This window comes from Schistocerca gregaria, unplaced genomic scaffold, assembly GCF_023897955.1.
Source record: "Schistocerca gregaria isolate iqSchGreg1 unplaced genomic scaffold, iqSchGreg1.2 ptg000169l, whole genome shotgun sequence".
In the NCBI taxonomy this organism is placed as follows: Eukaryota; Metazoa; Arthropoda; class Insecta; order Orthoptera; family Acrididae; genus Schistocerca; species Schistocerca gregaria.
Genome location: NW_026061724.1, coordinates 2,810,852 through 2,882,940, shown reverse-complemented (window position 1 = coordinate 2,882,940; position 72,089 = coordinate 2,810,852).

The following is a 72,089-nucleotide window of genomic DNA, read 5'->3' as shown; positions in this document are numbered from 1 at the left end:
GTTTAAGGTATTACTCCCATTGGGGAAAGTGCGCATGGTAACTGTCGTATTCAATCCCGATGCAACTTCTGTGTTCATCAACACTCTCATAGTATACAGATTACAGAATGCCTCAAGATGTACATCGGAAACTACTACTGGTCTTCCAGTGAACGATCAAAGCGTAAACTGTTTGAGACATTACTCCCATGGAGGAAAGTGCGCATGGTGACTGTTGTATTCAATCACGATGCAATTTTTGTGTTTCATCAACACTCTGATAGTCCACACATTACAGAATGCTTCCAGATGTGCATCGGAAACTACTACTGGTCTTCCAGGGAACGATCAAAGCGTGAACTGTTAGAGACATTACGCCCATTGAGGAAAGTGCGCATGGTGACTGTTGTATTCAATCCCGATGCAATTTCAGTGTTTCAAAAACACTCTGATAGTCCACAGATTACAGAATGCCTCCAGATGTGCATCGGAAACTACTACTGGTCTTCCAGGGAACGATCAAAGCGTAGACTGTTTGAGAAATTACTCCCATGGAGGAAAGTGCGCATGGTGACTCTTGTATTCAATCCCGATGCAATTTCTGTGTTTCAACAACACTCTGATAGTAAACAGATTACAGAATGCCTCCAGATGTCCATCGGAAACTACTATTGGCAGTCCAGGAAACGATCAAAGCGTAGACTGTTTGAGACATTACTCCCATGGGGGAAAGTGGTCATGGTGACTGTTGTATTCAATCCCGCTGCAATTTCTGTGTTTCATTAGGACTCGGATAGTCCACAGATTAAAGAATGCCTCCAGATGTGCATCGGAAACTACTACTGGTCTTGAGGGAACGATCAAAGCGATTACAGTTTGAGACATTACCCCCATGGAGGAAAGTCCGCATGGTGACTGTTGTATTCAATCCCTATGCAATTTCTGCGTTTCATCAACACTTTGAAGGTCCACTGACTACAGAGTGCCTCCAGATGTGCATCGGAATCTACTACTGGTCTTCCAGGGAACGATCAAAGCGTAGACTCTTTGAGACATTACTAGCATGGAGGAAAGTGCGCATGGTGACTGTTGTATTCAATCCCGATGCAATTAAAGTGTTTCAACAACACTCTGATAGTCCACAGATTACAGAATGCCTCCAGATGTGCATCGGAAACTACTAAAGGTCTTCCAGGGAGCGATCAAAGCGTAGACTGTTTGAGACATTACTCCCATTCAGGAAGGTGCGCATGGTGGCTGTTGAATTCAATCCCGATGCAATTTCGGTGTTTCATCAATACTCTCATAGTCCACAGATTATAGAATGCCTCCAGATGTGCATTGGAAACTACTACTGGTCTCCAGGGAACGATCAAAGCGTAGACATTTTGAGACATTACTCCCATGGATGAAAGTGCGCATGGTGACTGTTGTATTCAATCCCGAAACAATTTCAGTGTTTCAACAACACTCTGATAGTGCACAGATTACAGAATGCCTCCAGATGTGCATCGGAAACTACTACTGGTCCTCCAGGGAACGATCAAGCGTAGACTGTTTGAGGCATTACTCCCATTGGGGAAAGTGCGCATGGTAACTGTTGTATTCAATCCCGATGCAATTTCTGTGTTCATCAACACTCTCTTAGTCCACAGATTACAGAATGCCTCCAGATGTGCATCGGAAACTACTACTGGTATTCCAGGGAACGATCAAAGCGTAAACTGTTTGAGATATTACTCCCATGGAGGAAAGTGCGCATGGTGACTGTTGTATTCAATCACGATGCAATTTCTGTGTTTCATCAACACTCTGATAGTCCACAGATTACAGAATGCTTACCAGATGTTCATCGGAAACTACTACAGGTCTTCCAGGGAACGATCAAAGCGTAGACTGTTTGAGACATTACTCCAGTGAAGGAAAGTGCGCATGGTGATTGTTGTATTTAATCCCGATGTAATTTCTGTGTTTCATCAACACACTGATAGTCCACATATTACAGAATGCCTCCAGATGTGCATCGGAAACTACTACTGGTCTTCCAGGGAACGATCAAAGCGTATAGACTGTTTGAGACATTACTCCCATGGACGAAAGTGCGCATTGTGACTGTTGTATTCAATACCGATGCAATTTCTTTGTTTCATCAACACTCTGATAGTCCACAGATCACCGAATGCCTCCAGATGTGCATCGTAAACTACTACTGGTCTTCCAGGGATCGATCAAAGCGTAAACTGTTTGAGACATTACTCCCATGGAGGAAAGTGCGCATGGTGACTGTTGTATTCAATCCCGATGAGATTTCTGTGTTTCATTAATACTCTGATAGTCCACAGATTACAGAATGCCTCCAGATGTGCATCGGAAACCACTAGCGGTCTTCCAGGGGACGATCAAAGGGTAGACTGTTTAAGACATTACTCCAATGGAGGAAAGTGCGCAAGGTGACCGTTGTATTCAATCCCGAAGCAATTTCTGTGTTTCATCAACATTCTGATAGTCCACAGATTACAGAATGCCTCCAGATGTGCATCGGAACTACTACTGGTCTAACAGGGAATGATCGAAGCGTGGAATGTTTGAGACATTACTCCCATGGGGGAAAGTGCGCATGGTGACTGTTGTATTCAATCCCGATGCAATTTCTGTGTTTCATCTACACTCCGATAGTCCACAGATTACAGATTGCCTCCAGATGTGCATCGGAAGCTACTACTGGTCTTCCTGGGAATGATCAAAGCATAGACTGTTTGAGGCAATACTCCCATGGTGGAAAACGCGCATGGTTACTGTTGTATTAAATCACGTTGCAATATCTGTGTTTCATCAACACTTTGAAGGTCCACAGATTACAGAATTCCTCCAGATGTGCATCGCGAACTACTACTGGTCTTCGAGGAAACGATCAAAGCATAGACTGTTTGAGACATTACTCCCGTCGGGGGAAGTGCGCATGGTGACTGTTGTATTCAATCCCGATGCAATTTCTGTGTTTCATTAACACTCTGATAGTCCACAGACTACAGATTGAATCCAGATGTGCATCGGAAACTACTACTGGTCTTCCCGGGAACGATCAAAGCGTAGACTGTTTGAGACATTACTCCCATGGAGGAAAATGCGAATGATGACTGTTGTATTCAATCCCGATGCAATTTCTGTGTTTCATCAACACTCTGATAGTCCACAAATTGCAGAATGCCACCAGATGTGCATCGGAAACTACTACTGGTCTTACAGGAAACGATCAAAGCGTAGAGTGTTTGAGACATTACTCCAGTGGAGGAAAGTGCGCATGGTGACTGTTGTATTCAATCCCGATGCAATTTCTGTGTTTCATCAACACTCTGATAGTGCACAGATAACAGAATGATACCAGATGTGCATCGGAAATAACTACTGGTCTTCCAGGGAACGATCAAAGCGTAGACTGTTTGAGAAATTACTCCCATGGAGGAAAGTGCGCATGGCGACTCTTGTATTCAATCCCGATGCAATTTCTGTGTTTCAACAACACTCTGATAGTAAACAGATTACAGAATGCCTCCAGATGTCCATCGGAAACTACTATTGGCAGTCCAGGAAACGATCAAAGCGTAGACTGTTTGAGACATTACTCCCATGGGGGAAAGTGGTCATGGTGACTGTTGTATTCAATCCCGCTGCAATTTCTGTGTTTCATTAGGACTCGGATAGTCCACAGATTAAAGAATGCCTCCAGATGTGCATCGGAAACTACTACTGGTCTTGAGGGAACGATCAAAGCGATTACAGTTTGAGACATTACCCCCATGGAGGAAAGTCCGCATGGTGACTGTTGTATTCAATCCCTATGCAATTTCTGCGTTTCATCAACACTTTGAAGGTCCACTGACTACAGAGTGCCTCCAGATGTGCATCGGAATCTACTACTGGTCTTCCAGGGAACGATCAAAGCGTAGACTCTTTGAGACATTACTAGCATGGAGGAAAGTGCGCATGGTGACTGTTGTATTCAATCCTGATGCAATTAAAGTGTTTCAACAACACTCTGATAGTCCACAGATTACAGAATGCCTCCAGATGTGCATCGGAAACTGCTAAAGGTCTTCCAGGGAGCGATCAAAGCGTAGACTGTTTGAGACATTACTCTCATTCAGGAAGGTGCGCATGGTGGCTGTTGAATTCAATCCCGATGCAATTTCGGTGTTTCATCAATACTCTCATAGTCCACAGATTATAGAATGCCTCCAGATGTGCATTGGAAACTACTACTGGTCTCCAGGGAACGATCAAAGCGTAGACTTTTTGAGACATTACTCCCATGGATGAAAGTGCGCATGGTGACTGTTGTATTCAATCCCGAAACAATTTCAGTGTTTCAACAACACTCTGATAGTGCACAGATTACAGAATGCCTCCAGATGTGCATCGGAAACTACTACTGGTCCTCCAGGGAACGATCAAGCGTAGACTGTTTGAGGCATTACTCCCATTGGGGAAAGTGCGCATGGTAACTGTTGTATTCAATCCCGATGCAATTTCTGTGTTCATCAACACTCTCATAGTCCACAGATTACAGAATGCCTCCAGATGTGCATCAGAAACTACTACTGGTATTCCAGGGAACGATCAAAGCGTAAACTGTTTGAGATATTACTCCCATGGAGGAAAGTGCGCATGGTGACTGTTGTATTCAATCACGATGCAATTTCTGTGTTTCATCAACACTCTGATAGTCCACAGATTACAGAATGCTTACCAGATGTTCATCGGAAACTACTACAGGTCTTCCAGGGAACGATCAAAGCGTAGACTGTTTGAGACATTACTCCAGTGAAGGAAAGTGCGCATGGTGATTGTTGTATTTAATCCCGATGTAATTTCTGTGTTTCATCAACACACTGATAGTCCACATATTACAGAATGCCTCCAGATGTGCATCGGAAAATACTACTGGTCTTCCAGGGAACGATCAAAGCGTATAGACTGTTTGAGACATTACTCCCATGGACGAAAGTGCGCATTGTGACTGTTGTATTCAATACCGATGCAATTTCTTTGTTTCATCAACACTCTGATAGTCCACAGATCACCGAATGCCTCCAGATGTGCATCGTAAACTACTACTGGTCTTCCAGGGATCGATCAAAGCGTAAACTGTTTGAGACATTACTCCCATGGAGGAAAGTGCGCATGGTGACTGTTGTATTCAATCCCGATGAGATTTCTGTGTTTCATTAATACTCTGATAGTCCACAGATTACAGAATGCCTCCAGATGTGCATCGGAAACCACTAGCGGTCTTCCAGGGAACGATCAAAGGGTAGACTGTTTAAGACATTACTCCAATGGAGGAAAGTGCGCAAGGTGACCGTTGTATTCAATCCCGAAGCAATTTCTGTGTTTCATCAACATTCTGATAGTCCACAGATTACAGAATGCCTCCAGATGTGCATCGGAACTACTACTGGTCTAACAGGGAATGATCGAAGCGTGGAATGTTTGAGACATTACTCCCATGGGGGAAAGTGCGCATGGTGACTGTTGTATTCAATCCCGATGCAATTTCTGTGTTTCATCAACACTCCGATAGTCCACAGATTACAGATTGCCTCCAGATGTGCATCGGAAGCTACTACTGGTCTTCCTGGGAATGATCAAAGCATAGACTGTTTGAGGCAATACTCCCATGGTGGAAAACGCGCATGGTTACTGTTGTATTAAATCACGTTGCAATATCTGTGTTTCATCAACACTTTGAAGGTCCACAGATTACAGAATTCCTCCAGATGTGCATCGCGAACTACTACTGGTCTTCGAGGAAACGATCAAAGCATAGACTGTTTGAGACATTACTCCCGTGGGGGAAAATGCCCATGGTGACTGTTGTATTCAATCCCGATGCAATTGCTGTGTTTCATCAACACTCTGATAGTCCACAGATTACAGATTGCCTCCAGATGTGCATCGGAAACTAATACTGGTCTTCCTGGGAACGATCAAAGCATAGACTGTTTGAGGCATTACTCCAATGGAGGAAAATGCGCATGGTGACTGTTGTATTCAATCCCGATGCAATTTCTGTGTTTCATCAACACTTTGAAGGTCCACAGATTACAGAATGCCTCCAGATGTGCATCAGAAACTACTACTGGTCTTCGAGGAAACTATCAATGCATAGACTGTTTGAGACATTACTCCCATGGATAAAGTGCGCATGGTGACTGTTGTATTCAATCCCGATGCAATTTCTGTGTTTCATCAACACTCAGCTAGTCCACAGATTACAGAATGCCTCCAGATGTGCATCGGAAACTATTATTGGTCTTCCAGGGAACGATCAAAGCGTAGACTGTTTGAGACATTACTCCCATGGAGGAAAATGCGAATGATGACTGTTGTATTCAATCCCGATGCAATTTCTGTGTTTCATCAACACTCTGATAGTCCACAAATTGCAGAATGCCACCAGATGTGCATCGGAAACTACTACTGGTCTTACAGGTAACGATCAAAGCGTAGAGTGTTTGAGACATTACTCCAGTGGAGGAAAGTGCGCATGGTGACTGTTGTATTCAATCCCGATGCAATTTCTGTGTTTCATCAACACTCTGATAGTGCACAGATAACAGAATGATACCAGATGTGCATCGGAAATAACTACTGGTCTTCCAGGGAACGATCAAACACAGACTGTTTGAGACATTACTCCCGTGGAGGAAAGTCCGCATGGTGACTGTTGTATTCAATATCGATACAATTTCTGTGTTCATCAACACTCTGATAGTCCACAGATTACAGAATGCCTCCAGATGTGCATCGGAAACTACTACTGGTCTTCCAGGGAACGATCAAAGCGTGGAATGTTTCAGACATTACTCCCATGGAGGAAAGTGCGGATGGTGACTGTTGTATTCAATCCCGATGCAATTCCTTTGTTTCAACACTACTCTGAAAGTCCACAGCTTACAGAATGCCACCAGATGTGCATCGGAAACAACTACTGGTCTTCCAGGGAACGATCAAGACGTACACTGTTTGAGACATTACTCCAATGGAGGAAAGTGCACATGGTGACTGTCGTATTAAATCCCGATGCAATTTCTGTGTTTCATCAACACTTTGAAGGTCCACAGATTAGAGAATACCTCCAGATGTGCATCGGAATCTTCTGCTGGTCTTCCAGGGAAAGATGAAAGCGTAGACTGTTTGAGACATTACTCCCATTTAGGAAAGTGCGCATGGTGACTGTTGTATTCAATCCCGATGCAATTTCTGTGTTTCAACAACACTCTGATAGTCCACAGATTACAGAATGCCCCCAGATGTGCATCGGAAACTACTACTGGTCTTCCAGGGACAGATCAAAGCGTAGACTGTTTGAGACATTACTCCTAAGTAGGAAAGTGCGCATAGCGATTGTTGTATTCAATCCCGATGTAATATTTGTATTTCATCAACACTCTGATAGTCCACAGACTACAGAATGCCTCCAGATGTGCATCGGAAACTACTACTGGCCTTCCAGGGAACGATCAAAGCGTAGACTGTTTGAGACATTACTCCCATGGGGGAAAGTGCGCATGGTGACTGTTGTATTCAATCCCGATGAAATTTCTGTGTTTCATCAACACTCCGATAGTCCACAGATTACAGATTGCCTCCAGATGTGCATCGGAAACTACTACTTGTCTTCCTGGAACCGATCAAAGCATAGACTGTTTGAGGCATTACTCCCATGGAGGAAAATGCGCATGGTGACTGTTGTATTCAATCACGATGCAATTTCTGTGTTTGATCAACACTTTGAAGGTCCACAGATTACAGAATGCCTCCAGATGTGCATCGGAAACTACTACCGGTCTTCGAGGAAACGATCAAATCATAGACTGTTTGAGACATTACTCCCGTGGGGGAAAATGCGCATGGTGACTGTTGTATTAAATCCCGATGCAATTTCTGTGTTTTATCAACACTCTGATAGTCCACAGATTACAGATTGCCTCCAGATGTGCATCGGAAACTACTACTGGTCTTCCAGGGAACGATCAAAGCATAGACTGTTTGAGGCATTACTCCCATGGAGGAAAATGCGCATGGTTACTGTTGTATTCAATCACGATGCAATTTCTGTGTTTCATCAACACTTTGAAGGTCCACAGATTACAGAATGCCTCCAGATGTGCATCGGAAACTACTACTGGTCTTCGAGGAAACGATCAAAGCATTGACTGTTTGAGACATTACTCCCGTGGAAGAAAGTGCGCATGGTGACTGTTGTATTCAATCCCGATGCAATTTATGTGTTTCATCAACTCTCTGATAGTCCACAGATTACATAATGCCTCCAGATGTGCATCGGAAACTACTACTGGTCTTCCAGGGAACGATCAAAGCGTAGACTGTTTGAGACATTACTCCCATGGAGGAAAGTGCGCATTGTGACTCTTGTATTCAATACCGATGCAATTTCTTTGTTTCATCAACACTCTGATAGTCCACAGATCACAGAATGCCTCCAGATGTGCATCGGAATCATCTACTAGTCTTCCAGGGAACGATCAAAGCGTAAACAGTTTGAGACATTACTCCCATGGAGGAAAGTGCGCATGGTGACTGTTGTATTCAATCCCGATGCAATTTCTGTGTGTCATCAACACTCTGATAGTGCACAGATTACAGAATGATAACAGATGTGCATCGGAAATAACTACTGGACTTCCAGGGAACGATCAAAGCACAGACTGTTTGAGACATTACTCCCGTATAGGAAAGTGCGCATGGTGACTGTTGTATTCAATCCCGATGCAATTTCTGTGTTTCATCAACACTCTGATAGTCCACAGATTACAGAATGCCTCCAGATGTGCATCGGAAACTACTACTGGTCTTCCAGGGAACGATCAAAGCGTAGACTGTTTCAGACATTTCTCCCATGGAGGAAAGTGCGGATGGTGACTGTTGTATTTAATCCCGATGCAAATTCTGTGTTTCATCAACACTCTGATAGTCCACAGATTACAGAATGCCACCAGATGTGCATCGGAAACTTCCTCTGGTCTTCCTGGGAACGATCAAAGCGTAGACTGTTTGAGTCATTACTCCCATGGAGGAAAGTGCGCTTGCTGACTGTTGTATTAAATCGCGATGCAATTTCTGTGTTTCAACAACACTCTGATAGTCAACAGATTACAGAATGCCTCCAGATGAGCAACGGAAACTACTACTGGTCTTCCAGTGAACGATCAAAGCGTAGACTGTTTGAGACATTACTCCCATGGAGGAAAATGCGAATGGTGACTGTTGTATTCAACCCCGATGCAATTTCTGTGTTTCATCAACACCCGGATAGAACACAAATTACAGAATGCCTCCAGATGTGCATCGGAAACTACTACTGGTCTTCAGGGAACGATCAACTCGATGACAGTTTGAGACGTTACTCTTATGGAGGAAAGTGCGCATGGATACTGTTGTATTCAATCCCGATGCAATTTCAGTGTTTCATCAACACTTTGAAGGTCCACAGATTACAGAATGCCTCGAGATGTGTATCGGAAACTACTACTGGTATTCCAGGGAACGATCAAAGAGTAGACTGTTTGAGATATTACTCCCATGGAGGAAAGTGCGCATGGTTACTGTTCTATTCAATCCCAATGCAATTTCTTTGTTTCAACATTACTCTTATAGTCCACAGCTTACAGAATGCCACCAGATGTGCATCGGAAACAACTACTGGTCTTCCAGGGAACGATCAAAGCGTAGACCGTTTGAGACATTACTCCCATGGAGGAATGTGCGCATGGTGACTGTTGTATTCAATCCCGATGCAATTTCTTTTTTGCATCAACACTCTGATAGTCCACAGATCACAGAATGCCCCCAGATGTGCATCTGAAACTACTAATGGTCTTCCAGGGAACGATCAAAGCGTAAACTGTTTCAGACATTACTCCCATGGAGTAAAGTGCGCATGGTGACTGTTGTATTCAGTCCCGATGCAATTTCTGTGTTTCATTAATACTCTGATAGTCCACAGATTGCAGAATGCCTCCAGATGTGATCCGGAAACCACTAGTGGTCTTCCAGGGAACGATCAAAGCGTAGACTGTTTGAGACATTACTCCAATGGAGGAAAGTGCGCTTGGTGACTGTTGTATTCAATCGCGATGCAATTTCTGTGTTTGATCAACACTTTGATGGTAAACAGATTACAGAATGCCTCCAAATGTGCATCGGAAACTACTACTGGTCTTCGTGGAAACGATCAAAGCATAGACTGTTTGAGACATTACTCCCGTGGGGGAAAATGCGCATGCTGACTGTTGTATTCAATCCCGATGCAATTTCTGTGTTTCATCAACACACTGATAGTCCGCAGATTACAGATTGCCTCCAGATGTGCATCGGAAACTACTACTGGTCTTCCAGGGAACGATCAAAGCATAGACTGTTTGAGGCATTACTACCATGGAGGAAAATGCGCATGGTTACTGTTGTATTCAATCACGATGCAATTTCTGTGTTTCATCAACACTTTGAAGGTCCACAGATTACAGAATGCCTCAAGATGTGCTTCGGAAACTACTACTGGTCTTCGAGGAAACGATCAAAGCATAGACTGTTTGAGACATTACTCCCGTGGAAGAAAGTGCGCATGGTGACTGTTGTATTCAATCCCGATGCAATCTCTGTGTTTCATCAACACTCTGATAGTCCAAAGATTACAGAATGCCCCCAGATGTGCATCGGAAACTACTACTGGTCTTACAGGGAACGATCAAAGCGTAGACTGTTTGAGACATTACTCCAGTGAAGGAAAGTGCGCATGGTGACTGTTGTATTCAATCCCGATGCAATTTCTGTGTTTCATCAACACTCTGATAGTGCACAGATAACAGAATAATACCAGATGTGCATCGGAAATAACTACTGGTCTTCCAGGGAACGATCAAATCGCAGACTGTTTGAGACATTACTCCCGTGGAGGAAAGTGCGCATGGTGACTGTTGTATTCAATCCCGATGCAATTTCTGTGCTTCATCAACACCCGGATAGACCACAAATTACAGAATGCCTCCAGATGTGCATTTGAATCTACTACTGGTCTTCAGGGAACGATCAAATGGATGACAGTTTGAGACGTTACTCTTATGGAGGAAAGAGCGCATGGTTACTGTTGTATTCAATCCCGATGCAATTTCTGTGTTTCATAATCACTTTGATGGTCCACAGATTAGAGAATGCCTCGAGATGTGCATCGGAATCTACTACTGGTCTTCCAGGGAACGATCAAAGCGTAGACTCTTTGAGACATTACTCCCAAGGAGGAAAGTGCGCATGGTGACTGTTGTATTCAATCTCGATGTAATTTCTGTGTTTCATCAACACTTTGAAGGTCCACAGATTACAGAATGCCTCCATATGTGAATCGAAACTACTACTGGTCTTCCAGGCAACGATCAAAGCTTAGACTGTTTGAGACATTACTCCCATGCAGGAAAGTGCGGATGGTGAATGTTGTATTGCATCCCTATGCAATTTCTGTGTTTCAACAACACTCTGATAGTCCACAGATTACAGAATGCCACCAGATGTGCATCGGAAACTACTACTGGTCTTCCAGGGAACGATCAAAGCGTAGACTGTTTGAGACATTACTCCCATGGAGGAAAGTGGTCATGGTGACTGTTGTATTCAATCCCGATGCAATTTCTGCTTTTCATCAACACTTTGAAGGTCCACAGATTACGGAATGCCTCCAGATGTGCATCCGAATCTACTACTGGTCTTCCAGGGAACGATCAAAGCGTAGACTGTTTGAGACATTACTCCCATGGAGGAATGTGCGCATGGTGACTGTCGTATTAAATCCCGATGCAATTTATGTGTTTCATCAACACTTTGAAGGTCCACAGATTAGAGAATGCCTCCAGATGTGGATCGGAATCTTCTACTGGTCTTCCAGAGAAAGATCAAAGCGTAGACTGTTTGAGACATTACTCCCATTCAGGAAAGTGCGCATGGTGACTGTTGTATTCAATCCCGATGCAATTTCTGTGTTTCAACAACACTCTGAAAGTCCACAGATTACAGAATGCCTCCAGATGTGCATCGGAATCTACTACTGGTCTTCCAGGGAACGATCAAAGCGTAGACTCTTTGAGACATTACTCCCATGGAGGAAAGTCCGCATGGTGACTGTTGTATTCAATCCCGGAGCAATTTCTGAGTTCATCAACACTCTGATAGTCCACAGATTACAGAATGCAACCAGGTGTGCATCGGATTCTACAACTGGTCTTCCAGGGAGAGATCAAAGCGTAAACTGTTTCAGACATTACTCCCATGGAGGAAAGTGCGCATTATGACTGTTGAATTCAATTCCGATGCAATTTCGGTGTTTCATCAATACTCTGATAGTCCACAGATTACAGTATGCTTCCAGATGTGCATCGGAAGCTACTAATCGTCTTCCAGGGAACGAACAAAGCGTAGACTGTTTGAGACATTACTCCTATGTAGGAAAGTGCGCATGGTGACTGTTGTATTCAATCCCGATGGAATTTCTCTGTTTCATCAACACTCTGATAGTCCAAAGATTACAGAATGCCTCCAGATGTGCATCGGAAACTACTACTGTTCTTCCAGGAACGATCAAAGCGTAGACTGTTTGAGACATTACTCCCATGGAGGAAAGTCCGCATAGTGACTGTTGTATTCAATCCCGAGGCAATTTCTGTGTTTCAACCACACTCTGATAGTAAACAGATAACAGAATGCCTCCAGATGTGCATCGGAAACTACTACTGGTCTTCATGGGAACGATCAAAGCGTAGACTGTTGAGACATTACTTCCACGGAGGAAAGTGCGCATGGTGACAGTTGTATTCAATCCCGATGCAATTTCTGTTTTTCATCAACACTGTGAAAGTCCACAGATTACAGAATGACTCCATATGTGAATCGAAACTACTACTGGTCTTCCAGGGAACGATCAAAGCTTAGACTGTTTGAGACATTACTCTCATGCAGGAAAGTGTGGATGGTGACTGTTGTATTACATCCCGATGCAACATCTGTGTTTCAACAACATTCTGATAGTCCACAGATTACAGAATGCCTCCAGATGTGCATCGGAAACTACTACTGGACTTCCAGGGAACGATCAAAGCGTAACCAGTTTGAGACATTACTCCCATGGAGGAAAGTGCGCATGGTGACTGTTGTATTCAATCCCGATGCAATTTCTGTGTTTCATTAATACTCTGATAGTCCACAGATTACAGAATGCCTCCAGATGTGCATCGCAAACCACTAGTGGTCTTCCAGGGACCGATCAAAGCGTAGACTGTTTGAGACATTACTCCCATGGAGGAATGTGCGCATGGTGACTGTTGTATTCAATCCCGAAGCAATATCTGTGTTTCATCAACACTCTGATAGTCCACAGATTACAGAATGCCTCCAGATGTGCATCGGAAACTACTACTGGTCTAACAGGGAACGATCAAAGCGTGGAATGTTTGAGACATTACTCCCATGGGGGAAAGTGCGCATGGTGACTGTTGTATTCAATCCCGAAGGAATTTCAGTGTTTCGTCAACACTCAGATAGTCCACAGATTACAGAATGCCTCCAGATGTTTATCGGAAACCACTACTGGTCTTCCAGGGAACGATCAAGGCGTAGACTGTTTGAGAATTACTCCCATGGAGGAAAGTGGTCATGGTGACTGTTATATTCAATCCCGATGCAATTTCTATGTTTCATCAACACTCTGAAGGTCCACAGATTACAGAATGCCTCCATATGTGAATCGAAACTACTACTGGTCTTCCAGGCAACGATCAAAGCTTAGACTGTTTGAGACATTACTCCCATGCAGGAAAGTGCGGATGGTGAATGTTGTATTGCATCCCTATGCAATTTCTGTGTTTCAACAACACTCTGATAGTCCACAGATTACAGAATACCACCAGATGTGCATCGGAAACTACTACTGGTCTTCCAGGGAACGATCAAAGCGTAGACTGTTTGAGACATTACTCCCATGGAGGAAAGTGGTCATGGTGACCGTTGTATTCAATCCCGATGCAATTTCTGTGTTTCATTAGCACTGGGATAGACCACAGATTACAGAAGGCCTCCAGATGTGCATCGGAAACTACTACTGGTCTTGAGGAAACGATCAATGCGATGACAGTTTGTGACATTACTCCAATGTAGAAATGTACGCATGGTGCCTGTTGTATTCAATCGCGATGCAATTTCTGCGTTTCATCAACACTTTGAAGGTCCACAGATTACGGAATGCCTCCAGATGTGCATCCGAATCTACTACTGGTCTTCCAGGGAACGATCAAAGCGTAGACTGTTTGAGACATTACTCCCATTCAGGAAAGTGCGCATGGTGACTGTTGTATTCAATCCCGATGCAATTTCTGTGTTTCAACAACACTCTGAAAGTCCACAGATTACAGAATGCCTCCAGATGTGCATCGGAATCTACTACTGGTCTTCCAGGGAACGATCAAAGCGTAGACTCTTTGAGACATTACTCCCATGGAGGAAAGTCCGCATGGTGACTGTTGTATTCAATCCCGGAGCAATTTCTGAGTTCATCAACACTCTGATAGTCCACAGATTACAGAATGCAACCAGGTGTGCATCGGATTCTACAACTGGTCTTCCAGGGAGAGATCAAAGCGTAAACTGTTTCAGACATTACTCCCATGGAGGAAAGTGCGCATTATGACTGTTGAATTCAATTCCGATGCAATTTCGGTGTTTCATCAATACTCTGATAGTCCACAGATTACAGTATGCTTCCAGATGTGCATCGGAAGCTACTAATCGTATTCCAGGGAACGAACAAAGCGTAGACTGTTTGAGACATTACTCCTATGTAGGAAAGTGCGCATGGTGACTGTTGTATTCAATCCCGATGGAATTTCTCTGTTTCATCAACACTCTGATAGTCCAAAGATTACAGAATGCCTCCAGATGTGCATCGGAAACTACTACTGTTCTTCCAGGAACTATCAAAGCGTAGACTGTTTGAGACATTACTCCCATGGAGGAAAGTCCGCATAGTGACTGTTGTATTCAATCCCGAGGCAATTTCTGTGTTTCAACCACACTCTGATAGTAAACAGATAACAGAATGCCTCCAGATGTGCATCGGAAACTACTACTGGTCTTCATGGGAACGATCAAAGCGTAGACTGTTGAGACATTACTTCCACGGAGGAAAGTGCGCATGGTGACAGTTGTATTCAATCCCGATGCAATTTCTGTTTTTCATCAACACTGTGAAAGTCCACAGATTACAGAATATCTCCATATGTGAATCGAAACTACTACTGGTCTTCCAGGGAACGATCAAAGCTTAGACTGTTTGAGACATTACTCTCATGCAGGAAAGTGTGGATGGTGACTGTTGTATTACATCCCGATGCAATATCTGTGTTTCAACAACATTCTGATAGTCCACAGATTACAGAATGCCTCCAGATGTGCATCGGGAACTACTACTGGACTTCCAGGGAACGATCAAAGCGTAACCAGTTTGAGACATTACTCCCATGGAGGAAAGTGCGCATGGTGACTGTTGTATTCAATCCCGATGCAATTTCTGTGTTTCATTAATACTCTGATAGTCCACAGATTACAGAATGCCTCCAGATGTGCATCGCAAACCACTAGTGGTCTTCCAGGGACCGATCAAAGCGTAGACTGTTTGAGACATTACTCCCATGGAGGAATGTGCGCATGGTGACTGTTGTATTCAGTCCCGAAGCAATATCTGTGTTTCATCAACACTCTGATAGTCCACAGATTACAGAATGCCTCCAGATGTGCATCGGAAACTACTACTGGTCTAACAGGGAACGATCAAAGCGTGGAATGTTTGAGACATTACTCCCATGGGGGAAAGTGCGCATGGTGACTGTTGTATTCAATCCCGAAGGAATTTCAGTGTTTCGTCAACACTCAGATAGTCCACAGATTACAGAATGCCTCCAGATGTTTATCGGAAACCACTACTGGTCTTCCAGGGAACGATCAAGGCGTAGTCTGTTTGAGAATTACTCCCATGGAGGTAAGTGGTCATGGTGACTGTTATATTCAATCCCGATGCAATTTCTATGTTTCATCAACACTCTGAAGGTCCACAGATGACAGAATGCCTCCAGATGTGCGTCGGAAACCATTACTGGTCGTCCTGGGAACGATCAAAGCATAGACTGTTTGAGACATTACTCCCATGGAGGAAAGTGCGCATGGTGACTGTTGTATTCAATAACGATGCAATTTCTGTGTTTCATCAACACTTTGAAGGTCCACAGATTACAGAATGCATCCAGATGTGCATCGGAAACTACTACTGGTCTTCCAGGGAACGATCAAAACTTAGACTATTTGAGACATTACTCCCATGCAGGAAAGTGCGGATGGTGACTGTTGTATTCAATCACGATGCATTTTCTGTGTTTCAACAACACTCTGGTAGTCCACAGATTACAGAATGCCTCCAGATGTGCATCGGAAACTACTACTGGTCTTCCAGGGAACGATCAAAGCGTAGACCGATTGAGACATTACTCCCATAAAGGAATGTGCACATGGTGACTGTTGTATTCAATCCCGATGCAATTTCTTTGTTGCATAAACACTCTGATAGTCCACAGCTCACAGAATGCCTCCAGATGTGCATCTGAAACTACTACTGGTCTTCCAGGGAACGATCAAAGCGTACTCTGTTTGAGACATTACTCTCATGGAGTAAAGTGCGCATGGTGACTGTTGTAATCAATCCCGATGGGATTTCTGTGTTTCATTAATACTCTGATAGTCCACAGATTGCAGAATGCCTCCAGATGTGCATCGGAAACCACTACTGGTCTTCCAGGGCACGATCAAAGCGTAGACTGTGTGAGACATTACTCCAATGGAGGAAAGTGCGCTTGGTGACTGTTGTATTCAATCCCGAAGCAATTTCTGTGTTTCATCAACACTCTGATGGTCCACAGATTACAGAATGCCTCCAGATGTGCATCGTTAACTACTTTTGGTCTAACAGGGAACGATCGAAGCGGGGAATGTTTGAGACATTACTCCAATGGAGGAAAGTGCGCTTGGTGACTGTTGTATTCAATCACGATGCTATTTCTGTGTTTGATCAACACTTTGAAGGTCCACAGAATACAGAATGCCTCCCGATATCCATCCGAAACTACTACGGGTCTTCGTGGAAACGATCAAAGCATAGACTGTTTGAGACATTACTCCCGTGGGGGAAAATGCGCATGGTGACTGTTGTATTCAATCGCGATGCAATTTCTGTGTTTCATCAACACTTTGAAGGTCCACAGATTACAGAATGCCTCCAGATGTGCTTCGGAAACTACTACTGGTATTCGAGGAAACGATCAAAGCATAGACTGTTTGAGACATTACTCCCGTGGAAGAAAGTGCGCATGGTGACTGTTGTATTCAATCCCGATGCAATTTCTGTGTTTCATCAACACTCTGATAGTCCACAAATTACAGAATGCCTCCAGATGTGCATCGGAAACTACTACTGGTCTTCCAGGGAACGATCAAAGCGTAGACTGTTTGAGACATTACTCCAGTGAAGGAAAGTGCGCATGGTGACTGTTGTATTCAATCCCGATGCAATTTCTGTGTTTCATCAACACTCTGATAGTGCACAGATAACAGAATGATACCAGATGTGCATCGGAAATAACTACTGGTCTTCCAGGGAACGATCAAATCGCAGACTGTTTGAGACATTACTCCCGTGGAGGAATGTGCGCATGGTGACTGTCGTATTAAATACCGATGCAATTTATGTGTTTCATCAACACTTTGAAGGTCCACAGATTAGAGAATGCCTCCAGATGTGGATCGGAATCTTCTACTGGTCTTCCAGAGAAAGATCAAAGCGTAGACTGTTTGAGACATTACTCCCATTCAGGAAAGTGCGCATGGTGACTGTTGTATTCAATCCCGATGCAATTTCTGTGTTTCAACAACACTCTGAAAGTCCACAGATTACAGAATGCCTCCAGATGTGCATCGGAATCTACTACTGGTCTTCCAGGGAACGATCAAAGCGTAGACTCTTTGAGACATTACTCCCATGGAGGAAAGTCCGCATGGTGACTGTTGTATTCAATCCCGGAGCAATTTCTGAGTTCATCAACACTCTGATAGTCCACAGATTACAGAATGCAACCAGGTGTGCATCGGATTCTACAACTGGTCTTCCAGGGAGAGATCAAAGCGTAAACTGTTTCAGACATTACTCCCATGGAGGAAAGTGCGCATTATGACTGTTGAATTCAATTCCGATGCAATTTCGGTGTTTCATCAATACTCTGATAGTCCACAGATTACAGTATGCTTCCAGATGTGCATCGGAAGCTACTAATCGTCTTCCAGGGAACGAACAAAGCGTAGACTGTTTGAGACATTACTCCTATGTAGGAAAGTGCGCATGGTGACTGTTGTATTCAATCCCGATGGAATTTCTCTGTTTCATCAACACTCTGATAGTCCAAAGATTACAGAATGCCTCCAGATGTGCATCGGAAACTACTACTGTTCTTCCAGGAACGATCAAAGCGTAGACTGTTTGAGACATTACTCCCATGGAGGAAAGTCCGCATAGTGACTGTTGTATTCAATCCCGAGGCAATTTCTGTGTTTCAACCACACTCTGATAGTAAACAGATAACAGAATGCCTCCAGATGTGCATCGGAAACTACTACTGGTCTTCATGGGAACGATCAAAGCGTAGACTGTTGAGACATTACTTCCACGGAGGAAAGTGCGCATGGTGACAGTTGTATTCAATCCCGATGCAATTTCTGTTTTTCATCAACACTGTGAAAGTCCACAGATTACAGAATGCCTCCATATGTGAATCGAAACTACTACTGGTCTTCCAGGGAACGATCAAAGCTTAGACTGTTTGAGACATTACTCTCATGCAGGAAAGTGTGGATGGTGACTGTTGTATTCAATCCCGATGCAATTTCTGTGTTTCATTAATACTCTGATAGTCCACAGATTACAGAATGCCTCCAGATGTGCATCGGAAACTACTACTGGTCTAACAGGGAACGATCAAAGCGTGGAATGTTTGAGACATTACTCCCATGGGGGAAAGTGCGCATGGTGACTGTTGTATTCAATCCCGAAGGAATTTCAGTGTTTCGTCAACACTCAGATAGTCCACAGATTACAGAATGCCTCCAGATGTTTATCGGAAACCACTACTGGTCTTCCAGGGAACGATCAAGGCGTAGACTGTTTGAGAATTACTCCCATGGAGGAAAGTGGTCATGGTGACTGTTATATTCAATCCCGATGCAATTTCTATGTTTCATCAACACTCTGAAGGTCCACAGATTACAGAATGCCTCCAGATGTGCGTCGGAAACCATTACTGGTCGTCCTGGGAACGATCAAAGCATAGACTGTTTGAGACATTACTCCCATGGAGGAAAGTGCGCATGGTGACTGTTGTATTCAATAACGATGCAATTTCTGTGTTTCATCAACACTTTGAAGGTCCACAGATTACAGAATGCATCCAGATGTGCATCGGAAACTACTACTGGTCTTCCAGGGAACGATCAAAACTTAGACTATTTGAGACATTACTCCCATGCAGGAAAGTGCGGATGGTGACTGTTGTATTCAATCACGATGCAATTTCTGTGTTTCAACAACACTCTGGTAGTCCACAGATTACAGAATGCCTCCAGATGTGCATTGGAAACTACTACTGGTCTTCCAGGGAACGATCAAAGCGTAGACCCTTTGAGACATTACTCCCATGGAGGAATGTGCACATGGTGACTGTTGTATTCAATCCCGATGCAATTTCTTTGTTGCATAAACACTCTGATAGTCCACAGCTCACAGAATGCCTCCAGATGTGCATCTGAAACTACTACTGGTCTTCCAGGGAACGATCAAAGCGTACTCTGTTTGAGACATTACTCCCATGGAGTAAAGTGCGCATGGTGACTGTTGTAATCAATCCCGATGGGATTTCTGTGTTTCATTAATACTCTGATAGTCCACAGATTGCAGAATGCCTCCAGATGTGCATCGGAAACCACTACTGGTCTTCCAGGGCACGATCAAAGCGTAGACTGTGTGAGACATTACTCCAATGGAGGAAAGTGCGCTTGGTGACTGTTGTATTCAATCCCGAAGCAATTTCTGTGTTTCATCAACACTCCGATGGTCCACAGATTACAGAATGCCTCCAGATGTGCATCGTTAACTACTTTTGGTCTAACAGGGAACGATCGAAGCGTGGAATGTTTGAGACATTACTCCAATGGAGGAAAGTGCGCTTGGTGACTGTTGTATTCAATCACGATGCTATTTCTGTGTTTGATCGACACTTTGAAGGTCCACAGATTACAGAATGCCTCCCGATATGCATCGGAAACTACTACGGGTCTTCGTGGAAACGATCAAAGCATAGACTGTTTGAGACATTACTCCCGTGGGGGAAAATGCGCATGGTGACTGTTGTATTCAATCCCGATGCAATTTCTGTGTTTCATCAACACTTTGAAGGTCCACAGATTACAGAATGCCTCCAGATGTGCTTCGGAAACTACTACTGGTATTCGAGGAAACGATCAAAGCATAGACTGTTTGAGACATTACTCCCGTGGAAGAAAGTGCGCATGGTGACTGTTGTATTCAATCCCGATGCAATTTCTGTGTTTCATCAACACTCTGATAGTCCACAAATTACAGAATGCCACCAGATGTGCATCCATAAGAGTAACGTCATCGATTTGATCGTTCCCTGAAGACCGGTAGTAGTTTCCATTGCACATCTGGAGGCATTCTGTAATTTGTGGTCTATCCGGGTGTTGATGAAGCACAGAAATTGCATCGGGATTGAGTACAACAGTCACCATTCGCATTTTCCTCCATGGGAGTAATGTCTCAAACAGTCTACGCTTTGATCGTTCCCTGGAAGACCAGTAGCAGTTTCCGATGCACATCTGGAGGCATTCTGTAATCTGTGGACTAACTGAGTGTTGATGAAACACAGAAATGGTTACTGTTGTATTCAATCCCGATGCAATTTCTGTGTTTCATCATCACTTTGATGGTCCACCGATTACAGAATGCCTCGAGATGTGCATCGGAAACTACTACTGGTTTTCCAGGGAACGATCAAAGAGTAGACTGTTTGAGATATTACTCCCGTGGAGGAAAGTGCGCATGGTTACTGTTGTATTCAATCCCGAGCAATTTCTGTGTTTCAACACTACTCTGGTAGTCCATAGCTTACAGAATGCCACCAGATGTGCATTGGAAACAACTACTGGTCTTCCAGGGAACGATCAAGGCATAGACTGTTTGAGACATTACTCCAATGGAGGAAAGTGCGCATGGTGACTGTCGTATTAAATCCCGATGCAATTTCTGTGTTTCATCAACACTTTGAAGGTCCACAGATTAGAGAATGCCTCCAGATGTGGATCGGAATCTTCTACTGGTCTTGCAGGGAAAGATCAAAGCGTAGACTGTTTGAGACATTACTCCCATGGAGGAAAGTGCGCATGGTGACTGTTGTATTCAATCCCGTTGCAAATAAAGTGTTTCAACAACACTCTGATAGTCCACTGATTACAGAATGCCTCCAGATGTGCATCGGAAACTACTACTGGTCTTACAGGGAACGATCAAAGCGTAGACAGTTTGAGGCGTTACTCCCATGGAGGAAAGTCCGCATGGTGACTGTTGTATTCAATCCCGGAGCAATTTCTGAGTTCATCAACACTCTGATAGTCCACAGATTACAGAATGCAACCAGATGTGCATCGGATTCTACAACTGGTCTTCCAGGGAGAGATCAAAGCGTAAACTGTTTCAGACATTACTCCCATGGAGGAAAGTGCGCATTTTGACTGTTGAATTCAATTCCGATGCAATTTCGGTGTTTCATCAATACTCTGATAGTCCACAGATTACAGTATGCTTCCAGATGTGCATCGGAAGCTACTAATGGTCTTCCAGGGAACGAACAAAGCGTAGACTGTTTGAGACATCACTCCTATGTAGGAAAGTGCGCATGGTGACTGTTGTATTCAATCCCGATGCAATTTCTGTGTTTCATCAACACTCTGATTGTCCACAGATTACAGAATGCCTCCAGATGTGCATCGGAAACTACTACTGGTCTTCCAGGAACGATCAAAGCGTAGACTGTTTGAGACATTACTCCCATGGAGGACAGTCCGCATAGTGACTGTTGTATTCAATCCCGAGGCAATTTCTGTGTTTCAACAACACTCTGATAGTAAACAGATAACAGAATGCCTCCAGATGTGCATCGGAAGCTACTACTGGTCTTCCAGGGAACGATCAAAGCGTAGACGGTTGAGACATTACTTTCACGGAGGAAAGTGCGCATGGTGACTGTTGTATTCAATCCCGATGCAATTTCTGTGTTTCATCAACACTTTGAAGGTCCACAGATTACAGAATGCCTCCATATGTGAATCGAAACTACTACTGGTCTTCCAGGGAACGATCAAAGCGTAGACTGTTTGAGACATTACTCCCATGGACGAAAGAGGTCATGGTGACTGTTGTATTCAATGCCGATGCAATTTCTGTGTTTCATTAGCACTCGGGTAGTCCACAGATTACAGAATGCTTCCAGATGTGCATCGGAAACTACTAATGGTCTTCCAGGGAACGAACAAAGCGTAGACTGTTTGCGACATTACTACAATGTAGGAAAGTGCGCATGGCGACTGTTGTATACAATCCCGATGCAATTTCTGTGTTTCATCAACACTCTGATAGTCCACAGTTTACAGAATGCCTCCAGATGTGCATCGGAAACTACTACTGGACTTCCAGGGAACGATCAAAGCGTAAACAGTTTGAGACATTACTCCCATGGAGGAAAGTGCGCATGGAGACTGTTGTATTCAATCCCGATGCAATTTCTGTGTTTCATTAGCACTCGGATAGTCAACAGATTACAGAAGGCCTCCAGATGTGCATCGGAAACTACTACTGGTCTTGAGGGAACGATCAATGCGATGACAGTTTGAGACATTACTCCAATGTAGAAATGTACGCATGGTGACTGTCGTATTAAATCCCGATGCAATTTCTGTGTTTCATCAACACTTTGAAGGTCCACAGATTAGAGAATGCCTCCAGATGTGGATCGGAATCTTCTACTGGTCTTCCAGGGAACGATCAAAGCGTAGACTCTTTGAGACATTACTCCCATGGAGGAAAGTCCGCATAGTGACTGTTGTATTCAATCCCGAGGCAATTTCTGTGTTTCAACAACACTCTGATAGTAAACAGATAACAGAATGCCTCCAGATGTGCATCGGAAACTACTACTGGTCTTCCATTGAACGATCAAAGCGTAGACTGTTGAGACATTACTTCCACGGATTAAAGTGCGCATGGTGACTGTTGTATTCAATCCCGATGCAGTTTCTGTGTTTCATCAACACTTTGAAAGTCCACAGATTACAGAATGCCTCCATATGTGAATCGAAACTACTACTGGTCTTCCAGGGAACGATCAAAGCCTAGACTGTTTGAGACATTACTCTCATGCAGGAAAGTGTGGATGGTGACTGTTGTATTACATCCCGATGCAATTTCTGTGTTTCAACAACATTCTGATAGTCCACAGATTACAGAATGCCACCAGATGTGCATTGGAAACTACTACTGGTCTTCCAGGGAACGATCAAAGCGTAGACTGTTTGAGACATTACTCCCATGGAGGAAAGTGGTCATGGTGACTGTTGTATTCAATCCCGATGCAATTTCTGCGTTTCATTAGCACTCGGATAGTCCACAGATTACAGAATGCTTCCAGATGTGCATCGGAAACTACTAATGGTCTTCAAGGGAACGAACAAAGCGTAGACTGTTTTAAACATTACTCCAATGTAGGAAAGTGCGCATGGTGACTTTTGTATTCAATCCCGATGCAGTTTCTGTGTTTCATCAACACTCTGATAGTCCACAGATTACAGAATGCCTCCAGATGTGCATCGGAAACTACTACTGGACTTCCAGGGAACGATCGAAGCGTAAACAGTTTGAGACATTACTCCCATGGAGGAAAGTGCGCATGGTGACTGTTGTATTCAATCCCGATGCAATTTCTGTGTTTCATTAATACTCTGATAGTCCACAGATTACAGAATGCCTCCAGATGTGCATCGCAAGCCACTAGTGGTCTTCCAGGGACCGATCAAAGCGTAGACTGTTTGAGACATTACTCCCATGGAGGAAAGTGCGCATGGTGACTGTTGTATTCAATCCCGAAGCAATATCTGTGTTTCATCAACACTCTGATAGTCCACAGATTACAGAATGCCTCCAGTTGTGCATCGGAAACTACTACTGGTCTAACAGGGAACGATCAAAGCCTGGAATGTTTGAGACATTACTCCCATGGGGGAAAGTGCGCATGGTGACTGTTGTATTCAATCCCAAAGGAATTTCTGTGTTTCGTCAACACTCAGATAGTCCACAGATTACAGAATGCCTCCCGATGTTTATCGGAAACCACTACTGGTCTTCCAGGGAACGATCAATGCGTAGACTATTTGAGAATTACTCCCATGGAGGAAAGTGGTCATGGTGACTGTTATATTCAATCCCGATGCAATTTCTATGTTTCATCAACACTTTGAAGGTCCGCAGATTACAGAATGCCTCCAGATGTGCATCGGAAACCATTACTGGTCGTCCTGGGAACGATCAAAGCATAGACTATTTGAGACATTACTCCCATGGAGGAAAGTGCGCATGGTGACTGTTGTATTCAATAACGATGCAATATCTGTGTTTCATCAACACTTTGAAGGTCCACAGATTACAGAATGCCTCCAGATGTGCATCGGAAACTACTACTGGTCTTCCAGGGAACGATCAAAACTTAGACTATTTGAGACATTACTCCCATGCAGGAAAGTGTAGATGGTGACTGTTATATTCAATCCCGATGCAATTTCTATGTTTCATCAACACTTTGAAGGTCCGCAGATTACAGAATGCCTCCAGATGTGCATCGGAAACCATTACTGGTCGTCCTGGGAACGATCAAAGCATAGACTATTTGAGACATTACTCCCATGGAGGAAAGTGCGCATGGTGACTGTTGTATTCAATAACGATGCAATTTCTGTGTTTCATCATCACTTTCATGGTCCACAGATTACAGAATGCCTCGAGATGTGCATCGGAAACTACTACTGGTTTTCCAGGGAACGATCAAAGAGTAGACTGTTTGAGATATTACTCCCGTGGAGAAAAGTGCGCATGGTTACTGTTGTATTCAATCCCGATGCAATTTCTGTGTTTCAACACTACTCTGATAGTCCATAGCTTACAGAATGCCACCAGATGTGCATCGGAAACAACTACTGGTCTTCCAGGGAACGATCAAAGCGTAGACTGTTTGAGACATTACTCCCATGGAGGAAAGTGCGCATGGTGACTGTTGTATTCAATCCCGAAGCAATATCTGTGTTTCATCAACACTCTGATAGTCCACAGATTACAGAATGCCTCCCGATGTTTATCGGAAACCACTACTGGTCTTCCAGGGAACGATCAAGGCGTAGACTGTTTGAGAATTACTCCCATGGAGGAAAGTGGTCATGGTGACTGTTATATTCAATCCCGATGCAATTTCTATGTTTCATCAACACTTTGAAGGTCCACAGATTACAGAATGCCTCCAGATGTGCATCGGAAACCATTACTGGTCGTCCTGGGAACGATCAAAGCATAGACTATTTGAGACATTACTCCCATGGAGGAAAGTGCGCATGGTGACTGTTGTATTCAATAACGATGCAATATCTGTGTTTCATCAACACTTTGAAGGTCCACAGATTACAGAATGCCTCCAGATGTGCATCGGAAACTACTACTGGTCTTCGAGGAAACGATCAAATCATAGACTGTTTGAGACATTATTCCCGTGGAAGAAAGTGCGCATGGTGACTGTTGTATTCAATCCCGATGCAATTTCTGTGTTTCATCAACACTCAGTTAGTCCACAGAATACAGAATGCCTCCAGATGTGCATCGGAAACTACTACTGGTCTTCCAGGGAACGATCAAAACTTAGACTATTTGAGACATTACTCCCATGCAGGAAAGTGTAGATGGTGACTGTTGTATTCAATCACGATGCAATTTCTGTGTTTCAACAACACTCTGATAGTCCACAGATTACAGAATGCCTCCAGATGTGCATCGGAAACTACTACTGGTCTTCCAGGGAACGATCAAAGCGTAGACCGTTTGAGACATTACTCCCATGGAGGAATGTGCGCATGGTGACTGTTGTATTCAATCCCGATGCAATTTCTTTGTTGCATCAACACTCTGACAGTCCACAGATCACAGTATGCCTCCAGATGTGCATCTGAAACTACTACTGGTCTTCCAGGGAACGATCAAAGCGTACTCTGCTTAAGACATTACTCCCATGGAGTAAAGTGCGCATGGTGACTGTTGTAATCAATCCCGATGGGATTTCTGTGTTTCATTAATACTCTGATAGTCCACAGTTTGCAGAATGCCTCCAGATGTGCATCGGAAACCACTAGTGGTCTTCCTGGGCACGATCAAAGCGTAGACTGTTTGAGACATTACTCCAATGGAGGAAAGTGCGCTTGGTGACTGTTGTATTCAATCCCGAAGCAATTTCTGTGTTTCATCAACACTCTGATAGTGCACAGATTACAGAATGCCTCCAGATGTGCATCGTTAACTACTTTTGGTCTAACAGGGAACGTTCGAAGCGTGGAATGTTTGAGACATTACTCCAATGGAGGAAAGTTCGCTTGGTGACTGTTGTATTCAATCACGATGCAATTTCTGTGTTTGATCAACAATTTGAAGGTCCACAGATTACAGAATGCCTCCCGATATGCATCGGAAACTACTACTGGTCTTCGTGGAAACGATCAAAGCATAGACTGTTTGAGATATTACTCCCGTGGGGGAAAATGCGCATGGTGACTGTTGTATTCAATCCCGATGCAATTTCTGTGTTTCATCAACACTCTGATAGTCCACAGATTACAGTTTGCCTCCAGATGTGCTTCGGAAACTACTACTGGTCTTCGAGGAAGCGATCAAAGCATAGACTGTTTGAGACATTACTCCCGTGGAAGAAAGTGCGCATGGTGACAGTTGTATTCAATCCCGATGCAATTTCTGTGTTTCATCAACACTCAGTTAGTCCACAGATTACAGAATGCCTCCAGATGTGCATCGGAAACTACTACTGGTCTTCCAGGGAACGATCAAAGCGTAGACTGTTAGAGCCATTACTCCCATGGAGGAAAATGCGAATGGTGACTGTTGTATTCAATCCCGATGCAATTTCTGTGTTTCATCAACACTCTGATAGTCCACAAATTACAGAATGCCACCAGATGTGCATCGGAAACTACTACTGGTCTTACAGGGAACGATCAAATCGTAGACTGTTTGAGACATTACTCCCGTGGAAGAAAGTGCGCATGGTGACTGTTGTATTCAATCCCGATGCAATTTCTGTGTTTCATCAACACTCAGTTACTCCACAGATTACAGAATGCCTCCAGATGTGCATCGGAAACTACTACTGGTCTTCCAGGGAAAGATCAAAGCGTAGACTGTTTGAGACATTACTCCCATGGAGGAAAATGCGAATGGTGTCTGTTGTATTCAATCCCGATGCAATATCTGTGTTTCATTAACACTCTGATAGTCCACAAACTACAGAATGACACCAGATGTGCATCGGAAACTACTACTGGTCTTACAGGGAACGATCAAAGCGTAGACTGTTTGAGACATTACTCCAGTGAAGGAAAGTGCGCATGTTGACTGTTGTATTCAATCCCGATGCAATTTCTGTGCTTCATCAACACCCGGATAGACCACAAATTACAGAATGCCTCCAGATGTGCATTGGAAACTACTACCGGTCTTCAGGGAACGATCAAATCGATGACAGTTTGAGACGTTACCCTTATGGAGGAAAGTGCAGATGGTTACTGTTGTATTCAATCCCGATGCAATTTCTGTGTTTCATCATCACTTTGATGGTCCACAGATTACAGAATGCCTCGAGATGTGCATCGGAAACTACTACTGGTTTTCCAGGGAACGATCAAAGAGTAGACTGTTTGAGATATTACTCCCGTGGAGAAAAGTGCGCACGGTTACTGTTGTATTCAATCCCGATGCAATTTCTGTGTTTCAACAACACTCTGATAGTCAACAGATTACAGAATGCCTCCAGATGTGCATCGGAAACTACTACTGGTCTTCCAGGGAACGATCAAAGCGTAGACTGTTTGAGACATTACTCCCATGGAGGAAAGAGCGCATGGTGACTGTTGTATTCAATCCCGATGCAATTTCTGTGTTTCATTAGCACTCGGATAGTCCACAGATTACAGAAGGCCTCCAGATGTGCATCGGAAACTACTACTGGTCTTGAGGGAAGGATCAATGCGATGACAGTTTGAGACATTACTCCAATGTAGAAATGTACGCATGGTGCCTGTTGTATTCAATCCCGATGCAATTTCTGCGTTTCATCAACACTTTGAAGGTCCACAGATTACGGAATGCCTCCAGATGTGCAACCCGAATCTACTACTGGTCTTCCAGGGAACGATCAAAGCGTAGACTGTTTGAGACATTACTCCCATGGAGCAAAGTGCGCATGGTGACTGTTGTAGTCAATCCCGTTGCAAATAATGTGTTTCAACAACACTCTAATAGTCCACTGATTACAGAATGCCTCCAGATGTGCATCGGAAACTACTACTTGTCTTACAGGGAACGATCAAAGCGTAGACAGTTTGAGGCGTTACTCCCATGCAGGAAAGTGCGGATGGTGACTGTTGTATTCAATCACGATGTAATTTCTGTGTTTCAACAACACTCTGATAGTCCACAGATTACAGAATGCCTCCAGATGTGCATTGGAAACTACTACTGGTCTTCCAGGCAACGATCAAAGCATAGACTGTTTGAGACATTACTCCTAAGTAGGAAAGTGCGCATGGTGATTGTTGTATTCAATCCCGATGTAATTTCTGTGTTTCATCATCACTCTGATAGACCACAGATTACAGAATGCCTCCAGATGTGCATCGGAAACTACTACTGGTCTTCCAGGGAACGATCAAAGCGTAGACCGTTTGAGACATTACTCCCATGGAGGAATGTGCGCATGGTGACTGTTGTATTCAATCCCGATGCAATTTCTTTGTTGCATCAACACTCTGATAGTCCACAGATCACAGAATGCCTCCTGATGTGCATCTGAAACTACTACTGGTCTTCCAGGGAACGATCAAAGCGTACTCTGATTGAGACATCACTCCCATGGAGTAAAGTGCGCATGGTGACTGTTGTATTCAATCCCGAAGCAATTTCTGTGTTTCATCAACACTCTGATAGTCCACAGATTACAGAATGCCTCCGGATGTGCATCGGAAACTACTTTTGGTCTAACAGGGAACGATCGAAGCGTGGAATGTTTGAGACATTACTCCAATGGAGGAAAGTGCGCTTGGTGACTGTTGTATTCAATCACGATGCAATTTCTGTGTTTGATCAACACTTTGAAGGTCCACAGATTACAGAATGCCTCAGGATGTGCATCGGAAACGACTACTGGTCTTCGTGGAATCGATCAAAGCATAGACTGTTTGAGACATTACTCCCGTGGGGGAAAATGCGCATGGTGACTGTTGTATTCAATCCCGATGCAATTTCTGTGTTTCATCAACACTCTGATAGTCCACAGATTACATTTTGCCTCCAGATGTGCATCGGAAACTACTACTGGTCTTCCAGGGAACGATCAAAGCATAGACTGTTTAAGGCATTACTCCCATGGAGGAAAATGCGCATGGTTACTGTTGTATTCAATCACGATGCAATTTCTGTGTTTCATCAACACTCTCATAGTCCACAAATTACAGAATGCCTCCAGATGTGCATCGGAAACTACTACTGGACTTCCAGGGAACGATCGAAGCGTAAACAGTTTGAGACATTACTCCCATGGAGGAAAGTGCGCATGGTGACTGTTGTATTCAATCCCGATGCAATTTCTGTGTTTCATTAATACTCTGATAGTCCACAGATTACAGAATGCCTCCAGATGTGCATCGGAAACTACTACTGGTCTAACAGGGAACGATCAAAGCGTGGAATGTTGAGACATTACTCCCATGGGGGAAAGTGCGCATGGTGACTGTTGTATTCAATCCCAAAGGAATTTCTGTGTTTCGTCAACACTCAGATAGTCCACAGATTACAGAATGCCTCCAGATGTGCATCGGAAACCATTACTGGTCGTCTTGGGAACGATCAAAACATAGACTGTTTGAGACAATACTCCCATGGAGGAAAGTGCGCATGGTGACTGTTGTATTCAATAACGATGCAATTTCTGTGTTTCATCAACACTTTGAAGGTCCACAGATTACAGAATGCCTCCAGATGTGCATCGGAAACTACTACTGGTCTTCGAGGAAACGATCAAAGCATAGACTGTTTGAGACATTACTCCCGTGGAAGAAAGTGCGCATGGTGACTGTTGTATTCAATCCCGATGCAATTTCTGTGTTTCATCAACACTCAGTTAGTCCACAGAATACAGAATGCCTCCAGATGTGCATCTGAAACTACTACTGGTCTTCCAGGGAACGATCAAAGCGTAAACAGTTTGAGACATCACTCCCATGGAGTAAAGTGCGCATGGTGACTGTTGTATTCAATCCCGAAGCAATTTCTGTGTTTCATCAACACTCTGATAGTCCACAGATTACAGAATGCCTCCGGATGTGCATCGGAAACTACTACTGGTCTTCCAGGGAACGATCAAAGCGTAGACCGTTTGAGACATTACTCCCATGGAGGAATGTGCGCATGGTGATTGTTGTATTCAATCCCGATGCAATTTCTGTGTTTCGTCAACACTCAGATAGTCCACAGATTACAGAATGATTCCAGATGTTTATCGGAAACCACTACTGGTCTTCCAGGGAACGATCAAGGCGTAGACTGTTTGAGAATTACTCCCATGGAGGAAAGTGGTCATGGTGACTGTTATATTCAATCCCGATGCAATTTCTATGTTTCATCAGCACTTTGAAGGTCCACAGATTACAGAATGCCTCCAGATGTGCATCGGAAACCATTACTGGTCGTCCTGGGAACGATCAAAGCGTAGACAGTTTGAGGCGTTACTCCCATGCAGGAAAGTGCGGATGGTGACTGTTGTATTCAATCACGATGTAATTTCTGTGTTTCAACAACACTCTGATAGTCCACAGATTACAGAATGCCTCCAGATGCGCATTGGAAACTACTACTGGTCTTCCAGGCAACGATCAAAGCGTAGACTGTTTGAGACATTACTCCTAAGTAGGAAAGTGCGCATGGTGATTGTTGTATTCAATCCCGATGTAATTTCTGTGTTTCATCATCACTCTGATAGACCACAGATTACAGAATGCCTCCAGATGTGCATCGGAAACTACTACTGGTCTTCCAGGGAACGATCAAAGCGTAGACCGTTTGAGACATTACTCCCATGGAGGAATGTGCGCATGGTGACTGTTGTATTCACTCCCGATGCAATTTCTTTGTTGCATCAACACTCTGATAGTCCACAGATCACAGAATGCCTCCTGATGTGCATCTGAAACTACTACTGGTCTTCCAGGGAACGATCAAAGCGTACTCTGATTGAGACATCACTCCCATGGAGTAAAGTGCGCATGGTGACTGTTGTATTCAATCCCGAAGCAATTTCTGTGTTTCATCAACACTCTGATAGTCCACAGATTACAGAATGCCTCCGGATGTGCATCGGAAACTACTTTTGGTCTAACAGGGAACGATCGAAGCGTGGAATGTTTGAGACATTACTCCAATGGAGGAAAGTGCGCTTGGTGACTGTTGTATTCAATCACGATGCAATTTCTGTGTTTGATCAACACTTTGAAGGTCCACAGATTACATTTTGCCTCCAGATGTGCATCGGAAACTACTACTGGTCTTCCAGGGAACGATCAAAGCATAGACTGTTTGAGGCATTACTCCCATGGAGGAAAATGCGCATGGTTACTGTTGTATTCAATCACGATGCAATTTCTGTGTTTCATCAACACTCTGATAGTCCACAAATTACAGAATGCCTCCAGATGTGCATCGGAAACTACTACTGGACTTCCAGGGAACGATCGAAACGTAAACAGTTTGAGACATTACTCCCATGGAGGAAAGTGCGCATGGTGACTGTTGTATTCAATCCCGATGCAATTTCTGTGTTTCATTAATACTCTGATGGTCCACAGATTACAGAATGCCTCCAGATGTGCATCGGAAACTACTACTGGTCTAACAGGGAACGATCAAAGCGTGGAATGTTTGAGACATTACTCCCATGGGGGAAAGTGCGCATGGTGACTGTTGTATTCAATCCCAAAGGAATTTCTGTGTTTCGTCAACACTCAGATAGTCCACAGATTACAGAATGCCTCCAGATGTTTATCGGAAACCCCTACTGGTCTTCCAGGGTACGATCAAGGCGTAGACTGTTTGAGAATTACTCCCATGGAGGAAAGTGGTCATGGTGACTGTTATATTCAATCCCGATGCAATTTCTATGTTTCATCAACACTTTGAAGGTCCACAGATTACAGAATGCCTCCAGATGTCCATCGGAAACCATTACTGGTCGTCCTGGGAACGATCAAAGCATAGACTGTTTGAGACATTACTCCCATGGAGGAAAGTGCGCATGGTGACTGTTGTATTCAATAACGATGCAATTTCTGTGTTTCATCAACACTTTGAAGGTCCACAGATTACAGAATGCCTCCAGATGTGCATCGGAAACTACTACTGGTCTTCGAGGAAACGATCAAAGCATAGACTGTTTGAGACATTACTCCCGTGGAAGAAAGTGCGCATGGTGACTGTTGTATTCAATCCCGATGCAATTTCTGTGTTTCATCAACACTCAGTTAGTCCACAGAATACAGAATGCCTCCAGATGTGCATCGGAAACTACTACTGGTCTTCCAGGGAACGATCAAAACTTAGACTATTTGAGACATTACTCCCATGCAGGAAAGTGTAGATGGTGACTGTTGTATTCAATCACGATGCAATTTCTGTGTTTCAACAACACTCTGATAGTCCACAGATTACAGAATGCCTCCAGATGTTCATCGGAAACTACTACTGGTCTTCCAGGGAACGATCAAAGCGTAGACCGTTTGAGACATTACTCCCATGGAGGAATGTGCGCATGGTGACTGTTGTATTCAATCCCGATGCAATTTCTTTGTTGCATCAACACTCTGATAGTCCACAGAACACAGAATGCCTCCAGATGTGCATCTGAAACTACTACTGGTCTTCCATTGAACGATAAAAGCGTACTCTGCTTGAGACATTACTCCCATGGAGTAAAGTGCGCATGGTGACTGTTGTAATCAATCCCGATGGGATTTCTGTGTTTCATTAATACTCTGATAGTCCACAGATTGCAGAATGCCTCCAGATGTGCATCGGAAACCACTAGTGGTCTTCCTGAGCACAATCAAAGCGCAGACTGTTTGATACATTACTCCAATGGAGGAAAGTGCGCTTGGTGACTGTTGTATTCAATCCCGAAGCAATTTCTGTGTTTCATCAACACTCTGATAGTCCACAGATTACAGAATGCCTCCAGATGTGCATCGTTAACTACTTTTGGTATAACAGGGAACGTTCGAAGCGTGGAATGTTTGAGACATTACTCCAATGGAGGAAAGTTCGCTTGGTGACTGTTGTATTCAATCACGATGCAATTTCTGTGTTTGATCAACACTTTGAAGGTCCACAGATTACAGAATGCCTCCCGATATGCATCGGAAACTACTACTGGTCTTCGTGGAAACGATCAAAGCATAGACTGTTTGAGACATTACTCCCGTGGGGGAAAATGCGCATGGTGACTGTTGTATTCAATCCCGATGCAATTTCTGTGTTTCATCAACACTCTGATAGTCCACACATTACAGTTTGCCTCCAGATGTGCATCGGAAACTACTACTGGTCTTCCAGGGAACGATCAAAGCATAGACTCTTTGAGGCATTACTCCCATGGAGGAAAATGCGCATGGTCACTGTTGTATTCAGTCACGATGCAATTTCTGTGTTTCATCAACACTCTCATAGTCCACAGATTACAGAATGCCTCCAGATGTGCTTCGGAAACTACTACTGGTCTTCGAGGAAACGATCAAACATAGACTGTTTGAGACATTACTCCCGTGGAAGAAAGTGCGCATGGTGACTGTTGTATTCAATCCCGATGCAATTTCTGTGTTTCATCAACACTCAGTTAGTCCACAGATTACAGAATGCCTCCAGATGTGCATCGGAAACTACTACTGGTCTTCCAGGGAACGATCAAAGCGTAGACTGTTAGAGACATTACTCCCATGGAGGAAAATGCGAATGGTGACTGTTGTATTCAACCCCGATGCAATTTCTGTGTTTCATCAACACTCTGATAGTCCACAAATTACAGAATGCCACCAGATGTGCATCGGAAACTACTACTGGTCTTACAGGGAACGATCAAAGCGTAGACTGTTTGAGACATTACTCCAGTGAAGGAAAGTGCGCATGGTGACTGTTGTATTCAATCCCGATGCAATTTCTGTGCTTCATCAACACCCGGATAGACCACAAATTACAGAATGCCTCCAGATGTGCATTGGAAACTCTTACCGGTCTTCAGGGAACGATCAAATCGATGACAGTTTGAGATGTTACTCTTATGGAGGAAAGTGCGCATGGTTACTGTTGTATTCAATCCCGATGCAATTTCTGTGTTTCATCATCACTTTGATGGTCCACAGATTACAGAATGCCTCGAGATGTGCATCGGAAACTACTACTGGTTTTCCAGGGAACGATCAAAGAGTAGACTGTTTGAGACATTACTCCCATGGAGGAAAGTGCGCATGGTGACTGTTGTATTCAATCCCTCTGCAATTTCTGTGTTTCATTAGCACTCGGATAGTCCACAGATTACAGAATGCCTCGAGATGTGCATCGGAAACTACTACTGGTTTTCCAGGGAACGATCAAAGAGTAGACTGTTTGAGACATTACTCCCATGGAGGAAAGTGTGCATGGTGACTGTTGTATTCAATCCCGTTGCAAATAATGTGTTTCAACAACACTCTGATAGTCCACTGGTTACAGAATGCCTCCAGATGTGCATCGGAAACTACTACTGGTCTTACAGGGAACGATCAAAGCGTAGAGAGTTTGAGGCGTTACTCCCATGCAGGAAAGTGCGGATGGTGACTGTTGTATTCAATCACGATGTAATTTCTGTGTTTCAACAACACTCTGATAGTCCACAGATTACAGAATGCCTCCAGATGTGCATTGGAAACTACTACTGGTCTTCCAGGCAACGATCAAAGCGTAGACTGTTTGAGACATTACTCCTAAGTAGGAAAGTGCGCATGGTGATTGTTGTATTCAATCCCGATGTAATTTCTGTGTTTCATCATCACTCTGATAGACCACAGATTACAGAATGCCTCCAGATGTGCATCGGAAACTACTACTGGTCTTCCAGGGAACGATCAAAGCGTAGACCGTTTGAGACATCACTCCCATGGAGTAAAGTGCGCATGGTGACTGTTGTATTCAATCCCGAAGCAATTTCTGTGTTTCATCAACACTCTGATAGTCCACAGATTACACAATGCCTCCAGATGTGCATCGGAAACTACTTTTGGTCTAACAGGGAACGATCGAAGCGTGGAATGTTTGAGACATTACTCCAATGGAGGAAAATGCGCTTGGTGACTGTTGTATTCAATCACGATGCAATTTCTGTGTTTGATCAACACTTTGATGGTCCACAGATTACAGAATGCCTCAGGATGTGCATCGGAAACGACTACTGGTCTTCGTGGAATCGATCAAAGCATAGACTGTTTGAGACATTACTCCCGTGGGGGAAAATGCGCATGGTGACTGTTGTATTCAATCCCGATGCAATTTCTGTGTTTCATCAACACTCTGATAGTCCACAGATTACATTTTGCCTCCAGATGTGCATCGGAAACTACTACTGGTCTTCCAGGGAACGATCAAAGCATAGACTGTTTAAGGCATTACTCCCATGGAGGAAAATGCGCATGGTTACTGTTGTATTCAATCACGATGCAATTTCTGTGTTTCATCAACACTTTGAAGGTCCACAGATTACAGAATGCTTCCAGATGTGCTTCGGAAACTACCACTGGTCTTCGAGGAAACGATCAAAGCATAGACTGTTTGAGACATTACTCCCGTGGAAGAAAGTCCGCATGGTGACTGTGGTATTCAATCCCGATGCAATTTCTGTGTTTCATCAACACTCAGTTAGTCCACAGATTACAGAATGCCTCCAGATGTGCATCGGAAACTACTACTGGTCTTCCAGGGAACGATCAAAGCGTAGACTGTTTGAGACATTACTCCCGTGGAAGAAAGTGCGCATGGTGACTGTTGTATTCAATCCCGATGCAATTTCTGTGTTTCATCAACACTCTGATAGTGCACAGATAACAGAATGATACCAGATGTGCATCGGAAATAACTACTGGTCTTCCAGGGAACGTTCAAATCGCAGACTGTTTGAGACATTACTCTTGTGGAGGAAAGTGCGCATGGTGACTGTTGTATTCAATCCCGATGCAATTTCTGTGCTTCATCAACACCCGGATAGACCACAAATTACAGAATGACTCCAGATGTGCATTGGAAACTACTACTGGTCTTCAGGGAACGATCAAACAGTAGACTTTGAGATACTACGCCCGTGGAGGAAAGTGCGCATGGTTACTGTTGTATTCAATCCCGATGCAATTTCTGTGTTTCATCATCACTTTGATGGTCCACAGATTACAGAATGCCTCGAGATGTGCATCGGAAACTACTACTGGTTTTCCAGGGAACGATCAAAGAGTAGACTTTGAGATACTACGCCCGTGGAGGAAAGTGCGCATGGTTACTGTTGTATTCAATCCCGATGCAATTTCTGTGTTTCAACACTACTCTGATAGTCCATAGCATACAGAATGCCACCAGATGTGCATCGGAAACAACTACTGGCCTTCCAGGGAACGATCAAGGCCTAGACTCTTTGAGACATTACTCCAATGGAGGAAAGTGCGCATGGTGACTGTCGTATTAAATCCCGATGCAATTTCTGTGTTTCATCAACACTTTGAAGCTCCACAGATAACAGAATGCCTCCATATGTGAATCGAAACTACTACTGGTCTTCCAGGGAACGATCAAAGCTTAGACTGTTTGAGACATTACTCTCATGCAGGAAAGTGTGGATGGTGACTGTTGTATTACATCCCGATGCAATTTCTGTGTTTCACCAACACTCTGATTGTCCACAGATTACTGAATGCCACCAGATGTGCATTGGAAACTACTACTGGTCTTCCAGGGAACGATCAAAGCGTAGACTGTTTGAGACATTACTCCCATGGAAGAAAGTGGTCATGGTGACTGTTGTATTCAATCCCGATGCAATTTCTGTGTTTCATCAACATTCTGATAGTCCACAGATTACAGAATGCCTCCAGATCTGCATCGGAAACTACTACTGGACTTCCAGGGAACGATCAAAGCGTAAACAGTTTGAGACATTACTCCCATGGAGGAAAGTGCGCATGGTGACTGTTGTATTCAATCCCGATGCAATTTCTGTGTTTCATTAATACTCTGATAGTCCACAGCTTACAGAATGCCTCCAGATGTTCATCGCAAACCACTAGTGATCTTCCAGGGACCGATCAATTCGTAGACTGTTTGAGAATTACTCCCATTGAGGAAAGTGGTCATGGTGACTGTTATATTCAATCCCGATGCAATTTCTGTGTTTCATCAACACTTTGAAGTTCCACAGATTACAGAATGCCTCCAGATGTGCATCGGAAACTACTACTGGTCTTCCAGGGAGCGATCAAAGCGTAGACTGTTTGAGGCATTACTCCCATTGGGGAAAGTGCGCATGGTGACTGTTGTATTCAATCCCGATGCAATTTCTGTGTTTCATCAACACTCAGTTAGTCCACAGTTTACAGAATGCCTCCAGATGTGCATCGGAAACTACTACTGGTCTTACAGGGAACGATCAAACCGTAGACTGTATGAGACATTACTCCCAAGGAGGAAAGTGCGCATGGTGACTGTTGTATTCAATCCCAATGCCATTTCTGTGTTTCATCAACACTTTGAAGGTCCACAGATTACAGAATGCCTCGAGATGTGCATCGGAAACTACTACTGGTTTTCCAGGGAGCGATCAAAAAGTAGACTGTTTAAGATATTCCTCCCATGGAGGAAAGTGCGCACGGTTAATGTTGTATTCAATCCCGATGCAATTTCTGTGTATCATCAACACTTTGAAGGTCCACAAATTACAAAATGCCTCCAGATGTGCATCGGAATCTTCTACTGGTCTTCCAGGGAATGATCAAAGCGTAGACTGTTTGAGACATTACTCCCATGGAGGAAAGTGCGCCTGGTGACTGTTGTATTCAATCCCGATTGTTATTTCTGTGTTTCAACAACACTCTGATAGTTCACAGATTACAGAATGCTTCCAGATGTGCATCGGAATCTACTACTGGTCTTCCAGGTAACGATCAAAGCGTAGACTCTTTGAGACATTACTCCCAAGGAGGAAAGTTCGCATGGTGACTGTTGTTTTCAATCTCGATGCAATTTCTGTGTTTCATCAACACTTTGAAGGTCCACAGATTACAGAATGCCTCCATATGTGAATCGAAACTACTACTGGTCTTCCACGGAACGATCAAAGCTTAGACTGTTTGAGACATTACTCCAATGGAGGAAAGGGCGCATTGTGACTGTTGTATTCAATCCCGATGCAATTTCAGTGTTTCAACAACACTCTGATAGTCCACAGATTACAGAATATCTCCAGATGTGCATCGGAAACTACTACTGGTTTTCCAGGTATCGATCAAAGCGTTGACTGTTTGAGACATTACTCCCATGGAGGGAAGTCCGCATGGTGACTGTTGTATTCAATCCCAGGGCAATTTCTGTGTTTCAACAACACTCTGATAGTAAACAGATAACAGAGTGCGTAAAGACGTGCATCGGAAACTACTACTTATCTTCCAGGGAACGATCAAAGCGTAGACTGTTGAGACATTACTCCTATGGAGGAAAGTGCGATGGTGACTGTTGTATTCCATCCCGATGCAATTTCTGTGTTTCATCAACACTCTGATAGTCCACAGCTTACGGAATGCCACCAGATGTTCATCGGAAACAACTACTGGTCTTCCAGGGAACGATGAGGGCGTAGACTGTTTGAGACATTACTCCAATGGAGGAAAGTGCGCATGGTGACTGTCGTATTAAATCCCGATGCAATTTCTGTGTGTCATCAACACTTTGAAGATCCACAGATTACAAAATGCCTCCAGATGTGCTTCGGAATATTCTACTGGTCTTCCAGGGAACGATCAAAGCGTAGACTGTTTGAAACTTTACTCCCATGGAGGAAAGTGCGCATGGTGACTGTTGTATTCAATCCCGATTGCAATTTCTGTGTTTCAACAACACTCTGATAGTTCACAGATTACAGAATGCTGCCAGATGTGCATCGGAATCTACTACTGGTCTTCCAGGGAACGATCAAAGCGTAGACTCTTTGAGACATTACTCCCAAGGAGGAAAGTGCGCATTGTGACTGTTGTATTCAATCTCGATGCAATTTCTGTGTTTCATCAACACTTTGAAGGTCCACAGCTTACAGAATGCCTCCATATGTGAATCGAAACTACTACTGGTCTTCCAGGGAACGATCAAAGTTTAGACTGTTAGAGACATTACTCCCATGGAGGAAGGGGCGCATTGTGACTGTTGTATTCAATCCCGATGCAATTTCTGTGTTTCAACAACACTCTGATAGTCTACAGATTACAGAATGCCACCAGATGTGCATCGGAAACTACTAGTGGTCTTCCAGGGAACCATCAAAGCTTAGACTGTTTGAGATGTTACTCCCATTGAGGAAAGTCCGCATGGTGACTGTTGTATTCAATCCCGATGCAATTTCTGTGATTCAACAACACTCTGATAGTGAACAGATTACAGAATGCTTCCAGATGTGCATCGGAAACTACTACTGGTCTTCGAGGAAACGATCAAAGCATAGACTGTTTGAGACATTACTCCCACGGATGAAAGTGCGCATGGTGACTGTTGTATTCAATCCCGATGCAATTTCAGTGTTTCAACAACACTCTGATAGTCCACAGATTACAGAATATCTTCAGATGTGCATCGGAAACTACTACTGGTCTTCCAGGTATCGATCAAAGCGTTGACTGTTTGAGACATTACTCCCATGGAGGGAAGTCCGCATGGTGACTGTTGTATTCAATCCCGAGGCAATTTCTGTGTTTCAAAAACACTCTGATAGTAAACAGAAAACAGAATGCCTAAAGACGTGCATCGGAAACTACTACTGGTCCTCCAGGGAACGATCAAAACGTAGACTGTTTGAGACATTACTCCCATGGAGGAAAGTGCGCATGGTGACTGTTGTATTCAATCCCGAAGCAATTTCTGTGATTCATCAACACTCTGATAGTCCACAGATTACAGATTGCCTCCAGATATTCATCGGAAACTACTACTGGTCTTCCTTTGAACGATCAAAGAATAGACTGTTTGAGACATTACTCCCATGGAGGAAAGTCCGCATGGTGACCGTTCTATTCAATCCCGATGCAATTTCTGTGTTTCATCAACACCCTGATAGTCCACAGATTACAGAACGCCACCAGATGTGCATCGGAAACAACTACTGGTCTTACAGGGAACGATCGAACCGTAGACTGTATGAGACATTACTCCCAAGGAGGAAAGTGCGCAAGGTGACTGTTGTATTCAATCCCAATGCCATTTCTGTGTTTCATCAACACTTTGAAGGTCCACAGATTACAGAATGCCTCGAGATGTGCATCGGAAACTACTACTGGTTTTCCAGGTAGCGATCAAAGAGTAGACTGTTTAAGATATTCCTCCCATGGAGGAAAGTGCGCACGGTTACTGTTGTATTCAATCCCGATGCAATTTCTGTGTATCATCAACACTTTGAAGGTCCACAAATTACAAAATGCCTCCAGATGTGCATCGGAATCTTCTACTGGTCTTCCAGGGAACGATCAAAGCGTAGACTGTTTGAGACATTACTCCCATGGAGGAAAGTGCGCCTGGTGACTGTTGTATTCAATCCCGATTGTTATTTCTGTGTTTCAACAACACTCTGATAGTTCACAGATTACAGAATGCTTCCAGATGTGCATCGGAATCTACTACTGGTCTTCCAGGTAACGATCAAAGCGTAGACTCTTTGAGACATTACTCCCAAGGAGGAAAGTTCGCATGGTGACTGTTGTTTTCAATCTCGATGCAATTTCTGTGTTTCATCAACACTTTGAAGGTCCACAGATTACAGAATGCCTCCATATGTGAATCGAAACTACTACTGGTCTTCCACGGAACGATCAAAGCTTAGACTGTTTGAGACATTACTCCAATGGAGGAAAGGGCGCATTGTGACTGTTGTATTCAATCCCGATGCAATTTCAGTGTTTCAACAACACTCTGATAGTCCACAGATTACAGAATATCTCCAGATGTGCATCGGAAACTACTACTGGTTTTCCAGGTATCGATCAAAGCGTTGACTGTTTGAGACATTACTCCCATGGAGGGAAGTCCGCATGGTGACTGTTGTATTCAATCCCAGGGCAATTTCTGTGTTTCAACAACACTCTGATAGTAAACAGATAACAGAGTGCGTAAAGACGTGCATCGGAAACTACTACTTATCTTCCAGGGAACGATCAAAGCGTAGACTGTTGAGACATTACTCCTATGGAGGAAAGTGCGATGGTGACTGTTGTATTCCATCCCGATGCAATTTCTGTGTTTCATCAACACTCTGATAGTCCACAGCTTACAGAATGCCACCAGATGTTCATCGGAAACAACTACTGGTCTTCCAGGGAACGATGAGGGCGTAGACTGTTTGAGACATTACTCCAATGGAGGAAAGTGCGCATGGTGACTGTCGTATTAAATCCCGATGCAATTTCTGTGTGTCATCAACACTTTGAAGATCCACAGATTACAAAATGCCTCCAGATGTGCTTCGGAATATTCTACTGGTCTTCCAGGGAACGATCAAAGCGTAGACTGTTTGAAACTTTACTCCCATGGAGGAAAGTGCGCATGGTGACTGTTGTATTCAATCCCGATTGCAATTTCTGTGTTTCAACAACACTCTGATAGTTCACAGATTACAGAATGCTGCCAGATGTGCATCGGAATCTACTACTGGTCTTCCAGGGAACGATCAAAGCGTAGACTCTTTGAGACATTACTCCCAAGGAGGAAAGTGCGCATTGTGACTGTTGTATTCAATCTCGATGCAATTTCTGTGTTTCATCAACACTTTGAAGGTCCACAGCTTACAGAATGCCTCCATATGTGAATCGAAACTACTACTGGTCTTCCAGGGAACGATCAAAGTTTAGACTGTTTGAGACATTACTCCCATGGAGGAAGGGGCGCATTGTGACTGTTGTATTCAATCCCGATGCAATTTCTGTGTTTCAACAACACTCTGATAGTCTACAGATTACAGAATGCCACCAGATGTGCATCGGAAACTACTAGTGGTCTTCCAGGGAACCATCAAAGCTTAGACTGTTTGAGATGTTACTCCCATTGAGGAAAGTCCGCATGGTGACTGTTGTATTCAATCCCGATGCAATTTCTGTGATTCAACAACACTCTGATAGTGAACAGATTACAGAATGCTTCCAGATGTGCATCGGAAACTACTACTGGTCTTCGAGGAAACGATCAAAGCATAGACTGTTTGAGAAATTACTCCCACGGATGAAAGTGCGCATGGTGACTGTTGTATTCAATCCCGATGCAATTTCAGTGTTTCAACAACACTCTGATAGTCCACAGATTACAGAATATCTTCAGATGTGCATCGGAAACTACTACTGGTCTTCCAGGTATCGATCAAAGCGTTGACTGTTTGAGACATTACTCCCATGGAGGGAAGTCCGCATGGTGACTGTTGTATTCAATTCCGAGGCAATTTCTGTGTTTCAAAAACACTCTGATAGTAAACAGATAACAGAATGCCTAAAGACGTGCATCGGAAACTACTACTGGTCCTCCAGGGAACGATCAAAACGTAGACTGTTTGAGACATTACTCCCATGGAGGAAAGTGCGCATGGTGACTGTTGTATTCAATCCCGAAGCAATTTCTGTGATTCATCAACACTCTGATAGTCCACAGATTACAGATTGCCTCTAGATATTCATCGGAAACTACTACTGGTCTTCCTTTGAACGATCAAAGAATAGACTGTTTGAGACATTACTCCCATGGAGGAAAGTCCGCATGGTGACCGTTCTATTCAATCCCGATGCAATTTCTGTGTTTCATCAACACCCTGATAGTCCACAGATTACAGAACGCCACCAGATGTGCATCGGAAACAACTACTGGTCTTCCAGGGAACGATCAAACCGTAGACTCTTTGAGACATTACTCCCATGGAGGAAAAGGCGAATGGTGGCTGTTGTATTCAATCCCGATGCAATGTCTGTGTTTCATCAAAACTCTGATAGTCCACAGATTAGAGAATGCCACCAGATGTGCATCGGAAACCACTACTGGTCTTCCTGGGAACGATCAAAGTGTAGACTGTTTGAGGTATTACTCCCATGGAGGAAAATGCGCATGGTGACTGTTGTATTCAATAACGATGCAATTTCTGTGTTTCAGCAACACTTTGAAGGTCCACAGATTACAGAATGCCTCCAGATGTGCATCGGAAACTACTACTGGTCTTCGAGGAAACGATCAAAGCATAGACTGTTTGAGACATTACTTCCGTGGAAGAAAGTGCGCATGGTGACTGTTGTATTCAATCCCGATGCCATTTCTGTGTTTCATCAACACCCGGATAGACCACAAATTACAGAATGCCTCCAGATTTGCATCGGAAACTACTACTTTTCTACCAGGGAACGATCAAGGCGTACACTGTTTGAGACATTACTCCCATGGAGGAAAGTTCGCATGGTGACTGTTGTATTCAATGCCGATGCAATTTCTGTGTTTCATCAACACCCGGATAGACCACAAATTACAGAATGCCTCCAGATGTGCATTGGAAACTACTACTGGTCTTCAGGGAATGATCAAATCGATGACAGTGTGAGACGTTACTCCCATGGAGGAAAGTGCGCATGGTGACTGTTTATTCAATCCCGATGCATTTTCTGTGTTTCATCAACACTTTGAAGGTCCACAGATTACAGAATGCCTCGAGATGTGCATCGGAAACTACTACTGGTTTTCCAGGGAACGATCAAAGAGTAGACTGTTTAAGATATTACTCCCATGGAGGAAAGTGCGCACGGTTACTGTTGTATTCAATCCCGATGCAATTTCTGTGTTTCAAGACTACTCTGATAGTCCACAGCTTACAGAATGCCACCAGACGTGCATCGGAAACCACTACTGGTCTTCCAGGGAACGATAAAGGCGTAGAAAGTTTGAGACATTACTCCAATGGAGGAAAGTGCGCATGGTGACTATTGTATTCAATCCCGATGCAATTTCTGTGTTTCATTAGCACTCGGATAGTCCACAGATTACAGAAGGCCTCCAGATGTGCATCGGAAACTACTACTGGTCTTGAGGGAATGATCAATGCGATGACAGTTTGAGACATTACTCCAATGTAGAAATGTACGCATGGTGCATGCTGTATTCAATCCCGATGCAATTTCTGCGTTTCGTCAACACTTTGAAGGTCCACAGATTACAGAATGCCTCCAGATGTGCATCGGAATCTACTACTGGTCTTCCAGTGAACGATCAAAGCGTAGACTGTTTGACACTTTACTCCCATGGAGGTATGTGCGCATGGTGACTGTTGTATTCAATCCCGATGCAATTTCTGTGTTTCATCAACACTCTGATAGTCCACAGATTACAGAATTCTTTCAGTTGTGCACCTGAACCTGCTACTGGTCTTCCAGGGCACGATCAAAGCGTAGACTGTTTGAGACATTACTCCTATGTAGGAAAGTGCGCATGGTGACTGTTGTATTCAATCCCGATGCAATTTCTGTGTTTCATCAACATTCTGATAGTCCACAAATTAGAGAATGCCTCCAGATGTGCATCGGAAACTACTACTGGTCTTCCAGGGAACGATCAAAGCGTAGACTTCTTGAGACATTACTCCCATGGATGAAAGTGCGCATGGTGACTGTTGTATTCAATCCCGATGCAATTTCAGTGTTTCAACAACACTCTGATAGTCCACAGATTACAGAATGCCTCCAGATGTGTTCGGAAACTACCACTGGTCTTCCAGGGATCGATCAAAGCGTTGACTGTTTGAGACATTACTCCCATGGAAGGAAGTCCGCATGGTGACTGTTGTATTAAATCCCGATGCAATTTCTGTGTTTCAACAACACTCTGATAGTAAACAGATAACAGAATGCCTAAAGACGTGCATCGGAAACTACTACTGGTCTTCCAGGGAACGATCAAAGCGTAGACTGTTGAGACATTACTCCTATGCAGGAAAGTGCGATGGTGACTGTTGTATGCAATCCCGATGCTATTTCTGTGTTTCATCAACACTCTGATAGTCCACAGATTACAGAATGCCTCCAGATGTGCATCGGAAACTACTACTGGTCTTCCAGGGAGCGATCAAAGCGTAGACTGTTTGAGGCATTACTCCCATTGGGGAAAGTGTGCATGGTAACTGTTGTATTCAATCCCGATGCAATTTCTGTGTTCATCAACACTCTTATAGTCCACAGATTACAAAATTCCTCCAGATGTGCATCGGAAACTACTACTGGTCTTCCATGGAACGATCAATGCGTAGACTGTTTGAGACATTACTCCCACGGAGAAAAGTGCGCATGGTGACTGTTGTATTCAATCCCGATGCAATTTCTTTGTTTCATCAACACTCTGATAGTCCACAGATTACAGAATGCCTCCAGATGTGCATCGGAAACTACTACTGGTCTTCCAGGGAACGATCAAAGCGTAAACTGTTTGAGACATTACTCCAATGGAGGAAAGTGCGCATGGTGTCTGTTGTATTCAATCCCGAAGCAATTTCTGTGATTCATCAACACTCAGATTGTCCACAGATTACAGAATGCCTCCAGAGGTGCATCGGAAACTACTACTGGTCTTCCATCGAACGATCAAGGCGTAGACTGTTTGAGATATACTCCCATGGAGGAAAGTGTGCATGGTGACTGTTGTATTCAATCCCGATGCAATTTTTGTGTTTCATCAACACTTTGAAGGTCCACAGATTACAGAATGCCTCCAGATGTGCATCGGAAACTACTACTGGTCTTCCTGGGAACGATCAAAGCATAGACTGTTTGAGACATAACTCCCATGTAGGAAAGTGACCATGGTGACTGTTGTATTCAATCACGATGTAATTTCTGTGTTTCATCAACACTTTGAAGGACACAGATTACAGAATGCCTCCAGATGTGTATCGGAAACTACTACTATCCTACGAGGGAACGTTCAAAGCATAGACTGTTTGAGACATTACTCCTGTGGAGGAAAGTGCGCATGGTGACAGTTGTATTCAATCCCGATGCAATTTCTGTGTTCATCAACACTCTTATAGTCCACAGATTACAAAATTCCTCCAGATGTGCATCGGAAACTACTACTGGTCTTCCATGGAACGATCAATGCGTAGACTGTATGAGACATTACTCCCACGGAGGAAAGTGCGCATGGTGACTGTTGTATTCAATCCCGATTCAATTTCTTTGTTTCATCAACACCCTGATAGTCCACAGATTACAGAATGCCTCCAGATGTGCATCGGAAACTACTACTGGTCTTCCAGGGAACGATCAAAGCGTAAACTGTTTGAGACATTACTCCAATGGAGGACAGTGCGCATGGTGACTGTTGTATTCAATCCCGAAGCAATTTCTGTGATTCATCAACACTCAGATAGTCCACAGATTACAGAATGCCTCCAGATGTGCATCGGAAACTACTACTGGTCTTCCATCGAACGATCAAGGCGTAGACTGCTTGAGACATAACTCCCATGTAGGAAAGTGACCATGGTGATTGTTGTATTCAATCACGATGTAATTTCTGTGTTTCATCAACACTTTGAAGGACACAGATTACAGAATGCCTCCAGATGTGTATCGGAAACTACTACTATCCTACGAGGGAACGTTCAAAGCATAGACTATTTGAGACATTACTCCTGTGGAGGAAAGTGCGCATGGTGACAGTTGTATTCAATCCCGATGCAGTTTCTGTGTTTCATCAACACTCAGTTACTTCACAGATTATAGAATGCCTCCAGATGTGCATCGGAAACTACTATTGGTCTTCCTGGGAACCATCAAAGCGTAGATTGTTTGAGACATTAATCCCATGGAGGAAAGTGCGCATGGTGACTGTTGTATTCAATCCCGATGCAGTTTCTGTGTTTTGTCAACACTCTGATAGTCCACAGATTACAGAATGCCTCCAGATGTGCATCGGAAACTACTACTGGTCTTCCAGGGAACTATCAAAGCGTAAACTGTTTTGAGACATTACTCCCTTGGAGGAAAGTGCGCATGGTGACTGTTGTATTCAATCCCGATTCAATCTCTGTGTTTCCTTAACACTCTGATAATAGACAAATAACAGAATGCCTAAAGACGTGCATCGGAAACTACTACTGGTACTCCAGGGAACGATCAAATCGTAGACTCTTTGAGTCATTACTCCCATGGAGGAAAGTACGCATATTGTGTGTTGTATTAAATCGCGATGTAATTTCTGTGTTTCATCAACACTCTGATAGTCCACAGATTACAGAATGCCTCCAGATGTGCATCGGAAACTACTACTGTTCTTCCAGGGAACGATCAAAGCGTAGACTGTTTGAGACATCACTCCCATGGGTTAAAGTGCGCATGGTGACTGTTGTATTCAATCCCGAGGCAAATTCTGTGTTTCATCAACACTTTGAAGGTCCACAGATTACAGAATGCCCCTAGATGTTCATCGGAAACTACTATTGGTCATCCAGGGAACGATCAAAGCGTAGACTGAGATATTACTCCCATGGAGGAAAGTGCGCATGGATACTGTTGTATTCAATCCTGATGCAATTTCTGTGTTTCAACAACACTCTGATAGTCCACAGACTACAGAATGCCACCTGATATGCATCAGAAACAACTACTGGTCTTCCAGGGGACGATGAAACCGTAGACTGTTTGAGACATTACTCCCATGGAGGAAAGTGCGCATGGTGACTCTTGTATTCAATCCCGCTGCAATTTCTGTGTTTCAAAAACACTGTGATAGTCCACAGATTACAGAATGCCTCCAGATGTGCATCGGAATCTACTACTGGTCTTCCAGGGAACGATAAAAGAGTAGACTGTTTGAGACATTACTCCCATGGAGGAAAGTACCCATGGTGATTGTTGTATTCAATCCCGATGCAATGTGTGTGTTTGATCAACACTTTGAAGAACCACAGATTACAGAATGCCTCCAGATGTGAATCGAAATTACTACTGGTCTTCCAGGGAACGATCAAAGCGTAGACTGTTTGAGACATTACTCCAATGGAGGAAAGGGCGCATTGTGACTGTTGTATTCAATCCCGATGCAATTTCTGTCTTTCATCAACACCCAGATGGACCACAGATTACAGAATACCTCCAGATGTGCATCGGAAACTACTACTGGTCTTCGAGGGAACGATCAAATCATAGACTGTTTCAGACATTACTCCCATGGAGGAAAGTGCGCATGGTGACTGATGTATTCAATCACGATGCAATTTCTGTGTTTCATCAACACTTTGAAGGTCCACAGATTACAGAATGCCTCCAGATGTGCATCGAAAAATACTACTGGTCTTCGAGGGAACGATCAAATCATAGACTGTATGAGACATTACTCCCATGGGGGAAAGTGCGCATGGTAACTCTTGTATTCAATTACGATGCAATTTCTGTGTTTCATCGTCACTCTGACAGTCCACAGTTTACAGAATGCTTCCAGATGAGCATCGGAAACTACTACTGGTCTTCCAGGGCACGATCAAAGCGTAGACTGTTTGAGACATAACTCCTATGTAGGAAAGTGCGCATGGTGACTGTTGCATTCAATCCCGATGCAATTTCTTTGCTTCATCAACACTTTGAAGGTCTACAGATTACAGAATGCCTCCAGTTGTGCATCGGAAACTACTACTGGTCTTCGAGGGAACGATCAAATCATAGACTGTTTCAGACATTCCTCCCATGGGGGAAAGTGCGCATGGTAACTGTTGTATTAAATCCCGATGCAATTTCTGTGTTTCAACAACACTCTGATAGTCCACAGACTACAGAATGCCTCCAGATGTGCATCGGAAACTACTACTGGTTTTCCAACGAACGATCAAAGCGTAGACTGTTTGAGACATTACTCCCACGGAGGAAATTGCGAATGGTGACTGTTGTATTCAATCCCGATGCAATTTCTGAGTTTCATCAACACTCTGATAGCCCACAGATTACAGATTGCCTCCAGATGTGCATCGGAAACTACTACTGGTCTTCCAGGGTACGATCAAAGCGTAGACTGTTTGAGACATTTCTCCCATGGAGGAAAGTGCGCATGGTGACTGTTGTTTTCAATCCCGATGCAATTTCTGTGTTTCATCAACACCCTGATACTCCACAGATTACAGAATGCCTCCAGATGTGCATCGAAAAATACTACTGGTCTTTTAGGGAACGATCAAATCATAGACTGTATGAGACAATACTCCTATGGGGGAAAGTGCGCATGGTAACTGTTGTATTCAATCACGATGCAATTTCTGTGTTTCATCGACACTCTGATAGTCCACAGATTACACAATGCCTCCAGATGTGCATCGGAAACTACTACTGGTCTTCCAGGGTACGATCAAAGCGTAGTCTGTTTGAGACATTTCTCCCATGGAGGAAAGTGCGCATGGTGACTGTTGTTTTCAATCCCGATGCAATTTCTGTGTTTCATCAACACCCTGATACTCCACAGATTACAGAATGCCTCCAGATGTGCATCGAAAAATACTACTGGTCTTTTAGGGAACGATCAAATCATAGACTGTATGAGACAATACTCCTATGGGGGAAAGTGCGCATGGTAACTGTTGTATTCAATCACGATGCAATTTCTGTGTTTCATCGACACTCTGATAGTCCACAGATTACACAATGCCTCCAGATGTGCATCGGAAACTACTACTGGTCTTCCAGGGAACGATAAAAGCGTAGACTGTTTGAGACATTACTCCCATGGAAGGAAGTGCGAATGGTGACTGTTGTATTCAATCCCGGTGCAATTTCTGTGTTTCATCAACACTCTGATACTCCACAGATTACAGAATGCCTCCAGATGTGCATCGGAAACTACTACTGGTCTTCCAGGGTACGATCAAAGCGTAGACTGTTTGAGACATTTCTCCCATGGAGGAAAGTGCGCATGGTGACTGTTGTTTTCAATCCCGGTGCAATTTCTGTGTTTCATCAACACCCTGATACTCCACAGATTACAGAATGCCTCCAGATGTGCATCGAAAAATACTACTGGTCTTTTAGGGAACGATCAAATCATAGACTGTATGAGACAATACTCCTATGGGGGAAAGTGCGCATGGTAACTGTTGTATTCAATCACGAAGCAATTTCTGTGCTTCATCGACACTCTGATAGTCCACAGATTACACAATGCCTCCAGATGTGCATCGGAAACTACTACTGGTCTTCCAGGGTACGATCAAAGCGTAGACTGTTTGAGACATTTCTGCCATGGAGGAAAGTGCGCATGGTGACTGTTGTTTTCAATCCCGATGCAATTTCTTTGCTTCATCAACACTCTGATAGTCCACAGATTACAGAATGCCTCCAGATGTGCATCGGAAACTGCTACTGGTCTTCCAGGGAACGATCAAAGCGTAGACTGTTTGAGACATTACTCTTATGGATGAAAGTGCGAATGGTGACTGTTGAATTCAATCCCGATGCAATTTCTGTGTTTCATCAACACTCTGATAGTCCACAGATTACAGAATGCCTTCAGATGTGCATCGGAAACTACTACTGGTCATCGAGGAAACGATCAAAGCATAGACTGTTTGAGACATTACTCCCGTGGAAGAAAGTGCGCGTGGTGACTGTTGTATTCAATCCCGATGCAATTTCTATGTTTCATCAACACTCAGTTAGTCCACAGATTACAGAATGCCTCCAGATGTGCATCGGAAACTACTACTGGTCTTCCAGGGAACGATCAATGCGTAGACTGTTTGAGAATTACTCATATGGAGGAAAGTGGTCATGGTGACTGTTGTAATCAATCCCGATGCCATTTCTGTGTTTCATCAACACTTTGAAGGTCTACAGATTACAGAATGCCTCCAGTTGTGCATCGGAAACTACTACTGGTCTTCGAGGGAACGATCAAATCATAGACTGTTTCAGACATTCCTCCCATGGGGGAAAGTGCGCATGGTAACTGTTGTATTAAATCCCGATGCAATTTCTGTGTTTCAACAACACTCTGATAGTCCACAGACTACAGAATGCCTCCAGATGTGCATCGGAAACTACTACTGGTTTTCCAACGAACGATCAAAGCGTAGACTGTTTGAGACATTACTCCCACGGAGGAAATTGCGAATGGTGACTGTTGTATTCAATCCCGATGCAATTTCTGAGTTTCATCAACACTCTGATAGCCCACAGATTACAGATTGCCTCCAGATGTGCATCGGAAACTACTACTGGTCTTCCAGGGTACGATCAAAGCGTAGACTGTTTGAGACATTTCTCCCATGGAGGAAAGTGCGCATGGTGACTGTTGTTTTCAATCCCGATGCAATTTCTGTGTTTCATCAACACCCTGATACTCCACAGATTACAGAATGCCTCCAGATGTGCATCGAAAAATACTACTGGTCTTTTAGGGAACGATCAAATCATAGACTGTATGAGACAATACTCCTATGGGGGAAAGTGCGCATGGTAACTGTTGTATTCAATCACGATGCAATTTCTGTGTTTCATCGACACTCTGATAGTCCACAGATTACACAATGCCTCCAGATGTGCATCGGAAACTACTACTGGTCTTCCAGGGTACGATCAAAGCGTAGTCTGTTTGAGACATTTCTCCCATGGAGGAAAGTGCGCATGGTGACTGTTGTTTTCAATCCCGATGCAATTTCTGTGTTTCATCAACACCCTGATACTCCACAGATTACAGAATGCCTCCAGATGTGCATCGAAAAATACTACTGGTCTTTTAGGGAACGATCAAATCATAGACTGTATGAGACAATACTCCTATGGGGGAAAGTGCGCATGGTAACTGTTGTATTCAATCACGATGCAATTTCTGTGTTTCATCGACACTCTGATAGTCCACAGATTACACAATGCCTCCAGATGTGCATCGGAAACTACTACTGGTCTTCCAGGGAACGATAAAAGCGTAGACTGTTTGAGACATTACTCCCATGGAAGGAAGTGCGAATGGTGACTGTTGTATTCAATCCCGGTGCAATTTCTGTGTTTCATCAACACTCTGATACTCCACAGATTACAGAATGCCTCCAGATGTGCATCGGAAACTACTACTGGTCTTCCAGGGTACGATCAAAGCGTAGACTGTTTGAGACATTTCTCCCATGGAGGAAAGTGCGCATGGTGACTGTTGTTTTCAATCCCGGTGCAATTTCTGTGTTTCATCAACACCCTGATACTCCACAGATTACAGAATGCCTCCAGATGTGCATCGAAAAATACTACTGGTCTTTTAGGGAACGATCAAATCATAGACTGTATGAGACAATACTCCTATGGGGGAAAGTGCGCATGGTAACTGTTGTATTCAATCACGAAGCAATTTCTGTGCTTCATCGACACTCTGATAGTCCACAGATTACACAATGCCTCCAGATGTGCATCGGAAACTACTACTGGTCTTCCAGGGTACGATCAAAGCGTAGACTGTTTGAGACATTTCTGCCATGGAGGAAAGTGCGCATGGTGACTGTTGTTTTCAATCCCGATGCAATTTCTTTGCTTCATCAACACTCTGATAGTCCACAGATTACAGAATGCCTCCAGATGTGCATCGGCAACTGCAACTGGTCTTCCAGGGAACGATCAAATCGTAGACTGTTTGAGACATTACTCCCATGGAAGGAAGTGCGAATGGTGACTGTTGTATTCAATCCCGGTGCAATTTCTGTGTTTCATCAACACTATGAAGGTCTACAGATTACAGCATGCCTCCAGATGTGCATCGGAAACTACTACTGGTCTTCGAGGGAACGATCAAATCATAGACTGTTTCAGACATTACTCCCATGGGGGAAAGTGCGCATGGTAACTGTTGTATTCATTCCCGATGCAATTTCTGTATTCATCAACACTCTCATAGTCCACAGATTACAGAATGCTTCCAGATGTGCATCGGAAACTACTACTGGTGTTCCAGGGAACGACCAAACGTAGACTGTTTGAGACATTACTCCTATGTAGGAAAGTGCGCATGGTGACTGTTGTATACAATCCCGATGTAATTTCTGTTTTTCATCAACACTCTGATAGTCCACAGATTACAGAATGCCTCTAGATGTTCATCGGAAACTGCTATTGGTCTTCCAGGGAACGATCAAACCGTAGACTGTTTGAGACATTACTCCCATTGAGGAAAGTACGCATGGTGACTGTTGTATTCAATCCCAATGCTATTTCTGTGTTTCATCAACACTCAGATATTCATCAGATTACAGAATGCCTCCAGATGTGCATCGGAAACTACTACTGGTCTTCCAGGGAATGATCAAAGCGTAGACTGTTTGTGACATTACTCCCACGGAGGAAAGTGCCCATGGTGACTGTTGTATTCAATCCAGATGCAATCTCTGAGTTTCATCAACACTCAGATAGTCCACAGATTACAGAATGCCTCCAGATGTGCATCGGAAACTACTACTGGTCTTCCTGGGAACGATCAAAGCGTAGACTGTTTGTGACATTACTCCCACGGAGGAAAGTGCCCATGGTGACTGTTTGCGTCAATCCAGATGCAATCTCTGAGTTTCATCAACACTCTGTTAGTCCACAGATTACAGATTGCCTCCAGATGTGCATCGGAAACTACTACTGGTCTTCCTGGGAACGATCAAAGCGTAGACTGTTTGAGACATTACTCCCACGGAGGAAAGTGCGCATGGTGACTGTTGTATTCAATCCCAATGCAATTTCTGTGTTTCATCAACACTCAGATATTCATCAGATTACAGAATGCCTCCAGATGTGTATCGGAAACTACTACTGGTCCTCCAGGGAACGATCAATGAGTAGACTGTTTGAGACATTACTCCAAGGAGGAAAGATCGCATTGGTGACTGTTGTATTCAATGCCGATACACTTTCTGGGTTTCATCAACACCCGGATAGACCACAGATTACAGAGTGCTTCCAGATGTGCATCTGAAACTACTACTGGTCTTCAGGGAACGATCAAATCATAGACTGTATGAGACAATACTCCTATGGGGGAAAGTGCGCATGGTAAATGTTGTATTCAATCACGATGCAATTTCTGTGTTTCATCAACACTCCGACAGTCCACAGTTTACACAATGCTTCCAGATGTGCATCGGAAACTACTACTGGTCTTCCAGGGATCGATCAAAGCGTAGACTGTTTGAGACATTACTCCCATGGAAGGAAGTGCGAATGGTGACTGTTGTATTCAATCCCGGTGCAATTTCTGTGTTTCATCAACACTCTGATACACCACAGATTACAGAATGCCTCCAGATGTGCATCGGAAACTACTACTGGTCTTCCAGGGTACGATCAAAGCGTAGACTGTTTGAGACATTTCTCCCATGGAGGAAAGTGCGCATGGTGACTGTTGTTTTCAATCCCGATGCAATTTCTTTGCTTCATCAACACTCTGATAGTCCACAGATAACAGAATGCCTCCAGATGTGCATCGGCAACTGCAACTGGTCTTCCAGGGAACGATCAAATCGTAGACTGTTTGAGACATTACTCCCATGGGGGAAAGTGCGCATGGTAACTGTTGTATTCATTCCCGATGCAATTTCTGTATTCATCAACACTCTCATAGTCCACAGATTACAGAATGCTTCCAGATGTGCATCGGAAACTACTACTGGTCTTCCAGGGAACGACCAAACGTAGACTGTTTGAGACATTACTCCTATGTAGGAAAGTGCGCATGGTGAATGTTGTATACAATCCCGATGTAATTTGTGTTTTTCATCAACACTCTGATAGTCCACAGATTACAGAATGAATCTAGATGTTCATCGGAAACTGCTATTGGTCTTCCAGGGAACGATCAAACCGTAGACTGTTTGAGACATTACTCCCATTGAGGAAAGTACGCATGGTGACGGTTGTATTCAATCCCAATGCTATTTCTGTGTTTCATCAACACTCAGATATTCATCAGATTACAGAATGCCTCCAGATGTGCATCGGAAACTACTACTGGTCTTCCAGGGAATGATCAAAGCGTAGACTGTTTGTGACATTACTCCCACGGAGGAAAGTGCCCATGGTGACTGTTGTATTCAATCCAGATGGAATCTCTGAGTTTCATCAACACTCAGATAGTCCACAGATTACAGAATGCCTCCAGATGTGCATCGGAAACTACTACTGGTCTTCCTGGGAACGATCAAAGCGTAGACTGTTTGTGACATTACTCCCACGGAGGAAAGTGCCCATGGTGACTGTTGTATTCAATCCAGATGCAATCTCTGAGTTTCATCAACACTCTGTTAGTCCACAGATTACAGATTGCCTCCAGATGTGCATCGGAAACTACTACTGGTCTTCCTGGGAACGATCAAAGCGTAGACTGTTTGAGACATTACTCCCACGGAGGAAAGTGCGCATGGTGACTGTTGTATTCAATCCCAATGCAATATCTGTGTTTCATCAACACTCAGATATTCATCAGATTACAGAATGCCTCCAGATGTGCATCGGAAACTACTACTGGTCCTCCAGGGAACGATCAATGAGTAGACTGTTTGAGACATTACTCCAAGGAGGAAAGATCGCATTGGTGACTGTTGTATTCAATGCCGATACACTTTCTGGGTTTCATCAACACCCGGATAGACCACAGATTACAGAGTGCTTCCAGATGTGCATCTGAAACTACTACTGGTCTTCAGGGAACGATCAAATCATAGACTGTATGAGACAATACTCCTATGGGGGAAAGTGCGCATGGTAAATGTTGTATTCAATCACGATGCAATTTCTGTGTTTCATCGACACTCTGATAGTCCACAGATTACACTATGCCTCCAGATGTGCATCGGAAACTACTACTGGTCTTCCAGGGTACGATCAAAGCGTAGACTGTTTGAGACATTTCTCCCATGGAGGAAAGTGCGCATGGTGACTGTTGTTTTCAATCCCGATGCAATTTCTTTGCTTCATCAACACTCTGATAGTCCACAGATTACAGAATGCCTCCAGATGTGCATCGGCAACTGCAACTGGTCTTCCAGGGAACGATCAAATCGTAGACTGTTTGAGACATTACTCCCATGGAAGGAAGTGCGAATGGTGACTGTTGTATTCAATCCCGGTGCAATTTCTGTGTTTCATCAACACTATGAAGGTCTACAGATTACAGCATGCCTCCAGATGTGCATCGGAAACTACTACTGGTCTTCGAGGGAACGATCAAATCATAGACTGTTTCAGACATTACTCCCATGGGGGAAAGTGCGCATGGTAACTGTTGTATTCATTCCCGATGCAATTTCTGTATTCATCAACACTCTCATAGTCCACAGATTACAGAATGCTTCCAGATGTGCATCGGAAACTACTACTGGTCTTCCAGGGAACGACCAAACGTAGACTGTTTGAGACATTACTCCTATGTAGGAAAGTGCGCATGGTGACAGTTGTATACAATCCCGATGTAATTTCTGTTTTTCATCAACACTCTGATAGTCCACAGATTACAGAATGCCTCTAGATGTTCATCGGAAACTGCTATTGGTCTTCCAGGGAACGATCAAACCGTAGACTGTTTGAGACATTACTCCCATTGAGGAAAGTACGCATGGTGACTGTTGTATTCAATCCCAATGCTATTTCTGTGTTTCATCAACACTCAGATATTCATCAGATTACAGAATGCCTCCAGATGTGCATCGGAAACTACTACTGGTCTTCCAGGGAATGATCAAAGCGTAGACTGTTTGTGACATTACTCCCACGGAGGAAAGTGCCCATGGTGACTGTTGTATTCAATCCAGATGCAATCTCTGAGTTTCATCAACACTCAGATAGTCCACAGATTACAGAATGCCTCCAGATGTGCATCGGAAACTACTACTGGTCTTCCTGGGAACGATCAAAGCGTAGACTGTTTGTGACATTACTCCCACGGAGGAAAGTGCCCATGGTGACTGTTGTATTCAATCCAGATGCAATCTCTGAGTTTCATCAACACTCTGTTAGTCCACAGATTACAGATTGCCTCCAGATGTGCATCGGAAACTACTACTGGTCTTCCTGGGAACGATCAAAGCGTAGACTGTTTGAGACATTACTCCCAAGGAGGAAAGTGCGCATGGTGACTGTTGTATTCAATCCCAATGCAATTTCTGTGTTTTATCAACACTCAGATATTCATCAGATTACAGAATGCCTCCAGATGTGCATCGGAAACTACTACTGGTCCTCCAGGGAACGATCAATGAGTAGACTGTTTGAGACATTACTCCAAGGAGGAAAGATCGCATTGGTGACTGTTGTATTCAATGCCGATACACTTTCTGGGTTTCATCAACACCCGGATAGACCACAGATTACAGAGTGCTTCCAGATGTGCATCTGAAACTACTACTGGTCTTCAGGGAACGATCAAATCATAGACTGTATGAGACAATACTCCTATGGGGGAAAGTGCGCATGGTAAATGTTGTATTCAATCACGATGCAATTTCTGTGTTTCATCAACACTCCGACAGTCCACAGTTTACACAATGCTTCCAGATGTGCATCGGAAACTACTACTGGTCTTCCAGGGAACGATAAAAGCGTAGACTGTTTGAGACATTACTCCCATGGAAGGAAGTGCGAATGGTGACTGTTGTATTCAATCCCGGTGCAATTTCTGTGTTTCATCAACACTCTGATACACCACAGATTACAGAATGCCTCCAGATGTGCATCGGAAACTACTACTGGTCTTCCAGGGTACGATCAAAGCGTAGACTGTTTGAGACATTTCTCCCATGGAGGAAAGTGCGCATGGTGACTGTTGTTTTCAATCCCGATGCAATTTCTTTGCTTCATCAACACTCTGATAGTCCACAGATTACAGAATGCCTCCAGATGTGCATCGGCAACTGCAACTGGTCTTCCAGGGAACGATCAAATCGTAGACTGTTTGAGACATTACTCCCATGGGGGAAAGTGCGCATGGGAACTGTTGTATTCATTCCCGATGCAATTTCTGTATTCATCAACACTCTCATAGTCCACAGATTACAGAATGCTTCCAGATGTGCATCGGAAACTACTACTGGTCTTCCAGGGAACGACCAAACGTAGACTGTTTGAGACATTACTCCTATGTAGGAAAGTGCGCATGGTGAATGTTGTATACAATCCCGATGTAATTTCTGTTTTTCATCAACACTCTGATAGTCCACAGATTACAGAATGCCTCTAGATGTTCATCGGAAACTGCTATTGGTCTTCCAGGGAACGATCAAACCGTAGACTGTTTGAGACATTACTCCCATTGAGGAAAGTACGCATGGTGACAGTTGTATTCAATCCCAATGCTATTTCTGTGTTTCATCAACACTCAGATATTCATCAGATTACAGAATGCCTCCAGATGTGCATCGGAAACTACTACTGGTCTTCCAGGGAATGATCAAAGCGTAGACTGTTTGTGACATTACTCCCACGGAGGAAAGTGCCCATGGTGACTGTTGTATTCAATCCAGATGCAATCTGTGAGTTTCATCAACACTCAGATAGTCCACAGATTACAGAATGCCTCCAGATGTGCATCGGAAACTACTACTGGTCTTCCTGGGAACGATCAAAGCGTAGACTCTTTGTGACATTACTCCCACGGAGGAAAGTGCCCATGGTGACTGTTCTATTCAATCCAGATGCAATCTCTGAGTTTCATCAACACTCTGTTATTCCACAGATTACAGATTGCCTCCAGATGTGCATCGGAAACTACTACTGGTCTTTCTGGGAACGATCAAAGCGTAGACTGTTTGAGAAATTACTCCCACGGAGGAAAGTGCGCATGGTGACTGTTGTATTCAATCCCAATGCAATTTCTGTGTTTTATCAACACTCAGATATTCATCAGATTACAGAATGCCTCCAGATGTGCATCGGAAACTACTACTGGTCCTCCAGGGAACGATCAATGAGTAGACTGTTTGAGACATTACTCCAAGGAGGAAAGATCGCATTGGTGACTGTTGTATTCAATGCCGATACACTTTCTGGGTTTCATCAACACCCGGATAGACCACAGATTACAGAGTGCTTCCAGATGTGCATCTGAAACTACTACTGGTCTTCAGGGAACGATCAAATCATAGACTGTATGAGACAATACTCCTATGGGGGAAAGTGCGCATGGTAAATGTTGTATTCAATCACGATGCAATTTCTGTGTTTCATCAACACTCCGACAGTCCACAGTTTACACAATGCTTCCAGATGTGCATCGGAAACTACTACTGGTCTTCCAGGGAACGATAAAAGCGTAGACTGTTTGAGACATTACTCCCATGGAAGGAAGTGCGAATGGTGACTGTTGTATTCAATCCCGGTGCAATTTCTGTGTTTCATCAACACTCTGATACACCACAGATTACAGAATGCCTCCAGATGTGCATCGGAAACTACTACTGGTCTTCCAGGGTACGATCAAAGCGTAGACTGTTTGAGACATTTCTCCCATGGAGGAAAGTGCGCATGGTGACTGTTGTTTTCAATCCCGATGCAATTTCTTTGCTTCATCAACACTCTGATAGTCCACAGATTACAGAATGCCTCCAGATGTGCATCGGCAACTGCAACTGGTCTTCCAGGGAACGATCAAATCGTAGACTGTTTGAGACATTACTCCCATGGGGGAAAGTGCGCATGGGAACTGTTGTATTCATTCCCGATGCAATTTCTGTATTCATCAACACTCTCATAGTCCACAGATTACAGAATGCTTCCAGATGTGCATCGGAAACTACTACTGGTCTTCCAGGGAACGACCAAACGTAGACTGTTTGAGACATTACTCCTATGTAGGAAAGTGCGCATGGTGAATGTTGTATACAATCCCGATGTAATTTCTGTTTTTCATCAACACTCTGATAGTCCACAGATTACAGAATGCCTCTAGATGTTCATCGGAAACTGCTATTGGTCTTCCAGGGAACGATCAAACCGTAGACTGTTTGAGACATTACTCCCATTGAGGAAAGTACGCATGGTGACAGTTGTATTCAATCCCAATGCTATTTCTGTGTTTCATCAACACTCAGATATTCATCAGATTACAGAATGCCTCCAGATGTGCATCGGAAACTACTACTGGTCTTCCAGGGAATGATCAAAGCGTAGACTGTTTGTGACATTACTCCCACGGAGGAAAGTGCCCATGGTGACTGTTGTATTCAATCCAGATGCAATCTGTGAGTTTCATCAACACTCAGATAGTCCACAGATTACAGAATGCCTCCAGATGTGCATCGGAAACTACTACTGGTCTTCCTGGGAACGATCAAAGCGTAGACTCTTTGTGACATTACTCCCACGGAGGAAAGTGCCCATGGTGACTGTTCTATTCAATCCAGATGCAATCTCTGAGTTTCATCAACACTCTGTTATTCCACAGATTACAGATTGCCTCCAGATGTGCATCGGAAACTACTACTGGTCTTTCTGGGAACGATCAAAGCGTAGACTGTTTGAGAAATTACTCCCACGGAGGAAAGTGCGCATGGTGACTGTTGTATTCAATCCCAATGCAATTTCTGTGTTTCATCAACACTCAAATATTCATCAGATTACAGAATGCCTCCAGATGTGCATCGGAAACTACTACTGGTCCTCCAGGGAACGATCAATGAGTAGACTGTTTGAGACATTACTCCAAGGAGGAAAGATCGCATTGGTGACTGTTGTATTCAATGCCGATACACTTTCTGGGTTTCATCAACACCCGGATAGACCACAGATTACAGAGTGCTTCCAGATGTGCATCTGAAACTACTACTGGTCTTCAGGGAACGATCAAATCATAGACTGTATGAGACAATACTCCTATGGGGGAAAGTGCGCATGGTAAATGTTGTATTCAATCACGATGCAATTTCTGTGTTTCATCAACACTCCGACAGGCCACAGTTTACACAATGCTTCCAGATGAGCATCGGAAACTACTACTGGTCTTCCAGGGAACGATCAAAGCGTAGACTGTTTGAGACATAACTCCTATGTAGGAAAGTGCGCATGGTGACTGTTGTATTCAATCCCGTTGTAATTTCTGTGTTTCATCAACACTCTGATAGTCCACAGATTACACAATGCCTCCAGATGTGCATCGGAAACTACTACTGGTCTTCCAGGGTACGATCAAAGCGTAGACTGTTTGAGACATTTCTCCCATGGCGGAAAGTGCGCATGGTGACTGTTGTTTTCAATCCCGATGCAATTTCTTTGCTTCATCAACACTCTGATAGTCCACAGATTACAGAATGCCTCCAGATGTGCATCGGAAACTGCTACTGGTCTTCCAGGGAACGATCAAAGCGTAGACTGTTTGAGACATTACTCCCATGGAAGGATGTGCGAATGGTGACTGTTGTATTCAATCCCGGTGCAATTTCTGTGTTTCATCAACACTCTGATAGTCCACAGATTACAGAATGCCTCCAGATGTGCATTGGAAACTACTACTCGTCATCGAGGAAACGATCAAAGCATAGACTGTTTGAGACATTACTCCCATGGAAGAAAGTGCGCGTGGTGACTGTTGTATTCAATCCCGATGCAATTTCTATGTTTCATCAACACTCAGTTAGTCCACAGATTACAGAATGCCTCCAGATGTGCATCGGAAACTACTACCGGTTTTCCAGGAACGATCAAGACGTAGACTGTTTGAGAATTACTCCCATGGAGGAAAGTGGTCATGGTGACTGTTGTATTCAATCCCGATGCAATTTCTGTGTTTCATCAACACTTTGAAGGTCTACAGATTACAGCATGCCTCCAGATGTGCATCGGAAACTACTACTGGTCTTCGAGGGAACGATCAAATCATAGACTGTTTCAGACATTACTCCCATGGGGGAAAGTGCGCATGGTATCTGTTGTATTCAATCCCGATGCAATTTCTGTATTCATCAACACTCTCATAGTCCACAGATTACAGAATGCTTCCAGATGTGCATCGGAAACTACTACTGGTCTTCCAGGGAACGATCAAAGCGTAGACTGTTTGAGACATTACTCCAATATAGGAAAGTGCGAATGGTGACTGTTGTATACAATCCCGATGTAATTTCTGTTTTTCATCAACACTCTGATAGTCCACAGAATACAGAATGCCTCTATATGTGCATCGGAAACTACTATTGATCTTCCAGGGAACGATCAAACCGTAGACTGTATGAGACATTACTCCCATTGAGGAAAGTACGCATGGTGACTGTTGTATTCAATCCCAATGCTATTTCTGTGTTTCATCAACACTCAGATATTCATCAGATTACAGAATGCTTCCAGATGTGCATCGGAAACTACTACTGGTCTTCCAGGGAACGATCAAATCGAAGACTGTTTGAGTCATTACTCCTATGGAGGAAAGTGCGCATGGTGTGTGTTGTATTAAATCGCGATGCAATATCTGTGTTTCAACAACACTATGATAGTCCACAGATAACAGAATGACTAAAGATGTGCATCGGAATCTACTACTGGTCTTCCAGGGAACGATCAAATCGATGACAATTGAGACATTACTCCCATGGAGGAAAGTGCTCATGGTGACCGTTGTATTCATCCCGATGTAATTTCTGTGTTTCATCAACACTCTGATAGTCCGCAGATTACAGAATGCCTCCAGATGTGCATCGGAAACTACTACTGTTCTTCCAGGCAACGATCAAAGCGTAGACTGTTTGAGACATTACTCCCATGGAGGAAAGTGCGCATGGTGACTGTTGTATTCAATCCCGAGGCAAATTCTGTGTTTCATCAACACTTTGAAGGTCCACAGATTACAGAATGACTCAAGATGTTCATCGGAAACTACTATTGGTCTACCAGGGAACGATCAAAGCGTAGACTGAGATATTACTCCCATGGAGGAAAGTGCGCATGGTTACTGTTGTATTCAATCCTGATGCAATTTCTGTGTTTCAACAACACTCTGATAGTCCACAGACTACAGAATGCCACCTGATGTGCATCGGAAACAACTACTGGTCTTCCAGGGACGATGAAACCGTAGACTGTTTGAGACATTACTCCCATGGAGGAAAGTGCGCATGGTGACTGATGTATTCAATCCCGCTGCTATTTCTGTGTTTCAACAACACTCTGATAGTCCACAGATTACAGAATGTCTCCAGATGTGCATCGGAAACTACTACTGGTCTTCCAGGGAACGATCAAAGAGTAGTCTGTTTGAGACATTACTCCCATGGAGGAAAGTACCCATGGTGACTGTTGTATTCAATCACGATGCAATTGCTGGGTTTCATCAACACTTTGATGAACCACAGATTACAGAATGCCTCCAGATGTGAATTGAAACTACTACTGGTCTTCCAGGGAACGATCAAAGCGTAGACTGTTTGAGACATTACTCCCATGGAGGAAAGTGCGCATGGTGAATGTTGTATTCAATCCCGATGCAATTTCTGTCTTTTATCAACACCCAGATAGACCACAGATTACAGAATACCTCTAGATGTGCATCGGAAACCGTTACTGGTCTTCGAGGGAACGATCAAATCATAGACTGTTTCAGACATTACTCCCATGGAGGAAAGTGCGCATGGTGACTGATGTATTCAATCACGATGCAATTTCTGTGTTTCATCAACACTTTGAAGGTCCACAGATTACAGAATGCCTCCAGATGTGCATCGAAAAATACTACTGGTCTTCGAGGGAACGATCAAATCATAGACTGTATGAGACATTACTCCCATGGGGGAAAGTGCGCATGGTAACTGTTGTATCCAATCACGATGCAATTTCTGTGTTTCATCAACACGCTGACAGTCTAAAGATTACAGAATGCTTCCAGATGAGAATCGGAAACTAATGCTGGTCTTCCTGGGAACGATCAAAGCGTAGACTGTTTGAGACATTACTCCCATGGAGGAAAGTGCGCATGGTGACTGTTGTATTCAATCCCAATGCAATTTCTGTGTTTCATCAACACTCTGATAATCCACAGTTTACAGAATGGCTCCAGATGTGCATCGGAAACTACTACTGGTCCTCCAGGGAACGATCAAGGAGTAGACTGTTTGAGACATTACTCCAAGGAGGAAAGATCGCATTGGTGACTGTTGTATTCAATGGCGATACACTTTCTGGGTTTCATCAACACCCGGATAGAGCACAGATTACAGAGTGCTTCCAGATGTGCATCGGAAACTACGACTGGTCTTCAGGGAACGATCAAATCGATGACAATTGAGACATTACTCCCATGGAGGAAAGGGCGCATGGTGACCGTTGTATTCAATCCCGATGTAATTTCTGTATTTCATCAACACTCTGATAATCCACAGATTACAGAATGCCTCCAGATGTGCATCGGAAACTACTACTGGTCGTCAGGGGACGATCAAACCGATGACAGTTTGAGACATTACTCCCATGGAGAAAAGTGCGCATGGTGACCGTTGTATTAAATCCCGATGTAATTTCTGTGTTTCATCAACACTCTGATAGTCCACAGATTACAGAATGCCTCCAGATGTGCATCGGAAACTACTACTGTTCTTCCAGGGAACGATCAAAGCGTAGACTGTTTGAGACATTACTCCCATGGAGGAAAGAGCGCTTGGTGACTGTTGTATTCAATCCCGAGGAAAATTCTGTGTTTCATCAACACTTTGAAGGTCCACAGATTACAGAATGCCTCAAGATGTTCATCGGAAACTACTAATGGTCTTCCAGGGAACGATCAAAGCGTAGACTGAGATATTACTCCCATGGAGGAAAGTGCACATGGTTACTGTTGTATTCAATCCTGATGCAATTTCTGTGTTTCAACAACACTCTGATAGTCCACAGACTACAGAATGCCACCTGATGTGCATCGGAAACAACTACTGGTCTTCCAGGGACGATGAAACCGTAGACTGGTTGAGATATTACTCCCATGGAGGAAAGTGCGCATGGTGACTGTTGTATTCAATCCCAATGCAATTTCTGTGTTTCATCAACACTCAGATATTCATCAGATTACACAATGCCTCCAGATGTGCATCGGATACTACTACTGGTCTTCCAGGGAACGATCAAATCGTAGACTGTTTGAGTCACTACTCCCATGGAGGAAAGTGCACATGGTGTGTGTTGTATTAAATCGCGATTCAATTTCTGTGTTTCAACAACACTCTGATAGTCCACAGTTTACAGAATGGCTCCAGATGTGCATCGGAAACTACTACTGGTCCTCCAGGGAACGATCAAGTAGTAGACTGTTTGAGACATTACTCCAAGGAGGAAAGATCGCATTGGTGACTGTTGTATTCAATGGCGATACACTTTCTGGGTTTCATCAACACCCGGATAGACCACAGATTACAGAGTGCATCCAGATGTGCATCGGAAATTACGACTGGTCTTCAGGGAACGTTCAAATCGATGACAATTGAGACATTACTCCCATGGAGGATAGTGCGCATGGTGACCGTTGTATTAAATCCCGATGTAATTTCTGTGTTTCATCAACACCCGGATGGACCACAGATTACAGTATGCATCCAGATGTGCATCGGAAACTACTACTGGTCTTTAGGGGACGATCAAACCGATGACAGTTTGAGACATTACTCACATGGAGGATAGTGCGCATGGTGACCGTTGTATTAAATCCCGATGTAATTTCTGTGTTTCATCAACACTCTGATAGTCCACAGATTACAGAATGCCTCCAGATGTGCATCGGAAACTACTACTGTTCTTCCAGGGAACGATCAAAGCGTAGACTGTTTGAGACATTACTCCCATGGAGGAAAGTGCGCATGGTGACTGTTGTAGTCAATCCCGAGGCAAATTCTGTGTTTCATCAACACTTTGAAGGTCCACAGATTACAGAATGCCCCAAGATGTTCATCGGAAACTACTAATGGTCTTCCAGGGAACGATCAAAGCGTAGACAGAGATATTACTCCCATGGAGGAAAGAGCTCATGGTTACTGTTGTATTCAATCCTGATGCAATTTCTGTGTTTCAACAACACTCTGATAGTCCACAGACTACAGAATGCCACCTGATGGGCATCGGAAACAACTACTGGTGTTCCAGGGACGATGAAACCGTAGACTGGTTGAGATAATACTCCCACGGAGGAAAGTGCGCACGGTGACTGTTGTATTCAATCCCAATGCAATTTCTATGTTTCATCAACACTCAGATATTCATCAGATTACAGAATGCCTAAAGATGTGCATCGGAAACTACTACTGGTCTTCCAGGGAACGATCAAATCGTAGACTGTTTCAGTCATTACTCCCATGGAGGAACGTGCACATGGTGTGTGTTGTATTAAATCGCGATTCAATTTCTGTGTTTCAACAACACTCTGATAGTCCACAGTTTGCAGAGTGCTTCCAGATGTGCATCGGAAACAACTACTGGTCTTTAGGGAACGATCAAATCGATGACAATTGAGACATTACTCCCATGGAGGAAAGTGCGCATGGTGACCGTTGTATTCAATCCCGATGTAATTTCTGTGTTTCATCAACACTCTGATAGTCCACAGATTACAGAATGCCTCCAGATGTGCATCGGAAACTACTACTGTTCTTCCAGTGAACGATCAAAGCGTAGACTGTTTGAGACATTACTCCCATGGAGGAAAGTGTGCATGGTGACTGTTGTGTTCAATCCCGAGGCAAATTCTGTGTTTCAAAAACACTTTGAAGGTCCACAGATTACAGAATGCCTCAAGATGTTCATCGGAAACTACTATTGGTCTTCCTGGGAACGATCAAATCGTAGACTGAGATATTACTCGCATGGAGAAAAGTGCACGTGGTTACTTTTCTATTCAATCCTGATGCAATTTCTGTGTTTCAACAACACTCTGATAGTCCACAGACTACAGAATTCCACCTGATGTGCATCGGAAACAACTACTGGTCTTCCAGGGACGATGAAACCGTAGACTGTTTGAGACATTACTCCCATGGAGGAAAGTGCGCATGGTGACTCTTGTATTCAATCCCGCTGCTATTTCTGTGTTTCAACAACAATCTGATAGTCCACAGATTACAGAATGTCTCCAGATGTGCATCGGAAACTACCACTGGTCATCCAGGGAACGATAAAAGAGTAGACTGTTTGAGACATTACTCCCATGGAGGAAAGTACCCATGGTGACTGTTGTATTCAATCACGATGCAATTTCTGGGTTTCATCAACACTTTGATGAATCACAGATTACAGAATGCCTCCAGATGTGCATCGAAAAATACTACTGGTCTTCGAGGGAACGATCAAATCATAGACTGTATGAGACATTACTCCCATGGGGGAAAGTGCGCATGGTAACAGTTGTATTCAATCACGATGCAATTTCTGTGTTTCATCAACACTCTGACAGTCCACAGATTACAGAATGCTTCCAGATGAGCATCGGAAACTAATACTGGTCTTCCAGGGAACGATCAAAGCGTAGACTGTTTGAGACATAACTCCTATGTAGGAAGGTGCGCATGGTGGCTGTTGTATTCAATCCCGATGTAATATCTGTGTTTCATCAACACTCTGATAGTCCACAGATTACACAATGCCTCCAGATGTGCATCGGAATCTACTACTGGTCTTCCAGGGTACGATCAAAGCGTAGACTGTTTGAGACATTTCTCCCATGGAGGAAAGTGCGCATGGTGACTGTTGTATTCAATCCCGATGCAATTTCTTTGCTTCATCAACACTCTGATAGTCCACAGATTACAGAATGCCTCCAGATGTGCATCGGAAACTGCTACTGGTCTTCCAGGGAACGATCAAAGCGTAGACTGTTTGAGACATTACTCCCATGGATGAAAGTGCGAATGGTGACTGTTGTATTCAATCCCGATGTAATTTCTGTGTTTCATCAACACTCTGATAGTCCACAGATTACAGAATGCCTCCAGATGTGCATCGGAAACTACTACTGGTCATCGAGGAAACGATCAAAGCATAGACTGTTTGAGACATTACTCCCGTGGAAGAAAGTGCGCGTCTTGACTGTTGTATTCAATCCCGATGCAATTTCTATGTTTCATCAACACTCAGTTAGTCCACAGATTACAGCATGCCTCCAGATGTGCATCGGAAACTACTACTGGTCTTCCAGGGAACGATCAAGTCGTAGACTGTTTGAGAATTACTCCCATGGAGGAAAGTGGTCATGGTGACTGTTGTATTCAATCCCGATGCAATTTCTGTGTTCATCAACACTTTCAAGATCTACAGATTACAGAATTCCTCCAGATGTGCATCGGAAACTACCACTGGTCTTCGAGGGAACGATCAAATCATAGACTGTTCAGACATTACTCCCATGGGGGAAAGTGCGCATGGTAACTGTTGTATTCAATCCCGATGCATTTTCTGTGTTCATCAAAACTCTCATAGTCCACAGATTACAGAATGCTTCCAGATGTGCATCGGAAACTACTATTGGTCTTCCAGGGAACGATCAAACCGTAGACTGTTTGAGACATTACTCCCATGGAGGAAAGTACGCATGGTGACTGTTGTATTCAATCCCGAAGCAATTTTTGTGTTTCATCGACACTCTGATAGTCCACAGATTACAGAATGCCTCCAGATGTCCATCGGAAACTACTACAGTTCTTCCAGGGAACGATCAAAGCGTAGACTGTTTGAGACATTACTCCCATGGAGGAAAGAGCGCATGGTGACTGTTGTATTCAATCCCGAGGCAAATTCTGTGTTTCATCAACACTTTGAAGGTCCACAGATTACAGAATGCCTCAAGATGTTCATCGGAAACTACTAATGGTCTTCCAGGGAACGATCAAAGCTTAGACTGAGATATTACTCCCATGGAGGAAAGTGCACATGGTTACTGTTGTGTTCAATCCTGATGCAATTTCTGTGTTTCAACAACACTCTGATAGTTACAGACTACAGAATGCCACCTGATGTGCATCGGACACAACTACTGGCCTTCCAGGGACGATGAAACCGTAGACTGGTTGAGATATTACTCCCATGGAGGAAAGTGCGCATGGTGACTGTTGTATTCAATCCCAATGCAATTTCTGTGTTTCATCAACACTCAGATATTCATCAGATTACAGAATGCCTCCAGATGTGCATCGGAAACTACTACTGGTCTTCCAGGGAACGATCAAATCGTAGACTGTTTGAGTCATTACTCCCATGGAGGAAAGTGCACATGGTGTGTGTTGTATTAAATCGTGATTCAATTTCTGTGTTTCAACAACACTCTGATAGTCCACAGTTTACAGAATGGCTCCAGATGTGCATCGGAAACTACTACTGGTCCTCCAGGGAACGATCAAGGAGTGGACTGTTTGAGACATTACTCCAAGGAGGAAAGATCGCATTGGTGACTGTTGTATTCAATGGCGATACACTTTCTGGGTTTGATCAACACCCGGATGGACCACAGATTACAGTATGCATCCAGATGTGCATCGGTAACTACTACTGGTCTTCAGGGGACGATCAAACCGATGACAGTTTGAGACATTACTCCCATGGAGGATAGTGCGCATGGTGACCGTTGTATTAAACCCCGATGTAATTTCTGTGTTTCATCAACACTCTGATAGTCCACAGATTACAGAATGCCTCCAGATGTGCATCGGAAACTACTACTGGTCTTCCAGGGAACGATAAAAGAGTAGACTGTTTGAGACATTACTCCCATGGAGGAAAGTACCCATGGTGACTGTTGTATTCAATCACGATGCAATTTCTGGGTTTCATCAACACTTTGATGAACCACAGATTACAGAATGCCTCCAGATGTGCATCGAAAAATACTACTGGTCTTCGAGGGAACGATCAAATCATAGACTGTATGAGACATTACTCCCATGGGGGAAAGTGTGCATGGTAACTGTTGTATTCAATCACGATGCAATTTCTGTGTTTCATCAACACTCTGACAGTCCACAGATTACAGAATGCTTCCAGATGAGCATCGGAAACTACTACTGGTCTTCCAGGGAACGATCAAAGCGTAGACTGTTTGAGACATTACTCCTATGTAGGAAAGTGGGCATGGTGACTGTTGTATACAATCCCGATGTAATTTATGTGTTTCATCAACACTCTGAGATATTCCACAGATTACAGAATGCCTCCAGATGTGCATCGGAAACTACTATTGGTCTTCCAGGGAACGATCAAACCGTAGACTGTTTGAGACATTACTCCCATGGAGGAAAGAGCGCATGGTGACTGTTGTATTCAATCCCGAGGCAAATTCTGTGTTTCATCAACACTTTGAAGGTCCGCAGATTACAGAATGCCTCAAGATGTTCATCGGAAACTACTAATGGTCTTCCAGGGAACGATCAAAGCGTAGACTGAGATATTACTCCCATGGAGGAAAGTGCACATGGTATGTGTTGTATTAAATCGCGATTCATTTTCTGTGTTTCAACAACACTCTGATAGTCCACAGTTTACAGAATGGCTCCAGATGTGCATCGGAAACTGCTACTGGTCTTCCTGGGAACGATCAAACAATAGACTGTTTGAGACATTACTCCAATGGAGGGATGTGCGCAAGGTGACTTGTATTCAATCACGATGCAATTTCTGTGTTTCACCAACACTCAGTTAGTCCACAGATTACAGAATGACTCCAGATGTGCATCGGAAACTACTACTGGTCTTCCAGGGAACGATCAAAGCATAGACTGTTTGAGGTATTACTCCCATGGAGGGAAGTGCGCTTGGTGACTGTTGTATTAAATCGCGATGCAATTTCTGTGTTTCATCAACACTTTGAAGCTCCACAGATTACAGAATGCCTCCAGATGTGCATTGGAATCTTCTACTGGTCTTCCAGGGAACGATCAAGCCGTAGACTGTTTGAGATATTACTCCCATGGAGGAAAGTGCGCATGGTTACTGTTGTATTCAATCCCGATGCAATTTCTGTGTTTCATCAACACTCTGATAGTCCACAGATTACAGAATGCCTCCACATGTGCATCGGAAACTAATACTGGTCTTCGAGGGAACGGTCAAAGCATAGACTGTTTAAGACATTACTCCCGTGGAGGAAAGTGCGCATGGTGACTTTTGTATTCAATCCCGAGGCAATTTCTGTGCTTCGTCAACACTCATTTAGTCCACAGATTGCAGAATGCCTCCAGATGTGCATCGGAAACTACTACTGGTCTTCCAGGAAACGATAAAAGAGTAGACTGTTTGAGACATTACTCCCATGGAGG